Here is a 61557-nt window from a genome sequence, read left to right as displayed (position 1 = left end):
TATCAATCTTTATGTCTCTACCATTTCGAGACTCCTCGTCATGTCTGTGATCTCATCCGGGACTCCGAACAACCTTCGGTACATCAAAACGTATAAACTCATAATATAACTGTCATCGAAACCTTAAGCGTGCGGACCCTACGGGTTCGAGAACAATGTAGACATGACTGAGACACGTCTCCGGTCAGTAACCAATAGCGGGACCTGGATGCCCATATTGGTTCCTACATATTCTACGAAGATCTTTTATCGGTCAGACCGCATAACAACATACGTTGTTCCCTTTGTCATCGGTATGTTACTTGCCCGAGATTTGATCGTCGGTATCCAATACCTAGTTCAATCTCGTTACCGGCAAGTCTCTTTACTCGTTCCGTAATACATCATCCCGCAACTAACTCATTAGTTGCAATGCTTGCAAGGCTTAAGTGATGTGCATTACCGAGAGGGCCCAGAGATACCTCTCCGACGATCGGAGTGACAAATCCTAATCTCGAAATACGTCAACCCAACATGTATCTTTGGAGACACCTGTAGAGCACCTTTATAATCACCCAGTTACGTTGTGACGTTTGGTAGCACACAAAGTGTTCCTCCGGCACACGGGAGTTACATAATCTCATAGTCATAGGAACATGTATAAGTCATGAAGAAAGCAATAGCAACATACTAAACGATCGGATGCTAAGCTAATGGAATGGGTCATGTCAATCAGATCATTCAACTAATGATGTGATCCCGTTAATCAAATGACAACTCTTTGTCCATGGTTAGGAAACATAACCATCTTTGATTAACGAGCTAGTCAAGTAGAGGCATACTAGTGACACTCTGTTTGTCTATGTATTCACACATGTATTATGTTTCCGGTTAATACAATTCTAGCATGAATAATAAACTTTTATCATGATATAAGGAAATAAATAATAACTTTATTATTGCCTCTAGGGCATATTTCCTTCAGATGACCGCTCTTTGTCGTGATATCAACGCCCCAAAGCTCAACGGTGGTGACTCTACGTCATCTCCATCGTCGATCGGCTTTGTTTTTGAACAAACGAAAGAACGCCGATGGTTTTTTCGGCCACGGGATCGTCGTGAGTAAACTTTCATCCCCGAGTAATTCTTGTCACATGTACTATCTCCGTTCGAAAATAATTGGAGTTTTGGATTTGTTCTAAGTCAGATTTGCTTAAGTTTGACCAAGTATATAGAAAAATATATAGACATCTAGAACACCACATTAGTCTCATGAGATTCTTTATTTTTGTGATATGTTCATTTTGTGTTGTACTCCCTCCATAAAGAAATATAAGAGTGTTTAGATCAATACTAAGAGTGTTTAGATCACTAAAGTATCGATCTAAACACTCTTATATTTCTTTACAGAGGAAGTAGATCTTAGCACCTCTTTCTATATAGCTTGTCAAATTTAAGCATGTTTGACTTAAGACATACCTAAAATTTCAATTATTTTGAAACAATGGATGAAGTAGCAAGCAAGGGAACGTGAGTAAAAACCTGTTTTCGATGTCTAATCTTATCACAAACGCCTTGGTCCAAATTTCCATTCCCATGCCAAAGTTACCAAAACAAGAGTATGGGGCCGCCCCCGAGATTGTTCCTTTTGGTGCACCGTCCACAGCATCTCATCTCACAACGCTGTACATGCATGGTGCCACCGTCCAAGCAGGTGTTCCGATCGTGACAGATACTTCCGTGCATGCATGCTGACACACAGACTTTGCAGGCCAGACGCACAGAATAAGCAGTGGTTAATTGGGCACATACCTTTGGCCCTGCGGGCATGCATTCTTGATTATTCCCGCCTAATCAACCAACCTGCTACAGTGTAATATAAAGCACAAAGTCTGATTAAAGTGGGCTTTTGGGCCGGCGTACGCTGGATCGCAAGGCTCGCTAGATCCTGCCTTCACCATGTCCTGCCGACTTGTCCTGTCCACGTCCGCCCCTTTCCCTGATCATGGCCACCGCCTGCCCACCACCGATACACCCGAAGAACGAACCAACTTGAACTGTTTTCTCTTCGAGAAGTGATATGTAGACACAACACATGAGAGTAGAGTAGCGTTTGTTTCTTCCATGTAATCATGTACCGGTAATAATTCTGTGTCGGATGAGGTGCTGCCAATAGCTACTCCCTCTATCCATCTATATAGGGCCTAATGTGTGTTTCAAGGCTAACAGAAATAATACATGACATGCAAGTCACAGAAAGCACATTATCAGATTCGTAAGTGAAACGAGCTTCCAATAATATATTTTTCACATTACACATTTCATATATTATTGATCTTATCAATAGTCAATGGCAACCTGAAAAAACACCTTAGGCCCTATGTAGATGGGTGAAGGGAGTAGCGTCTTCGTATGGCCCATCCGTCCGTCCATATAGTTGACCTATGCAGGTGGTCAGGTCAGGTGGACCAAAGAGTCTTCCAGTGCGAGCACGGCAGCGTTCCTTCAGATCACGCTGACGCAAACTTTACACGAGAACTTGAGCTGGCAAGTTTGGACGGACCCATGTATGTGTTGAAGAAGAAAAACTAGTTTTGGACCCATGTATGCCGGACTTCGGCCGGCCACGTCACGTCCTGTGGAACAGTTGTCTGTCCACGTACACCCCGGGGCCCGACCGAGGTAGCCCCATGCGTGCATGTGGATCTGTTTGCTCCGTTCGTCTGATCTGATCGAGTCCGTCGGAGTCATCCCCACATGGCCACATGCATCCATGTACTCCGATCAAGCACAGTACAAAATCACTATACACCTACCAGAGATCGTTAGAGTGGTATAACTAGTGTACGCTGCGTGGATTATACTAGTACGTTACCTTGGGTATATGGTTGAATACTGACCGTTTGATGGGCATTGGCATTTGGCAGTTTTGTAGTATACTCATACTCTGCGCGCGCACGTGGCTACTCGGGACGGCACTGTGCTAGTAGTACTGGTGTCGCGTGAACGTGCCGACTAATTAACTCTGCGATGGCTGGCGTCATGAGATTCCTCTCTTGGCTAAGATCAGGATCACAACCCCAAGCCTACTACTACTATCATCACAAAGTAAAAGAAATGAGAAGAGATCAGAAGCCAAAGTGTAACAACGTCACCGAGCAGAGTAGCAGCAATACCACGCGCCAGCAGTAAATCTTCCCCACTTGTTTTTTCTGCGAAAAAAGAAATCTTCCCCACGGGTCAGAGTAACAGCTGACCCGTTAACCAACCAAACCAAACCGGAGAGAAGCGAGCATCGGCTACCAAACATTCGCCACTAATTACCGAGCCTTGTTTGTGTATCAAATCAAAACAGTAAAATAAAGCTACTGAGCTTCTGGGAAGCACAGGAGGAAAAAAATAGAGAAGCAGCTCTCGAGTTTTCACCGCCACACTGCTATGCTACTCCTAGGCTACGAACCGACATGGCACATGCGGCCACTTGTTATTTTTCCGCAGTGTGGAAAGGGGACGGGAAAAAAAAAAAGAAAGAATGAGCGGGCCGCGGCAGGCACGACCGCACGAGCCCTCCCCGGAAAAGCACAGAAATCTGCGCGAGAGCCGAGGCCGCAAACGACGACGACTACCATGGCCCACCCACGCATGCTCCTCCTCCTCCTCGCCGCAGCAGCTGTAGCAGAGAAATGACGCATCTGCCCTCGCCCCTCGCCCCTAACCCCGACCGCACCCCACGCTGGAGTCCAGGCTGGCGCTGGCTCCAGTGGCAGGGCCGTGGATTGGGAGGGATCGAGGGGCTGTTCCGTCCGGGAGCAGGAACCAGGCGAGGCCGCAAAAACAATTTCAAAACCCGGCCAAAACCTTCCCCCCGTTACTCCACCCCACCCACCTCCGCCCCGCCCACAGTCCAGTCCAGCCCACTGCCACCCCCACTCCGCCTCCGCCTCCGCCACGCCAGCGCCTCGCCGCCGGCCGGACCTAGGGTTTCGAGGTAACATCCCCTCTCGCCCGGCTCCACCGTCCGTCCCGCGCTGTCTGCGCCGCCGATTTACTGACCACCTTTTTGACTCGGATTTGGTGGGGCTGCAGGGATTTGGGGGTTGAGGAAGGGGAGGGGGAGGGCGCGATGGCGGCGCCGGGGGGGAGGAGGGCGGACTTCTCCTCGGCCGCGTCGCCGGGGCCGTCGCCGGCGGGCGCGTCGGGCGGGAGGAGGCTGCTGCGCACGCAGACCGTCGGCAACATGGGGGAGTCCATCTTCGACAGCGAGGTCGTGCCCTCCTCGCTCGTCGAGATCGCGCCCATCCTCCGGGTCGCCAACGAGGTCGAGGCCGGCAACCCGCGCGTCGCCTACCTCTGTAAGCACGCCCGATCTACTTCTTCACTTAGGCCCAATCTAGTAGTAGAATTTTTGCTTGCCATCGGAAGAAGCATGGTTTGCTCATTGCGCTTCCGCTCAGGCCGCTTCTACGCCTTCGAGAAGGCCCACCGGCTCGACCCGACCTCCAGCGGCCGTGGAGTGCGCCAGTTCAAGACCGCGCTGCTGCAAAGGCTCGAGAGGGTAATTTTTACCACCACTCATCTTCTGTTCACCATCTTCATTCATTCATGGTCCCCAATTTATCAGTTCTCTCTGGGGACAAGGAATGCGAGCTTCTAATATTGACTACCTGAGCTCATTGTGTTTGTGCAGGAGAATGACCCCACCCTCAAGGGGAGGGTGCACCAGAGCGACGCGCGTGAGATGCAGCGCTTCTACCGCGAGTACTACAAGAAGTACATCCAGGCGCTCCAGAACGCCGCCGACAAGGCCGACCGGTGAGCCAGCCGCTTCTCCCGCCCGTTGCTCTACGTGTCATGTTAAACAGTTAAATGCTGCCCTGTCTATCAGATGGCAAGGCCCGTTGCTTGCTGTTTGTCAGTAATGTGATTATTCTTACTGCTTGATTGATCAGTGCCCTGCTCACAAAAGCGTACCAGACTGCCGCGGTTCTGTTTGAGGTCTTGAAAGCCGTTAATGTGTCGCAGTCCGTTGAAGTCGATCAGGCGGTGCGTAGTCGATTGGTTCCTTTTGTTACTATTTATGGGTACTGCTGCTTGCTTTGTTTATTGTGAAATATCATCCGTTTTTCATCTGCTACGTGGCATGTGTTTGTTGGTACGCAGATTCTCGACACGCACAACAAAATCGAGGAGAAGAAGAAGCTCTATGTGCCTTACAATATCCTGCCTCTCGATCCCGAAAGTACCGACCAAGCTATAATGCAAAACCCAGAGGTTTCCCTTCTATATCTAGTCTCGCTGCAACAAATGTCGTCTTAAAGCTCATTAATTGTCTCTTTTACTGAGTTGCTCCTTATATTTTGTAGATTCAAGCTGCTGTCTATGCTCTTCGGAATATAAGAGGCCTGCCGTGGCCCAAGGACAAGGAGCAGGAAAAGAAACCTGATGAGAAGAAGACCGATAGAGATCTTCTCGACTGGCTACAGGCGATGTTTGGATTTCAGGTAACGGTGCATGAGATGGTTTTATTTGTCTGTGGCACTGCATGTTTACATGTGTTTTATCCTGAAAATGCACATCATCTAATCTTGAGTCACTCTTTGCAGAAAGACAATGTATCCAACCAAAGGGAACATCTCATCCTGTTACTTGCAAATGTACACATAAGGCAGATACCAAAGCCTGAACAGCAATCTAAGGTTCTTGTTTATCTGTCTCAACTTATTTTGTGAGGAACTGGGCATGTTTGTTTGTGTCTTTCTTCATGTGCCTGCAAGTAATATGAAGATGGATTGTTGTGTTTTTCTTCCCAGTTGGATGACAGGGCTCTGGATTATGTAATGAAGAAGCTATTTAAGAGTTATAAGATGTGGTGCAAGTACCTTGGCCGCAAAAGCAGTTTATGGTAGGTTCAATGAAGTCCAACAATTCCTTGTTTTTTACTTGAAGTTCAGTTATGGCCTACTTCTGCCCAGGTTGATACCAATGTTATATCTCTTCATGAGTTACCGTTTGTCTCAACGCCTGGACCAATTAATGTGTAGGTTGCCAACTATCCAACAGGAAGTTCAGCAACGCAAGCTTCTCTATATGGGTCTCTACCTTTTGATTTGGGGCGAGGCGGCTAACTTGAGATTCATGCCAGAGTGTCTTTGCTACATATACCATCATGTAAGATCAACTTTTATTTCGCAGATTACGCTTATTGTCATATATTTTTGTATATGTTCGGCCATTGTCCTATTATTCTTCAAACATGATACCTGATCAATTGGTCTCAAAATCAGTTTTTTTGTGTGGAGTTTCATTGATCGTAATAGTCACAGTTAGCCTACGTATGTCCAAATGACTACTCTTGGTAGCAAGGATATGACACACTGTATTCCTGTGACATATTTATTGATAACCGCACATTGTGAGCTTAGCTATTGTAGAATTCATATTCATGACAATGGAGAAAAATGTTGTTTGAAAAAAATGCTAATCGGGGGATGTTTTTGTGTTAGTACAATGCTCAAGTCTGTACGTTGTATTTTCTGGTGCCATCATATTTATTAGTAACAATTCTGTTTCTGATCTTTATAGATGGCTTTTGAACTCTATGGTATGTTAGCTGGAAATGTGAGCCCAATGACTGGTGAAAATGTTAAACCAGCTTATGGTGGTGATGAAGAGGCATTCTTGATTAAAGTTGTGACTCCGATATACAAAGTTATAGAGGAGGTATAGTTGTACATTTGTATTCAGACTGTTTTTCTTCTTCTTTCCATTTCAAGCCTGATTGTTAAATTCTGAAACTCTGCAGGAAGCTCACAGGAGCAAGACAATGAAATCAAAACACTCACACTGGAGGAACTACGATGATCTAAATGAGTACTTTTGGTAAGCAGCAGTCGTATTTAGTTGTTGCCTTCAATATATTGTGCCCCTGGTTTTGATGGAAGTCATCAAATTATTCTTGTGTTGCTTTTCAGGAAAGTTGACTGCTTCCGGCTTGGATGGCCCATGAGAGCTGATGCAGATTTTTTCAAAACTCCCAAATTTGCTTATCCTAATCGTCTGAATGGAGTAGGTTTCTTGATACTAATACCTAACATTATTGCAATTTCTTTCATGTCAACTGTGAACACATTGATAGTTGCCTGTGATATAATAATACAATTCACCAGTGCTTAAATCTTTATGAATTGAACTTGATAATAAGATATTCTGATCACATGCTGCATGTTTGTTTTCTGTTGACAATGGATTCGATAATGCACACTGCAGCTAGATTTGTTCTGCTTGTTTTCATGTCTTTGCTCTGTCCGTTAATTTGTTAGGTCAACAATATACACAGATATGTGAGTGATGTATATTGTTAACGTAAACATGAAATAAAGAAAAGGAAAGACATGCATTGTGTATCAATTCTGATTATACTTTATTATGTCATAATCCAGGAGGAAAGATCTGCTGGCAGTGTCCATTGGATGGGAAAGATTAATTTTGTCGAGATACGTTCATTTTGGCACATATTCCGTAGTTTTGATAGAATGTGGATCTTCTTAATTTTATCCTTGCAGGTTGGTTGCCCCCCCCCCCCCCCCCCCCCCCCCCCCTACACTCCTTCACTTGAGAATTGACATTCACGTACTTTGTATGATCTTTTGTTTCAATGCAGGCTATGATTATTATTGCATGGAATGGTGGCACACCAAGTGATATCTTTGATGCTGGAGTGTTCAAACAGGTTTTGAGCATATTTATAACTGCTGCTGTTTTAAAGTTGGGTCAAGGTATTTGGCTGAACTCCTACCTTATCTCCCTCTTCATGCCTAGAGATTTGCCAGTCCACATCTATATTATTTAATAGGCAGCTTAGTAGCTTAGTTTTAAGCAGAAACACTGCAGTGCAGATCTAGCTAGTGATATTTTCTTTTTATACCGCTGTTGATGATAAAACATAATTACTTCACGAGTCATACTCTAATATCTGTAGGGAGGGACCTAATGAAAATGTGTTTAGATGACAACTCAAGTATATCTGTATGTTTGCTTTGCTAGCGACCTAACAATAATGAATTTAATGACATGAAACTGAAGGATATATATGAATTTTGTAGCTAAGATGTATGCATAATTACTACTCCCTTCGGTCCAAAATAAGTGTTGTGGTTTTAGCTCAAAAAACCACAAAACTTATTTTGGATTGGAGGGAGTAGTTTATACAACTGTATTGTATATACTAACTTCAACAAATATAATCGATGCAGCCACCCTGGACATTGTATTTGGCTGGAAAGCAAGAAGAAGTATGTCGTTTGCAAGAAAGCTGCGTTATGTCCTGAAGTTAGTATCAGCTGCTGCATGGGTTGTGATTCTACCTGTGACTTATGCATATACCTGGTCTAATCCTTCGGGTCTTTCAAGAATAATTAAAAGTTGGCTTGGCAATGGTCAGAATCAGCCATCATTATATATTTTGGCTGTTGTTATATATTTGGCGCCAAATATTCTTGCGGCTGTGCTATTTCTTTTCCCATGTATCAGAAGGATACTTGAGAGTTCAAATGTTAAGGTCATAACATTCATGATGTGGTGGTCCCAGGTAATTTTCCATCTATTGTTTCCTGTCATTAATTACATAGGTGTGTTTGTTGATATATTTTTTCCAAATATATCTGCAGCCTCGATTATTTGTTGGCAGAGGAATGCATGAAGGCCCATTCTCCCTCTTCAAGTATGTTAAGAGTAGAATCACTTTGTTAACTCATCTTCATGCTTGGTTTTACTGCTATGCTTTTTTCTAATCACTAATCACTGTTGTACTGATAGGTATACCATGTTCTGGGTTCTCCTTTTAGCGATGAAGTTGATAGTGAGCTTCTATATTGAGGTATCTAGTCACTTCCTGCAGAAAATCTATAAAATTCACTGCATTCCAAATGTGGCCTCACTGCCTCAATATTTATATTTCCATAGTTAAATTAATTTGTGTACATAAGCCATTTCTTGCTCTTGAATGTACAAAATGTTAGAACATCAATGGCATCAACAGAATGTTGGTGAATCCCAAAAACCAAGCCTTCTTAGCACTCACCTTTCTGCTAGTGCTGCTTATTCATCTTCTCTTACTTGCTGGTTTCAGATCAAGCCTCTGGTACAACCAACAAAAGATATAATGAGAGAACCGATTCGGAATTTCCAGTGGCATGAGTTTTTCCCTAATGGTATTTATGATGAAGCTTGCTGTCTTCCTCTTTGTAACCTTTTTCTTGAAATTTTAGGCATTCTTATTTTGGTTTTTTTGCAGCAAGTAACAATATTGGTGTTGTCATCGCACTTTGGGCTCCAATAATTCTTGTATGCGTCAATCCTTATTCTCTGTCAAAAGTTGTTTAACCAGTATACTAAGTTTTGTCTGTTGTGTTGTCCAGGTCTATTTCATGGACACCCAAATTTGGTACGCAGTTTTCTCAACATTGATTGGTGGTATCTATGGGGCTTGTCGTCGACTTGGTGAGGTTAGTAAAATTTTCAGAATTACAATTTATTACTTGACAGATTGGGCTTGCTCTGCCTTCTTTGGTTCTGAATTGCTTTTCTTGTCCTATTATGCTGCTCTGCATTCAGTAGCAAATTACAAAACTTTAGTGCTAAGGCTGTTGTTTTAACTTCACCATCCCTACTTTTAGGCTGCCATTTCCAGTTGTGAAGCTGTACACAGGAATGCTCTCTCTTGTTAGCTAAAAAAAAGAAGAATTCTCTCTACTGTTATATTATTTTATTATGAATAAATCTATCAGTTAGCCTCGTTATGTCTATATTGGTAACCATCATGCTCTATTGTTTATTTCCCTAATATTCTGGAGCCTTGTCTATCATCATCAAAGAAACTTATGATAGTCTTGACCCATGAAATCAGATACGGACTTTAGGCATGTTGAGATCTCGCTTTGAATCTTTGCCTTGGGCCTTCAATAAATTGTTGATACCTTCTGATCAACACAAGAGGAAAGGTTTCCGGGCTGCTTTTTCCACTAAACTTGCTAAGGTAAGTTTTCACCTGTTTGATATCAGGAGTAGATTGTTGGATAATCAGATTGAATATGCTACATTCATTAGCTCTTTTGACCTGACATAATTTTTTTAGCCTTCTGGTAATGAACAAGAGAGAGAGAAAATAGCTGCAAGATTTGCCCAAATGTGGAACTTAATTATCACAAGTTTCCGTGAAGAAGATCTCATAGATAACAGGGAGATGGACTTGCTACTTGTTCCATACTGCAAAGATCGTGAATTGGATATATTCCAATGGCCACCTTTTCTACTTGCTAGCAAGGTGTTTACCACTTGACCACTTTGTACTTTCTTTACTTGGATTCACACATTTGTTTATTTATTTATACTGGATTTTAGATTCCGATAGCATTGGATATGGCGGCAGACAGTGGAGGGAATCATCGCGATCTGAACAAGAGAATGAAATCGGACCCGTATTTTTCCTATGCTATCAGAGAATGCTATGCTTCATTCAAAAACATCATCAACACCTTAGTGTTTGGTCAACGTGAGAAAGTGTATGTTTAATCTTGTCATATGTTTAGTCTTTTCTCACCCACTTTATTCCTTGATTGAAGTTCTGTTTTGAAGCCTCGAATTCCTGATTAATCGTGTGATGCCTATTTCATTCTTTTGCACTTCTATTCCTTAACTGAAGTTCTGTTTTCGTACCCAACTCCTGAATACATGCGTGCTGCTTATTTCAGTGTTATGCAAGAGATTTTTGAAGTTGTTGATAAACATATAGCCGAAGAAACTCTGATAAGGGATCTGAACATGAGGAGTCTTCCTGCCCTGAGCAAGAAGCTCATTGAGCTACTTGAGTTACTGGTATACAGAATTTGTCTTCATGATTGTAGGTCTCCCACCCCCCCTCCTCCCTCTCACTGTATTTATCTGTTTGAGTACAGCAAAAGAATAAGGTCGAAGATTTGGGTCAAGTTGTTATTTTGTTCCAAGATATGCTTGAGGTGGTCACAAAGGATATAATGGAGGAACAAGAGCTCAGCAGGTGAGGAGCTTAGCTTCCTTCTATGAAAACAGCATGGCATACTTTTTTACTGAAATATTATTCACATCTATGCCAAGCCTTTGCATCCATAGTTTTGGTACATGCCGCCGTATGTTGTCTGTCATGCATATGCATATGTGCTTGCTGCCTTCAGGTTTAGCCTTAGAAAAATCCTTCTGTGCTTCCACATTCTGTTCTCTAAAGATGAACCGCGCTGATTATGGTAATTGATCATCTGATCTTTCTTGAAATATTGTGGTAACTGGTGCTATTGTGTTTTTCCTCTCATTGAAGTGTACTGGATTCCATACACGGTGGAAATGCTAAAAAACATGAAGGAATGACACCGCTTGATCAGCAAGATCAATTGTTTACTAAAGCTATTAAGTTTCCTGTGGAGGCATCAAATGCATGGACTGAAAAGGTTTGATTTTCAGCCCTGTTTTTTTATTAAACAGTTTCTTATATGACGCTTCTTTTGTTCCTGTTGCTGTACTATACCTACTACTTCATGCTGATTTCAGATAAAAAGGCTTCATCTTCTGCTCACCGTCAAAGAGTCTGCTATGGATGTCCCTACAAACCTTGATGCCAGAAGGAGAATATCTTTCTTTGCAAATTCTCTTTTTATGGATATGCCAAATGCTCCAAAAGTGCGGAACATGTTGCCCTTCTCGTAAGTTCCACTAGTGTTCTCGGTAGTAGTGTGAGCATAAAGTTTCTTTACTACCAAGCCTTCCATCTTATCCTAGAGATGCCATATTTTTCTTTGCTGCCCACTATCCTGTCTTGATAGCGGCTATATTTTTATGTCAAATATTCAGTTAAAAAATCTTGAATATTATAATTCTCTACAACTATCATGTTTCATTTGTGCCTGTTTGAAACACCGAATGCCTTCCTTGTAAGTGGCTCCACCCCTCCAGCAATAAAAGAAAAACCAGATGGCATGCGGTTTCTGACTAGATTTAATTATATGTGACGAATATATCACGTACTACCACAATCTGTTGTGGGGTTTTTAGTGTCCGTGCTCCCCTTGGTATCTCTGCCATTTTTATTACGAGAAGAAAGAAAGGAACAAAAACGAGGTCTTACATTAGTCTCTGGTTAGCAACAAGCAAACACATGACTGAGAAACCTACAACCTAGCACCCATATCTCGCGCTAGGTAACAACCACCACCACGACCTAAGAATCTGCAGCTCTTTTTTCCCAAGCCATACACCAGGACGTTAACCGCTGGTTACAAAGTTCGATCAGTTCAGGAGTGGGATGTAGTTGTTAAATAGCACTATGTTATTTTTCCTTTTTCCAAATGATCCATGCCACAAGAATGAGAATGCTGCCAAATGCCTTCTAGCTCCATATGTAAGAATAAAAATTTCGAAATATGGAAGTTTGACTTTAGGTCAATTGTTCTTAATTTAGGCACTGGATTCTTAGTTCATTTTCATTCAAAATCTTCTAACTTATTAAGCATTCAGACGATTCTAAATATTTGTAGAAAATGACAGGATAATTGATACTCCCTCCGTTCACAAGAGGTTCTAATTTTAGTGTGTTTGTTCACTCATTTCAGTCTGTATGTAGTCCACATTGAAGTATCCGAAACATCTTATCTTTGTGAACAGAGGGAGTATATTTCAGGTGTAGATCAAAAGGTATATAACTAGAGCATATGGGGCACATAAGAATAAACACAATATCGGGATAATTCTGGAATAATACAATATGCATTGCTATTTGTTTTGTCTGACTTTGAACTACACAACATGCGATTCAATTCTTTTCCTTTACTATATAATTGCCATGTCTCTTTTGCAAGATGTTGTATATATGGTTTTTACCTTACATAATGTTTTGTTTGATTATATCTTCTGACCTTTTTCACATTTCCTTTCTGGAACAACTTATGTACTGCAGGGTCTTGACTCCTTATTACAAGGAAGATGTTCTGTTTTCATCAGATAATCTAGAAGAGGCAAATGAGGATGGAATTACCATACTTTTTTACTTGCAAAAAATTTACCCAGGTTCTTTCTCCCTTGTGTAACATTTTGCTTGAAATAGCATATGTGGATTTCTTTGTGTCTTCTGACTGCCATCAAAACTGACTTTGTTTCACGATAATGTTCAAACCCTGAAGATGAATGGAAAAATTTCCTCGAAAGGGTGAATAGATCTGAGGAGCAGGCCCGTGATGATGATACAATAGAAGATGAGCTTCGTCTTTGGGCATCATACAGGGGACAAACATTGACAAGAACTGGTATTTTCTTACACTCCATTCGCATGCCTCTTTGTGTCTTGCTATGTGGTCCAGTTTTGAAATCGTTGCTTCTCCTGTTTAAACAGTAAGAGGGATGATGTACTACCGAAAAGCTTTGGAGCTTCAGGCTTTTCTTGATAATGCCAAAGATGATGGTATTTCCATTAGCTAGCCTATGATGTTCTTCTGAACGGGGCCTTGGCAATTATAGTGATTTAATCACTTCTCTTTCTCTGTTTGTTAGATCTAATGAAAGGCTACAGAGAGATAGCTGACATGAAGGAATCTGAATTAATGACAGAATGCAAAGCGATAGCTGACATGAAATTTACATATGTTGTCTCATGCCAACAGTATGGAATCCAGAAACGTTCTGGTGATCCTTGTGCACATGATATTTTGAGACTAATGACAACGTAAGTTTCAGTTTGAGACTCGGAAGTCCTGGATATATGTTGCTTTGTGTGGATTATGAATCTTTTAATTTGGTCCATTTCTTTGTCATCTATGTGTGGGAAATGTTAGTTGTGCTAGACGAATGGCAGTTTGTTGATATTCTTAATAATCAGTAGCCAATAATAAAAACTACATGTTTTCTTTATTTTATGTCTATCCTAGTCGGTAATTAGTGCATGGTGATGTTCGGTGTCCTGGTCTATCAAATTTCATTATCATCCAAACCAGTGCTTGAATGCTAGATAGTTGCATTTATGAGGGCACATTATTCATAATAGTGTCATTATTTGTATTTTAGACACATACTTGTATATATGATATATGGTGGTACTAAAATAAGAGAAATATATTTGCTGGGCAGATATCCATCTTTTCGTGTTGCCTATATTGATGAAGTTGAAGCACCTAGCCAAGATAGAAACAAGAAGACTGACAAAGTTTACTACTCAGTTTTGGTGAAGGCCGCGGTTACAAAATCAGATGATCCTGGACAGAGTCTTGACCAGGTACAGCAAAATTCTCTGTTAATTCAGTATACCTTGGTTAAATGTGCTGCAAGTTATGTTGACTGTGTTTCTCTTTGTTTATTCTTAACTATGTCCACTTGATGTGGAAGACGGGAAATAAATTTTAGGAGGCCTAGGCCAAATAGGCATGTGAAAAAGATAATCCTTGTTTTGACAGAGTGAAACGTATTTGTGAGACTGGCTTAAAGGCATCCGCATAAGCTATTGTTCATTTCCCATATTGCCCACTAAAGTTTATGTTTACGGGTACTTTTTTTATGTGTTAAGGAGTCCATTTTATTGCTACCAAGTATCACAATTGTCCTATTTACATCAGGCTTTCTTCCTTGAGAGCAATACCTTTGTGTGTTCTCAACTCTCAGTGGTGAAAAATGAGACACTTAATTGCCATCTATCTTTTGTGCATAGGTCATCTACAAGATCAAGCTTCCAGGCAATGCTATTCTAGGTGAGGGAAAGCCAGAAAACCAGAACCATGCAATAATTTTCACTCGAGGCGAATGTCTCCAAACTATAGATATGAACCAGGTACAGCTTGTTGCTCTTGCTGCTTGAAGGAATTATTTCACCTCTCCTTTTCCTTCTTTTATTCAATGCTATCAATAACAGGAGCATTACATGGAGGAGGCTCTGAAAATGAGAAATTTGTTGGAAGAGTTTCTGGAGAAACATGATGGTGTGAGATATCCATCTATACTTGGAGTAAGGGAGCATATATTTACTGGCAGGTAATCTGGCAGTTTTGTTTTATTAAAATTGTAATTAATTAAGTTATGTACCTGTGTTACCACTTTTGGATTATCTAACATGTAATTAGTGCAATGTTTCATTTTGCTAATCCTGTGGTTTTTCCTTCTGGACTTTTGCAGTGTTTCATCGCTGGCTTGGTTCATGTCAAATCAAGAGACGAGTTTTGTGACTATTGGACAGCGTGTGCTTGCCAATCCATTAAGGTATTAATCCTAGAGTATCTTGCACACATGCACAGCATGTCATAATCATGTTTGTGGCATCTATTAGTTTTGCTTCCATAATCATATTAAAATGTTTGAATTGGCTGCTTGTTTTATTTTCTTTCTCGATGATGGTACTAACTAAAATTACTGGACACTTGGGCAGTTCCTTGAGTCATGACTTTCTGAACGCTTCCTTAACAATTTGTTTTTTGAACATCTCTCTGCAGGGTTCGGTTTCATTATGGCCATCCTGATATATTTGATCGCCTTTTCCACCTGACAAGGGGTGGTATAAGTAAAGCATCTAAGATTATCAATCTTAGTGAGGACATATTTGCAGGTGATAAGCTTTTGCTATTGGCGTTTGTGTTAAGGAAATCTGGCACCGTTTTGGTAGTAACATGACATCTTCTGTTGCAGGATTCAATTCTACATTACGTGAAGGCAACGTCACTCATCATGAATACATGCAAGTTGGCAAGGGAAGGGATGTGGGTCTTAATCAGATTTCACTATTTGAGGCAAAGATAGCAAATGGTAACGGTGAACAGACACTCAGCCGTGACATTTACCGTCTGGGGCACCGTTTTGATTTCTTCAGAATGTTGTCGTGTTACTATACGACAATTGGGTTCTATTTCAGCACAATGGTAAGTTATGAACCCTAAATGTCTCTTTCCTGAATCGTTGGTTAACTGCTGGCCTAAATCGTTCTGCTTGGTCTCAGATTACAGTTTGGACTGTGTATGCTTTCCTTTATGGGCGTTTGTATCTTGTCCTCAGTGGACTTGATGCAGCACTTGCTACTGGAAAGAGGTTCGTGCATAATACACCGCTCCAGGTCGCGCTTGCATCAGAATCTTTTGTTCAACTTGGATTTTTGATGGCACTGCCCATGATGATGGAGATCGGTTTGGAGAGAGGATTCAGAACGGCATTAAGTGACTTTGTGCTCATGCAACTCCAGTTGGCATCTGTTTTCTTCACATTTTCACTTGGGACCAAAACTCACTATTATGGAAGGACGCTACTCCACGGAGGAGCTGAATATAGAGCGACTGGACGTGGGTTTGTGGTGTTCCATGCCAAATTCGCCGAGAACTACCGACTCTATTCTCGCAGCCATTTCGTGAAGGGTATTGAGCTGATGATTCTGCTTGTCGTGTATGAAATATTTGGACAGACGTACAGAGGAGCTATCACTTACATCTTCATCACTGTTTCCATGTGGTTTATGGTGGGCACCTGGCTCTTTGCACCCTTCCTGTTCAACCCTTCTGGATTCGAGTGGCAGAAGATTGTGGATGACTGGACTGATTGGAACAAGTGGATCAGTAACCGTGGAGGTATTGGTGTGGCTCCAGAGAAAAGCTGGGAATCATGGTGGGACAAAGAGCAGGGGCCTCTTCGGCATTCTGGGAAGCGTGGCACCATTCTTGAAATACTTCTTGCATTGCGTTTCTTCATCTACCAATACGGGCTTGTGTATCATTTGAATATAACCAAGCAGTATAACCAAAGCGTGCTGGTAATATCTCTTTCTTATTTTGTAATCAGACAGATGCTTCCGTATGTGTCAGGTCTATGCAGTCTTTCTAACTGATGCCATTTCCAGGTTTATGGCTTCTCATGGGTTGTGATTCTAGTCATGCTGCTTGTTATGAAGGTAATAATAAAGTTCTATGTTTCTTTAGTTTAGTTTTGGTTTGCATTTGTCCTGGAGAGATACTTGTTCACAGATCCAGTGCTTATGTCGTTATTAATTAGTCAAGATTCTGTACTGATGTAGAATATTCAGTTAAGTTTGGTCTGCATTTGTCCCAGAGAGCGATTGTTCACAGATCCAGTGCTTTTATGTCGTTATGAATTAGTCAAGATTCTGTTCTGATGTAGAATATTCAGTTTAGTTTGGTCTGCATTTGTCCCAGAGAGTGAGTGTGTTCACAGGTCCAATGCTTATGTCAGTTATTATTTATTCAAGATTCTGTTCTGATGTAGAATATTTAATAACTTGCCAGTTTAGTTGTTTCTACAGATTAAAATTTTACTTTAGAACTGATCTAAGCCATAGTTTTGCAGCAAGAATACCATGACTTATTTTATCTTCTTTTCGAGCCGGAACACTCAGCTGTCATGATTTTTCTTTGCAGACCGTGTCAGTCGGCAGGAGGAGGTTCAGCGCGGAGTTCCAGCTCGTCTTCCGTCTGATCAAGGGGCTGATATTCATAACATTCATCTCCATCATCATAATCTTAACAGCAATCGCCCACATGACAGTCCTTGACATCTTCGTCTGCATCCTCGCCTTCATGCCGACTGGATGGGGCCTGCTTCTGGTTAGTGAGCAGTGAACATACATATCTTACTCTACATCCACATGCCAGCTTTTCCATCTCAGGTCTAACATCTCAGCTAACCTTCTTTGCCAGATTGCCCAAGCGATCAAGCCTGTCGTCGAGATGGTCGGGCTGTGGGGGTCGGTGAAGGCTCTCGCCCGGGGCTACGAGATCCTGATGGGGCTCCTGCTGTTCACGCCCATCGCGTTCCTTGCGTGGTTCCCCTTTGTGTCCGAGTTCCAGACCAGGATGCTTTTCAACCAGGCGTTCAGCAGAGGCCTGCAGATCTCCCGTATCCTCGGCGGCCACAAGAAGGACCGAGCCACCCGGAACAAGGAGTAGGTAGAAAGAAGATCCAGGGCTAGCTCCTGCGGACTTTGTTCATTCATCCTAGTATTATCGGTGTCGCTCGCCCCCGACTCTTCTAGATTCTGCTGCCACGATTGTTCCCCATGCGTTTCTAATTTGACTTCATCCAGAGATCGGGTGGCCGTGCTATAGGCTACTTAGTAGTGTTCTCCCATGTAGGTGTAGATTCAGAGCTGTTGCGACTGCGCTTTATGTACAGATCTACTACTCCTTTGCGTGGCTGCTGAACCTTATGTAGACTTGTAGTGATGTGGGGAAGGATTATCTGATGCAACTTATGCAAGAAGTACAATTTCTGGATTAGGTTTGGCGAAGAATTTCTTCGAGCTGTCTGGTTCGATCAATCACGTTGAGTCTTGTCTCCTGCAGTAGTGCAGTTTGTTTTGGGTCGAGTAAATTTGAGCTCTATGCTTGGCTCAGATCAGATATCGTTATGTTTCTGCATTGCTCCACTTTGTGACGCTCATATTCTTTGTGCTGCATTTCATCGCTTGTACTGATACCTGAAAACAGAGGAGGTACAGAATGGAAAGTACAAGCTGAAACAGGGTAGGGTGGATGCTATCTTGGCAATGTAGATAGTGATTGCTGACCGACTGGATCGCGGTCTATAGCCAGATAGAAACTCCATTTTTTATACTGGGCACTAGACAAGCTGTCTCAACTCCTAGATCAAAACCAACTCTCTTTTCCTGATGTTAGAATAAATCCAAGGCACTCCGTCGATCATCCAAGGACCAACCAATCACACAAGCACGACACCGAAATTTGTTAACGAGGTTCACCGATATGGCTACATTCCCGGGGCTTGACTACGGGCGCTCCTTCCCGTGACACTGTCACAATACCACACACCGGCCACCCGAGCGCCGGCACACGCCGCCGGCTCCCCCTTGCACGCCTGTGCTATTATGTTGGCATAGGTTACATCGTGTGTCTAGCCCCGCTATATATGAGAGGCCTAGGATACAAGTGTCCTATTAGGACACGACTCCATATCCTATCTAAACACAATACAACTCAGAGTTCAACTGTAACCTAATTTGTACACAATATTCGACACAACTCTAACAAACTTCACCTTGACGAATATTCTCCACCACCCTGAATTTGTCAATGCGTCAAACTTCCATGTACATTGGACTTGAGCTTATCCCATGAGTATCGCTGCTACTCCAAAGACTCCATATGACTCCACCTGCAACTTGTAGTTCCTTCTTTTCTTGATCACGGTCAACACTCGAGCAAAATTAAGTTCCTTGTTACTCTAGTTTGTGCTCCTAACTTCCAGAGCATCAGTCCAACGCCATCACACACTGATCACTGACCTGCATGAAAGTGAACAACTCACATATTGGGTGTCACACATAAGAGTTACCCGAACTCAACATCACCGCTCCTTTCTTGACCGCCTGTCTGAAACTTGAAGAAATTTCACCATTGCTTGGAATCATCCCGAGTCAAATTCGCAGTTGTCTCACCACATGTATGACCACCGGAGCCCTGGCCTGTCTCCATGTCCCGTGCATACCGCATGCCTCGCCGCTATTACTGCGTCGAGCCTCTGCTGTCCCGGTCGAGTCTCAAGGGTCCGAAACCACACCACTCAACTCCCACTGCAGAGTACCACCGATCATCACCGACCGATGACGAGTTTCACGCTTCCATCAGACCACTGGGCTCCAGTCCGAACTGCGTGCCTCTCGCTTTTTTCCCAGCTGAATAGGCTTCGATTCTCTGGATCCTTACACCGTAGCCCCTCAATCCAGCTCCACCTTCAACATGACTCCATGGTAGATGATCAGTCCACCCTCCCACGCCCTGTAGACTCCAAGCTCTCATGTGCACCGTCTTGAATCAACCCTGCGCAATAGTCTGTCGAAGCCGCACAAGTCCTCAAGCCTGCACCACGTGTTTCCACGTCCCAGAAGTCAGCCACCATCAGTATCACGCTTCTATGTCGCCGTCGCCGATCCCACCACCGTCTTCTGTATCAACCGACTCGCTCGATCCGTCAGACTGTTTAGTCCGACCCAACCGAACATGTCCGGCTGCAATCATGCTCCACCCTGCATCATGACCGCTTGCACATCCGTGCATGTCTTAGACACCCTGTGTTTGCATGATCCTCATGACGCGCTTGTCCGCGCGCCTCCGCAGCCTATCCACGTGTTCCAAGCCATCTCAGCAAACCGACCCAAAAAAACTTCCTTTTTTCATGTCACTGTTTGTTGTTGCTTCTCCGTGCATCCTATAGCAGAAAAAAGATTGAACTTGATCCAACCAAAACTGCTCCGTGCATACACGTAGTCTTGGTTGCTACCCTTGCTTTTTGTCAAACAAATCTCATACACGTCTCAGCTCTGCACCAGTTCGTAGACTCCGTGACGCTTCTGGATAGCACATAAATGTGCCAAAGACGTCACCTAGGCTGTCATTAGCAGCTCCTCGGGAGCCTTTCCGCACAGCACCGCATAGGCCAGCCAGCACGTCCGTGTCCACGCTTGGCAGCCTCCGTGCCTCGCTCGCCACACGGTCTCCTGCTGCTGCACGCCTTTTGCTGCACACGGACTCGCCGGAAACACCGGATCGGACAGATACCGATTTGATCTGCCAATTATGTAGGCCTCCCACGAACACGCTGCTGCCTGAACGCTCGCCCGACCAATGTATGCAATCGATCGCCGCACGTCCTGTCTGCTGCATGTACATGTATCTCCCTCTGATTTGCTTTTCCGATCTCGCAGAGAACCACGCCGCAGTCGGCTGCATCTTGACTCAATCCCTCTTCTAAATCAACGATCCGCAGCCTCCGAATAATCTAGCTCATGATACCACTTGTTAGAATAAATCCGAGGCACTCCGTCGATCATCCGAGGACCAAGCAATCACACGAGCACAACACCGAGATTTGTTAATGAGGTTCATCGATATGGCTACATCCCCAGGGCTTGACTACGGACGCTCCTCCCCGTGACACCGTCACAATACCACACACCGGCCATCTGGGCGCCGGCACACGCCGCCGGCTCCCCCTTTGCGCGCCTGTGCTATTATGTTGGCATAGGTTACATCGTGTGTCTAGCCCCGCTATATATGAGAGGCCTAGGATACAAGTGTCCTACTAGGACACGACTCCATATCCTATCTAAACACAATACAACTTAGAATCCAACTGTAAACCTAACTTGTACACAATATTCGACACAACTCTAACACCTGACACAAATATTTGTAAGCCCCTTAAGGGCGTCTTCTAAGCGGACCTTCAAACCTTCTATATGTCCGTGGAACAGTTCAGAAGTATGGATTGGATTTCTATATCTTACCAACAAACGTGTATGTAGGAGGGGGGATTTCTGTATCTTACCAACAAACGTGTATGTAGGAGGGGGGATTTGCGAGAGTCCAAACATCCGACTGACGAACAACAAAGCACTATGTATCCATGCCCTCTCTCTCCTCTCCAAAAAATAATCTTGAACAGAGATGGCGAGCGTCGATGCCACCACGAGGGCACATCCGCCATGACCGCCGGCAAGCGCTCCATCCCGGTCGTGGCCTTCTCCTATCTCTCCACTCTTTCTCCCTCCCTTCACCTTCCACCTCTCTTCTTCTGACGCCCACCATGGATGGGCAGCTCGAGCTTGAGCTCAGCTCCGGCACCCGTGGCTGCGCCCATGGTTGGCTGCGTCTGTGGCCGCACGCACTGCCATTGCACGCAAGGTGTTTGATCAACTGCCTCAGCAGAAAAATATGGAATGTTTTAAGTTTAGCTTTGGACGGCACGCTCCCGTATCATGTTTGCGGACACAGTCTGAATGTAAAAAAGGACATTTACGGTGTCCTTTTAGGGGCTAGCGTTGGAGATGCCATATACACTTCGTCTTCCCAACCCCATGAACATTGGAATACTCTCTTTCCCCAGCAACAAAATGGCTTATTAATGACATCTTAAGATAATTTAACATTACCGCACTAACCCTCTTAGGTCCAATAATATCAAGTGATGAGTTCTTGATAAATAAAGGCAAATCACTTTTATGTTTGATGTGATAATTTTTAGGTACAAAAAGTCGGTAAATTTTGAAAGGTTGCATGGCAAAGTTTTTTTGGGAATTGATTACTACTGACAGTACACGGTTATGGTAATTGCTACTCTGCTACTGAGCTCAAATGTGAGGATTTGGATCATTTGCCCCACTTTACATGGGGCTTGATGATTTGCCCCAGGGTTGTCTCAATGGCTAGTGGCCCCAGCCCCACCCGTCACTCGGGGGGAGGAGGGGGGGGGGGGGCAAACAATCAAAATTACTAATTTAAATTTCTCGCTCAAATGCACGCGGCAGTAACAATGACATCAAAAAATAGTAAACAAATTCAAAAATATCTGCAATAACAGGAGGATGAGTTCGTTAATTACGTACCCACCGACATACTTTGCAAGTATGTTCTTGACCTGGTTCTCGTCTCACTTTGTATAAACCATTTTTAAAATTTAGAGTGGTTATGACTTAGATCCCTCACCACCAATTAATGCTGAAAGGGTCTTCCCGATGACCAACTAAACAAATTTGTACTATTTTTCTGATTACAAAAATCTACACTTTAGTCCATACAGGAAAGATCAACTCGTTTCCGTTGCAATGCAAGATGTACAAGCAAGTGAGCATTTACTAGATGGGAAGACTTAGTCCATAGAGGGAAAGAGCATCGCATTTACATCTATGTTATGCTATTCTATAGAGTCAACTGAAATTTAGCATTCTGATTTAAAAAAATGTACCCTTAGTCCATACAGGGAAAGAGCATCTCATTTCAGTTGCCTACTAACTAATGTAATATGTACGAGCAAGTGACCATCTACTAGATGTGAAGACTTGGCTAGAAGCGGTATTGACTAATCATCCTATCTAAGCAGCCCGCGTTGCTAGTGCCTAACCTAGTACACAATCATTAAAGATAGCTTAAAACTAAACAACCTGCGTACTAGCACTCCTACATTGTGAGCTGACACCCACAAGATCTGTGTTACGATACATAATTGACTGATTATAATGCTCGCGGCAATTTACTAATGGGCATTATGTTAGAGAAGAGAATACTTGGATATGTCTCAACCAGCATTAGTCCCATGATCCCAATTTTAACATTACAGATATTCTAGAAAAACCCAAGAATGTTCACAAGACATATGTCTACAACCTCTAAAAAAATTCAGATCGAAATACGTAATACACACTGAGAAAGAAAAAACACAAATTCAAGCAAAAAAGACACTATTCACGACGAATTTGTCCTTGTTGTTTCTGCATTTGTGTTTCTAATTTCAATTCAAAGTTGGTAGGAGCTGTAGACACATGTCTTGTGAACATTTATGATTATTTTTAGAACTTCTTGAAATGTTCAAACTTGAAATTTCTAAACTAGGAGCATGTGAGGGCTATTATCAGTGGATATTTTCCGGTCTCAATCAATAGCCATACTCTCTGCATAAACTTTTAGGTTTTTCCCCTAATAATGTTTTGTCTTGTGAGCATCGTCTCCTACGACGGACTCGCCTCCTCCATGCGGCGTAGTGCGGTTGGGCAGCAACATCAGTTGAGGCGATGGACACCGCGCCCTACGCCCATCCCATGGCGGCGGCCATGGCGTGGCCACCTGCCACTGTGCTTGCCTCTCCGCTTGAGACCAACGACCGGAGCCGACTCCGCACTTGGATCCCTAACTTGCAAGGAGCGCAGGCATTTGTAGATGCAGGGGCGAATGAACACGGCGCCAGCGAGCCAGGAGGGGCTGCGGGTGCTTCACACGCTCCATCCCCTATCCCTGGTTGCCACCGTGCCATCTTCAGTTCGGCAAGCGGTCGCATGTGGTCACACAAGTCCAGCATGGTAGGCTGTGGTGGCTGCGACATAGCGATGCTGGTAGGCTTCACGACGTGGTCGTCGGGGTAACGATCCTAGACAAGAGGGTGGCAGCGTGATGTGCATGACCTCCTTTAGCGGCGTGCGCACTGAAGCAGTGACGCCTGTGGTTGTGCCTATAACTAGTTATGTGCATGATGGTGGCGTCGTCACTCAGAGACAGCGCGGAGGAGCCGCCGGGTCGGAGATTGACCTCGGGAGCGCCCATAGGTGAAAACCTAGCGCCAATGGTAGGCATCTTTTCGGCAGAGGTTAGAAGCGTAGATTCGGCATTCCTATGTATAGATCGGATGCAGCGGCGCACTGGTTGGTGTAGCTCAATGACCGCAAGATTTTTCGGATCAGATGAATTTGGCATGATGCCCCGAACATTGGCCCGGTCGCATTGGGAGGTTGTGTGATGCACAACCCACCTCCCCCCACCACTGCTGGTGAAAGCCGCATGGTGGCACGACCATGATGCACACGACAACCATCGGCAAGACCGCAGTGCAATGGTGATCAGAAGAGACGAGATGGCGTCTTCCCTTCTGGTGTTTTCTCCTTTGGCCGGCTAGTTTTGTGTGAGTAGGCCGGTCGAATGATGGGTGATGACTATGGCGATAGACATCAAGATGCTTTATCCATGGGTGAAAACTCAGGATCTTGCCTTATGGGTTAATCGGGAAGCGTCAACGCTCGTGCATTGTTACATTGTTGAAGGTGTTGGTTCGAAGATCCGCTTCGGGTTCACAACCCTTGGTCTGACATCTGGTTGGACTAGGTAACATTGGCGTGCGAGCAATGTTTACTTCTTGAAGGCGTGGACTTGAAGCATTGTGTCCTTTGTCTGCTAATATCTTGTTGTAGGTTTGGTGGTACAGTTTGGGGAGGTTGTCGCGAGGCAGATCCAATGTGGATGGCCACAATTTTTTTCCTCTTTGTAAACCAATTTGTTCAGCGTTTGCAATAATTAATAATACATGGCTGTGTGGATCAGCAAAAGCTGAGGGTTGTCTCCTCTTTTCAGGATAAATAAATAATGCTTTACATCCACAGCTTCCCATTGCGACTATAAAAGAGAGTGTGGCAACTAAAATAGAGTGTGGGTGCATTAATTGCGCTCCTTCCTAGTAGTGACTGCACACAAATCTTAACTACCACACACATGGGTGTGGAGAGAGAGAGAGAGAGAGAGAGAGAGAGAGTACATGCATTTTGTTAATAAATTGAAGGGACAAGCTTGCATAGCCAATCAGGCTTGTATGCGAAACTGAACGAGTCGTCCGATTCATGCAAAACCAGGTGAAATTAGTCTAGATCTAACGGAACACTCCTTTTTTTTTGGGTATGTGGATCCAAGGTTATGCACAGGGAGGACTAGTTTTATTTTTCAAGTTGCAGTTTTTGATAGGGGACCTACACTGAGCTTGAGAAGATTCTTTTCTGGTCATCTTTCTGCATCTATGACCAAGTCTCATCACACATTGGGAGGTACCAAACAGATACCGTAACACTCAAATTGTACAATTAAAACACTTGACGTACCCAATGAGTTGTGTCAGCTGAAGGTTTGGACCGTTTCCACGCAAAAAGTACAAATAAAAGGTTTGAACTGTTGGGCTGTTCGTCAACTGCAATCTTTGGTGCTTCATGCATCACCTCAAAGTCATCAGTATTTAGTTAAGTCTCATTTGCACTTTCTGAAGTGAAGGAAGGTTCCCCAGCGCTGACGCAACAAAGTAATCATTGAAGTTAATGTTGGCATCCTTCAAGGCCGAGATGTGGTCTTCAATTCGACGCGAAGAGATTCCAGTCTCGGCATTCTCTACTCCCCAGTAGAAACCTGACCGGTGCAGACGTGCCGAAGTGAGTACCCCAATCTGGTGAATGCGCGAAAACCTTGAAAGTGATAGTTAGTACTCCCTCCGTCTAGGTCTTTTAGGCCGGCGGGCAACCCGACGTGTCTGTTTTTACTAGGCTGATGGCTAAAATGTGTTACTATCGCTGAAATCAAGCACCACACAATGGACACCACAATCAATTACCTTCGCACAATGTGCCTCTACCGGCATGACCATGTATTTATGAGTTCATCCGAGTATCCTTCTCTATATGAGTTCCTCCTAGTATCCTTCTCTAAGCTCAAAAACCATGTCCCTCCCTGTGCTCTAAACGATCAAACCTTGGGCTGCCCACTTCCAAATCAAAGTTTCTTTCTTCACTAGATAGTTCCCTCAAAAATTGTGTAGATGCAATACATATATGTCCTCATATGGACCCCTTGTATTATTGATAACAGTAAAATACCTATAAATCAACAAGACAACACGAGGGCCATGAATTAACAAATGTATAGAGCATTATGTGCGAATTTTACTTTTTACCACAAAGTTGTGACATTGTGACAGCTTTTACCGAATTTGTTGTGACACTATGACAACTTTCACCCGATCTATTGATTATCATTTACAGGCTAACATGACAGTTGATTGGGCACACAACCAACCCGACATGTACTCATTAGGGACATATAGAATATAAAGTCAGATACAATGAAATCCTATATAAGACCTCTTGTAGTAGTGGGTAGTATCATAGACTAGTATCGTACCTCCGCAATGCGTAGAAATCTAGTTGTGTCTTTTTTGTTTTGTTTTTGAACTATTTGTTTTTCAAACTATTTTCAGTTGTCTCAGAAATAGCAAATGCGTAGAAATATATAATTGCTCCGTCCTTAATTACTTGTCGCAGAAATGGATGTATCTAAAACTAAAAATACATTCAAGACGGAGGGAGTATATACCTATCTAGCTGTTGAGTTTTGGCCGGTTGTATTTGATCGGCCAGAACTCTGAAATGTGATCCTTCCCGCGGTGCACTGTAAGTACGTGCGGCGGCCTCGATCCAGTTGCAGTATTTGACCATGCGGGCGGAAGTCGTGGCCGATGGTTTAGTATGGCTACCACGACGACGACGACGACTTAGCTAGCGCTATATAATCTCCCACAGGGCAAGCATCTCGTCGACACGAACAAGCTAGCTAGGGAGATCAGCATCAGCTGTGTCTAGCTAGGTGCTCGTACCTACATAGTATAGCCACGGCTTACACCATGCCCCTGCGAGTCGAGGCCCTGGTTGCCACCGACACCGCCTCCGCCGCTGCCGACGAGGGCAGGCGTGCCAAGGACGACGTATGGGTGGCGGAGGAGGGAGACATGTCTGGAGCCAGCGCCGGCCGGCCGCTACTGTTCCGGACCATGAAGGTCAAGGGAAGCATCCTGCATCCTTACAGGTCAGTTTGCACGTGTCCATTCTGACATGCATGCTCTTTTTATTTCCTTTTATGAGTACTCTGATCTTCTCATTATTATAAGATATTTTCATTCCAGTCTGTATATAGTTCATGTTAAAATACCCGAAACGTCCTATAATTCGAAACGGATGTCGTAGTATAGTCCAGTCCTACGCTTCTGAATTTGAATACTTACGACCGTCTTTGCAACAACAACAACAGGTTCTTGATCCTGGTGCGCTTGGTCGCCATCGTCGCCTTCTTCGCGTGGCGAGTAGAACACAGGAACCATGATGGCACGTGGCTCTGGGCCACGTCCATGGTGGCGGACGCCTGGTTCGGCTTCTCATGGCTCCTCAACCAACTACCCAAACTCAACCCCATCAAACGCGTGCCGGACCTTGTGGCCCTGGCGGACCGGCACGGCGAAGCCATCCTTCCAGGTATCGACGTCTTCGTCACCACCGTCGACCCCGTGGATGAACCGGTCTTGTACACCGTGAACACCATCCTCTCTATCCTTGTCGCCGACTACCCCGTCGACAAGTACGCCTGCTACCTCTCCGACGACGGTGGCACCTTGGTGCACTACGAGGCCATGCTCCAGGTTGCCAGTTTTGCCGCGTTGTGGGTCCCGTTTTGCCGAAAGCATTGCGTCGAGCCAAGGTCCCCGGAGAACTATTTTGGGATGAAAACCCGGCCATACGTCGGGGGTATGGCAGGAGAGTTCATGAGTGATCACAGGCGTGTGCGTAGAGAATATGGTGAGTTCAAGGTGAGAATAGATTCCCTTTCTACAACCATCCGCCGACGATCTGATGCCTACAACAAAGGCGATGATGGTGTACATGCCACTTGGATGGCTGATGGGACACAATGGGCGGGTACATGGATTGAGCAAGCTGACAACCATCGAAGCGGACACCATGCTGGAATTGTTCAGGTAAACATTTTTCTGTTTGTTCATTCAGGTTAAACTTATAAGTTACACCTTTTGAATTCCTCTAAATTTATGAATCTAGCTAAATCCAAGTCTTAAATCTCAGTCCACGTGCTACATGTTGATTTGGTGGCTTAAGACACAAAATGAAAAGGAAATTTGAAAATCTGTTAGTTTTAGACTTTGAACATCAGACAAAATTAAACACAATGGATAGTCACATCTACTTAAGAGTGAATTAACAAAACTAGCTGGGTGATGTGAGGGCATCATCTTCAGTGTGTTCAAATTGGTAATTATTTTTTTATTTCATGCATGCCTCCTTTTCTTCTCATTTAGCTCCATTTGCAAAATGCATGATGTTCGACAAGAAATAAAAAAAGAACGATTTTCCGTGTGTGATCCGTCTAGGTGCAACTCAGATGATCTATCATTTTTTTATTATATATAAGAATATGTGATCATGTTGCCAAGAAATAAAAAAGAACGATTTTGCGTGTGTGGTCCGTCTAGGTGCAACTCTGATGATCTACCAGTTTTTATTTATCTAGCTATATTTACGGATATCTACCAGTTACAACCTATTTAGGTATAGGTATAAAGATCCAATAGATGCGGTATACTTAGGTAAGTCATGCAGATATAGCATAATGTAATATGTTTAGGTACGATTATGTAAACCAAAAAGATATGATCTGTTTAGATACGACCATGGATTTAACGACATGTTGAGGTAAATTATGAAGATCTAATGTTTGTGATATCTGCAAGTATGTTATGTTGATCCGACGGATACGATCTGTTTATGGATGACTACATAGATCTAATGGATGAGATTTACTAATAAAGACATGATCCATCAGATGACAACTAATTTTTTTTGGCTTTTGTTTTGAACAAGCAAAGTGCCCCTCGCAATAAGAGAGCATCATCTTTTAGTGCGGGAAATCTTGAAGTATTCTTTTTTATCTTATGTGGATATTCTTTTGCGTTGATTTATCACTTCATTGTTTAATGGACAACTTTATAGGTATCGATACATGTAGCTTTTACATTTATTTTGTATATACTGTCAGTTTAGTTATGTTCATATAGATCTAAACATTATTACCTATTTATGTATGCTTATGTGGATCTAACGATTAAGATTTGTTTAAGTAATAATTACTAAGATCTATAGACTGTGATATGTCTAGGCATGGTTATGTTGATCTAACGAGTATGATTTGCTTAGTAGCAACTATGTAGATCTAATGACACAATCTGCTTAGGTGCATTTATGTACATATAATGCTTATGATTTGTTTTGATACAATTATGAAGATATAATGAACGCAATCTGTTTAGGTACAATTATGTAGATCTAACGGCTTTGATTTATTAATAAATAGATAGTTCACCAAGTCGACGACCGGCTGTTTTGTCTTTTTTATAAGAATTTAAATCTTTTATCTCTAATTTTCTTATGTACCACATTTTTAATATCTAATAGCTATATTAATAGCATAACCCTCTATTTTATGCTGTGTTGTGGTTTTAGTATATAAAATAGTTATTCAGTTGACCGTGCGCTAGCATTTTTTTCAAATTTACTTGATTAATAAAAATGGTGTGACTACTATGCACTTTTGACAGGTCATGCTAGACCATCCAAGTTGTAAACCACAACTTGGATCGTCGGTGAGCACCAACAGTCCAATTGACTTGAGCAACATTGACACAAGACTCCCCATGCTCGTCTACATTTCCCGGGAGAAGCATCCCGGTTATGACAACCAAAAGAAGGCAGGCGCCATGAACGTGATGCTCCGCGTCTCCGCGTTACTCTCCAATGCTCCCTTCGTCATCAACTTTGACTGTGACCACTACATCAACAACTCACGAGCTCTCCGTGCCCCTATGTGCTTCATGCTCGACCCTCGCGATGGTCAGAACACGGCTTTCGTCCAATTCCCGCAACGCTTCGACGATGTCGACCCGACAGATCGCTACTCCAACCACAACCGTGTCTTCTTCGACGGCACCATGCTCTCGCTCAACGGCCTCCAAGGACCTACCTACCTCGGCACCGGTACCATGTTCCGTCGTGTCGCACTCTATGGCATGGAGCCACCACGCTATAAAGCGGAGAACATCAAGCTGGTAGGTAAGGCCGCTGAGTTGGGTAAGTCGACGCCATTCCTGAAGTCGATACCGGATGGAGCAATCCAAGAGCGGTCTATCACCCCGGTGTTGGTCGACGAGGCGCTCACGAGTGACCTGGCCACCCTGATGACATGCGCTTACGAGGACCGGACTTCATGGGGGAGAGACGTTGGGTGGGTGTACAACATCGCGACAGAGGATGTGGTGACCGGATTCCGCATCCACAGGCAAGGGTGGCGATCCATGTATTGCTCCATGGAGCCGGCCGCGTTCCGCGGAACGGCTCCGATCAACCTCACTGAGCGCCTCTACCAGGTGCTCCGGTGGTCGGGCGGCTCCCTCGAGGTGTTCTTCTCCCACAGCAACGCTCTCATCGCCAGCCGTCGGCTCCACCCTCTGCAGCGCATCGCTTACCTCAACATGTCGATCTACCCGATCGCCACGATGTTCATCCTGGCCTACAGCTTCTTCCCGGTGATGTGGCTCTTCTCCGAGGAGTCGTACTACATCCAGAGGCCGTTCGGCACGTTCATCATGTACCTCGTCGCTGTCATAGCGATGATGCACGTGATCGGCATGTTCGAGGTGAAATGGGCGGGGATCACGCTGCAAGACTGGTGGCGCAACGAGCAGTTCTACATGATCGCGGCCACGGGCGTGTACCCGACGGCGGTGCTGTACATGGCGCTGAAGCTCATCAGGGGGAAGGGGATATACTTCAGGCTCACGTCCAAGCAAACGGAGGCCTGCTCCGGCGAGAAGTTCGCCGACCTGTACACTGTGCGGTGGGTGCCTTTGCTGATCCCGACCGTGGCGGTGCTCGTCGTGAATATTGCTGCCATCGGGGCGGCGATAGGCAAGGCAGCGACATGGGGTTTTTTCACGGACCAGGCATGGCACGCGGTGCTCGGGATGGTGTTCAATGTGGGTAACCTCGTGCTCCTCTACCCGTTTGCACTCGGCATCATGGGGCAGTGGGGGAAAAGACCAGGCATACTGTTGGTCATGTTAGTCATGGCCATTGGCACCGTCGGGCTCTTGTATGTCACACTCCAGCAGGATGGTCACAGGATGTCGTTCCTAACCAGGCCATCTGGGTAGACACGTTCGTACGACCCATCTTTTACTTTATTTGTATTGTAGTGCAATAATTTGAGTATTTGAGCAGGAATGCCTTTTAGTGCTCGGAGCCTGTTCTTTGTTGGAAACAATAAATCACAATTCGTATTTCAATGTTTGAAAAAATATGGAAAAAGAATCCACATTATCATATGATTTACATATTGCAAAATCGGTGGCATTTCTCTTTGATCTAACATGGCATTTTCCTCTCTGATGGCATTTACGTTGAAGTAAGTTAACAATTGAGCTGCACAAAAATGACAAAATCATGATTTTGGGAACAGTGAACATTGTAGAAAATCATCGTTTTTTGCCTTTTTTCTTTCTGTAGCTCGCTTGTTCATGTATTTCACCACTGAAATTGTACACGCATGTATACTACATTCATATGACCATGTATATATTTCAGATTTTTTAAAACTTTGAAAAATAGTTTTTGATTTTTTTTAAAAGAAAGTGCTCCATAGAGCTCGAGCAAACAAACGCTGCACTCGTGTTCGAGTGCATATGTGATCAATTCTACATAGCATGATAACTGGTCATTGTGTGCTACTCCTAATTCTCTGTGTCTAATCTATAATAATACATAAATAGTTGATCCTCACTACACCTAATTCTCTCAACATGCAGCCTTCCACGTCAGCATTTTCTTTTAGAACTCTACACTCTTTTCTCAGTCATTTAGTTTTCCAAGTTATTAATCGGCATGTAGGACGCATCGGTTCCTCTTCCCAACCGAAGAGTCCTAAAAGAAGCTGAGACGCATCGCTTTCGTCTACACATCTCATCCGTATCTCTCCTCCGATCTATTCTTCTTCCTAACCGAGGGCTCCATGGCAGATCAGCAAAACTACACGCCTGCCCTGCCCCACTTGATGGTGGATGACCCGGGCCCTACGCCCTCCCCTAGGTCTAGAAGCTCTGGCCTCTGGCTTTCCCCGGTAGCCTGTCTTTTGGGTGCAGAAGCGGGACTGCAACCTATGTTGTGCGGACTACAGAGGTCACCACACTGCCACCACACTAGCGGTCCCAGCAGCGCATCCGACCATCTTGTGAGCAGCGATGTCTAGGCACCGGAGTTGTCTATTTGGTCGAGGATGGAGGACGCGAGCCATTGACTCCCGGTAATTCTCCAACTTCCCTGAATATATTTCTGAATAGAACAATACCTGAATCGATAAGATCAGTACCGCATGCGGTGCCGGTTGCTAGGTCGTCGCCGCATCTCCCACATCTCAAAGCCTCCTGCCAGCTCGCGCCCACCTCTCCATGGGCCATGGCTCCTCCCAAATTGCCTTGGTTATACCACTCATGCAGCTCCGCAGCTGACTGAACTTGAGGTGATAGTTTTATTCAAAGCTGATTTCTTCTTTTTTAAGTGCATGTAGTAGTAGGGAGAAGCTACAGAGTGTACAAACTTAGTCGAAACTGCTGTTATGCATCTTCAGCATTGTATCCATGTCTCTTAATGTATGAGAAATCAATTTAGTCTACAAAAAGAAGCCACAACGGGTACTTTCATCATGTTGAAATATTCTTGAGGATATATGAAGACAAGCCAATCAAATTGGACCCTGATAAAGGGCCGGAGTTCTTCGTCCCACACGTGTAGCACTTAATATTTGGGATCAAATTTACACTTGCTTTCATGACTAGCCATGCTTAGTTAACAGCCCGAGCGTTCTTGGAGAGTGGCTCAGTCGAGCCAGCTACAACCTAATAGATGTAGAGGTAGTTTGGTCTTTTCATGGTTTTACCGGCCTTCTAACATTAAAATAAAATGAAAATCAATTAAAAAGTTGCGAATGGCATAGTAATCAAGGTTATCAACGATCTACGCAGTGGTATTGCGGAGGCAATATGGAAAGTGGCAATTTTGCAAATCCACACGAAGGAGTTGGCAAAAATCCAAATACATGACTTCATACAGTCTAGGCCCCGACACTTTCTGGTAAGAAAAATATTAGCAGTAGGTTTATTTGCATAATAGTTATGTGTTCTTTGATCATGTATGGTTATCAAATGCAGTTCATAGAGGGCAAAGTACTCAAAAGTATGTGATACAATTAGCTTATGTACTTACCTAATTTCTGTCAAAATAACAAGTGGAATCTGTAATATGATATAACATTCTTACCAGTCTGGATTAGTTTATGAGTCTTTTTCATGGATATTCTTCTGGGAGCTCCATTATCCAATTTTTTTGGTAGCTTTAGATGAAAGATCCATTGCTTAACTAAGTATGTCAAAAGAGTACCTTCCAAAATTATTGATTTGTCTCTTGCATCTGATTTTCATTTGTAACTAGATGAATAATTTAGATCTAGGTGCTTATCATGCTCCTTTCAGTTCAGTGCTTTGAGACAAAAAGAAATGGTACTTTATTCAAAAAGAAAGAGAAAAGGAAAAAAATGTGTTGGGAGAAAAGGATTCTTTTAGTTAGGTTGGGAGAAAAGGAATTGGTACTCTTTTGCTCTGGTGACTATGATTGGTTTTATTCTTATTGTTGTTGCTGGAGCTCTGTTACCCACTTTCAAGTAAAGCAAACTACCAGAATGATTAATCTTTGTTTATATTTGAACTATGTCCAGGAAACGCCCGGTAGATGGTCAAAGACCTTTGACCAGACGGTAACGGCACGAAAGGACATTTCTATAAGGGCACCTAATGGCACAACGGCAAATTTGAGCACACTTCGAAATTAGGGGTAAATCTGAGAAGTGGGTTCGAGTTAGGGACACAAATGTAAAAGACCCAATTATTTATTTTTTGTTGACAAAATGATCTAGCCACATAATGGCAGATGGAAATTAAAATGGTACAGTGTTAGTAATTTCTCTTTACCCTGGGAAGAAAACAACGCTGAGCAGAGATATGATAGAAATATGTGACTCTGACTCAGATATTGCTGAAGTTAATTGAGTTAGTCCTGCTGATGATGAAATGATGCACTAAAAATATAGGAGTAATAAGTAACTTGCTGCAAGTGAGAGTAAGATGCACCATGTAGCAGTGTTGAATCGTTCCAGCTAATTCCAGTGACACCTACTTGAGGGTTGAGACTGATCCAGCTCAATAGTAGAGGAATTGGTGCACGCGGTCATTTGTTTGCACCGGTACTGTCCAGCATGGTCGACAAAATTCGTATATGAACAGTTCACTGTCAACGGTGGGCAAAAATGAACAGTTTAGTTAATTGGATTTTTGTTTTATTTCTATTATCTCATCTATACACCGCATTTGTCTTTCTTTACTTTCACTAGTATAAGCGTGCACATGGGAAACGCACGTCCCGTAATCTATAATTAAAACACCTATTTTGAATTTAATTTAATTTTCAAGTTTTTTCACTAAGCCACTTAAATGTGTCTCATGACCAATGACGCAAGTGCGTGTGACGCACGATACACACATGTCTTCACATAACATTCACGATCACATAAATGCATTTCATCAATTGGTTAAAAAAATACTTACAAAAACGACAACTAAGAACATTATCTACTGTAACTTTATTTTAAACCTGACATGCCAAATGACCGTATGAAAAAATCTTCACGCGCACACCCAGATCGGACATGCCGAAGTGTGCCAGGAGGAGACGCAACCATAGCCAAGCTGTACCATGAGGGGATTCTAAGTGGCATTGAATTTTCGTTTCTTTTCTTTGTGATGTGCGTTTGATTGGAAGGAGATAAATGTTGTAATTTTATTTTCTTTGTAACGTGGGGTGTTATTATGGAAGAGTGCGTCTGACCTTTTTTCTTTTTCAATGGCCGCTTTTCCAAGGAGTAAATGGGCGCTCATTTTTGTCTTTCCTATTTCCCTAGTAACATAGGGATTTATTACAGGAGGAGCGGGATGGTCCGTGGGAATTGAATTGTGTTGAGTTGTGCTCAACATTGGCATGATCTGGGTCATTGGTCGGAGGCAATTAAATGCATGGGATTAAATGTATGCCATCAAATTTGCTCTTTTATAAGTAAATGGAGACTAGTATAAGTGTGCATGTACAATGCACGTCTCATAATTTATAATAAAAACATTTATTTTGAATCTAATTTAATTTTTAGCGATTTTTTTACTGAGCCACATATATGTGTATCATGCCCAATGACGTAAGTGTGTGTGACACACGATACACACACATGTCTACACATAACATTCACGATCACATAAATGCTTTTCCATTAGTTAAAAAAACTTTAAACACAACAACTAAACAACATTATCTACTGTAACTTTATTTTAAATGGAACACGCCCGATGATTGTACGAAAAAAAATCCCCATGGGCACACCTGGATTTGACATGCCAAAGTGTGCCAGGAGGAGACACAACCATAGCCGAGCTGTACCATGAGGGGATGTGTTTTTCCTTTTCGATGAGGCGCCGATTTTTTGAGTAAATAGCATAAAACTACTACTTTATGGGTTAGGGTTCCAAAAAACTACCGAATTTATTTTTTTCGCTGATAACTACCAAGTCAGGGGTTGGCTGTTTCACAAAACCCCAAATCCTCTTTGTTCAAAAGTTAAACATGTTTATGACAGGTCGGGCCCGCTACTAAATGCACGGTTTGGTTGACCGTTTGTTTGACCGTTAACTGACATGTGGGGTCCACATGTCAGTGTCTCTTCCTCATTTTTCCAGAATAACCCTTCTAAGTTTTTTGAAAAAAGCAACTGGGTCCCTATATGTTTTTGAAAAAAAAGCAATCGGGTCCCTAAGAAGCTGTACAACCCGCCCCGAGCAACGGCGCCGGCGGCTCGTCGGCGGCCAGGTCGCGGCCCAGGCCGAAGAAACCGTGCAGCCGAATGCTGCTGCTGCTCCTTGCTGGCCCCGCCCTGAGCAACAGCGCTGACGGCTAGCCGGCGGCCAGGACGCGGCCCAGGCCGAAGAAGCCGCGCGGGCAAACGCTGTTGCTGCTCCTTGCCGGCCTCGCCTTGAGCTACGGCGCCGGCGGCCAGGTCGCGGGCCAGGCCGAAGAAGCCGCGTGGCCGAACGCTGCTGCTGCTCCTTGCCGGCCCCATGGTGGCGGAGGCGGCCGACGAATGGGCCAGCCCACGCGTTGGCCATGCCTAGGATCTTGGACACCCGCGCGGCGGCTCCTGTGCCTGACGAGGTAGTCGCTGCTGCGGCTCCTGTGCCCGACGAGGAGGGGCTCGAGCTGCTCTGGCTGGTGGTGGTGGCGGCGGCCTGCACACAAGCCGCCCATGGCGGCGACGACCACGGGCAGAGCCCTTTGGGGGCGCGGCGGCGACAGTTTAAGGACCTGATTGCTTTTTTTAAATGATTGCAGGGACCCGATTGCTTTTTAAAAATATTTGTAGGGGCTAATCCGTAAAAATCTGTGGATGAGACACTGACATGTGGACCCCACATGTCAGTTAACGGTCAAACAAATGCCAAACGGTGCATTTAGTGGCGGGCCCGTCCTGTCATAAACATGTTTAACTTTTGAACAAAGAGGATTTGGGGTTTTTTGAAACAGCCAACCCCTGACTTGGTAGTTATCAGCGAAAAAAATAAATTCAGTAGTTTTTTGGAACCCTAACCCGTAAAGTAGTAGTTTTATGCTATTTACTCCGATTTTTTCTTTCGTTTATAACGTGTGCTGGTAAGCATTCACGTTACAGGCGATCCAAGAGACTTGCTGGGAAAGGCTGCTATACTAAACATCATTACTTCACTAGAAAGAAAGAAATGACTATAGTAGTCACTAGACTGACTATAGTAGTCCGGACTAATGAAAAACTTAGGCGCGTGCGAGACGCCGGTCGACCGGCACAAATTTGGGCCGATTGCCGCACAATCCTTCGATCGCAATGCGTGTAGCAAAAAATTGTGTTAGTTGCAGCAAAATCCAAATGATGCCGATTACACCAAAAAAAAGACATCGATTACATCAGTACCCGTCGCAGCTCTGCGCAACGCATGTTCCAGCATCACCGGCAACAGATGCAGCTTTCGGCGGCGGCATCAATGGCGGAAGGGAATGGCAGTAGGAAGTAGGTTACGGTGGGAGGGATTAAGATAAGATGGAGGGGAACGAGTGGTTTGTAGGGAACTAGTAAGCTGGTGTTGGAAATATGCCCTAGAGGCAATAATAAATTAGTTATTATTATATTTCCTTGTTCATGATAATCGTTTATTATCCATGCTAGAATTGTATTGATAGGAAACTCAGATACATGTGTGGATACATAGACAACACCATGTCCCTAGTAAGCCTCTAGTTGACTAGCTCCTTGATCAATAGATGGTTACGGTTTCCTGACCATGGACATTGGATGTCGTTGATAACGGGATCACATCATTAGGAGAATGATGTGATGGACAAGACCCAATCCTAAGCCTAGCACAAGATCATGTAGTTCGTATGCTAAAGCTTTTCTAATGTCAAGTATCGTTTCCTTAGACCATGAGATTGTGCAACTCCCGGATACCGTAGGAGTGCTTTGGGTGTGCCAAACGTCACAACGTAACTGGGTGGCTATAAAGGTACACTACAGGTATCTCCGAAAGTGTCTGTTGGGTTGGCACGAATCGAGACTGGGATTTGTCACTCCGTGTAAACGGAGAGGTATCTCTGGGCCCACTCGGTAGGACATCATCATAATGTGCACAATGTGATCAAGGAGTTGATCACGGGATGATGTGTTACGGAACGAGTAAAGAGACTTGCCGGTAACGAGATTGAACAAGGTATCGGATACCGACGATCGAATCTCGGGCAAGTACAATACCGCTAGACAAAGGGAATTGAATACGGGATTGATCAAATCCTCGACATCGTGGTTCATCCGATGAGATCATCGTGGAACATGTGGGAACCAACATGGGTATCCAGATCCCGCTGTTGGTTATTGAGCGGAGAGTCGTCTCGGTCATGTCTGCATGTCTCCCGAACCCGTAGGGTCTACACACTTAAGGTTCGGTGACACTAGGGTTATAGAGATATTAGTATGCGGTAACCCGAAAGTTGTTCGGAGTCCCGGATGAGATCCCGGACGTCACGACGAGTTCCGGAATGGTCCGGAGGTAAAGATTTATATATGGGAAGTCTTGTTTTGGTCGCCGGAAAAGTTTCGCGCATTATCGGTATTGTACCGGGAGTGCCGAAAGGGGTCCGGGGGTCCACCAAGGGGGTCCACCTGCCCCGGGGGGGGCACATGGGCTGTAGGGGGTGTGTGCCTTGGCCTATATGGGCCAAGGGCACCAGCCCCAAGAGGCCCATGTGCCAAGAGATAAGGGAAAGAAAGAGTCCTAAAAGGGGAAGGCACCTCCTAGGTGCCTTGGGGAGGATGGACTCCTCCCTGGCCGCACCCTTCCTTGGAGGAAGGGCCAAGGCTGCGCCCCCCCTCTCCCTTGGCCCTATATATAGTGGGGGAAGGGAGGGCAGCAATACCTAAGCCCTGGCGCCTCCCTCTCCCTCCCATGACACATCTCCCTCCTCCCGCAGCGCTTGGCGAAGCCCTGTTGGAATCCCGCTACTTCCACCACCACGCCGTCGTGCTGCTGGATCTCCATAAACCTCTCCTCCCCCCTTGCTGGATCAAGAAGGAGGAGACGTCGCTGCTTCGTACGTGTGTTGAACGCGGAGGTGTCGTCCGTTCGGCACTAGGATCATCGGTGATTTGGATCACGACGAGTACGACTCCTTCAACCCCGTTCTCTTGAACGCTTCCGCATAGCGATCTACAAGGGTATGTAGATGCACTCTCCTTCCCTCGTTGCTGGTTTCTCCATAGATAGATCTTGGTGACACGTAGGAAAATTTTGAATTTCTGCTACGTTCCCCAACAGTGGCATCATGAGCTAGGTTTATTGCGTAGATTCTATGCACGAGTAGAACACAAAGTAGTTGTGAGCGTTGATTTTGTTCAATATGCTTACCGTTACTAGTCCAATCTTGTTTCGACGGTATTGTGGGATGAAGCGGCCCGGACCGACCTTACACGTACTCTTACGTGAGACTGGTTCCACCGACTGACATGCAGTAGTTGCATAAGGTGGCTAGCGGGTGTCTGTCTCTCCCACTTTAGTTGGAACGGATTCGATGAAAAGGGTCCTTATGAAGGGTAAATAGCAATTGGCATATCACGTTGTGGTTTTGCATAGGTAAGAAACGTTCTTGCTAGAAACCCATAGCAGCCACGTAAAACATGCAAACAACAATTAGAGGACGTCTAACTTGTTTTTGCAGGGTATGCTATGTGATGTGATATGGCCAAAGGGTGTGATGAATGATTTATGTGATGTATGAGATGATCATGTTCTTGTAATAGGAATCACGACTTGCATGTCGATGAGTATGAAAACCGGCAGGAGCCATAGGAGTTGTCTTAATTTATTTATGACCTGCGTGTCAACATAAAGTCATGTAATTACTTTACTTTATTGCTAACCGTTAGCTGTAGTAGTAGAAGTAATAGTTGGCGAGACAACTTCATGAAGACACGATGATGGAGATCATGATGATGGAGATCATGGTGTCATGCCGGTGACGATGATGATCATGGAGCCCCGAAGATGGAGATCAAAAGGAGCAATATGATATTGGCCATATCATGTCACTATTTGATTGCATGTGATGTTTATCATGTTTTTGCATCTTGTTTACTTAGAACGACGGTAGTAAATAAGATGATCCCTCATAATAATTTCAAGAAATTGTTCCCCCTAACTGTGCATCGTTGCGAAAGTTCGTCGTTTTGAAGCACCACGTGATGATCGGGTGTGATAGATTCTTACGTTCGAATACAACGGGTGTTGACGAGCCTAGCATGTACAGACATGGCCTCGGAACACATGCGAAACACTTAGGTTAACTTGACGAGCCTAGCATGTACAGACATGGCCTCGGAACACAAGAGACCGAAAGGTCGAGCATGAGTCGTATAGAAGATACGATCAACATGAAGATGTTCACCGATGTTGACTAGTCCGTCTCACGTGATGATCGGACACGGCCTAGTTGACTCGGATGATGTAATCACTTAGATGACTAGAGGGATGTCTATCTGAGTGGGAGTTCATAAGATGAACTTAATTATCCTGAACATAGTCAAAAGGTCTTCGCAAATTATGTCGTAGCTCGCGCTTCAGTTCTACTGTTTAGTTATGTTCCTAGAGAAAATTTAGTTGAAAGTTGATAGTAGCAATTATGCGGACTAGGTCCGTAAACTGAGGATTGTCCTCATTGCTTCATAGAAGGCTTATGTCCTTAATGCACCGCTCAGTGTGCTGAACCTCGAACGTCGTCTGTGGATGTTACGAACATCTGACATACACATTTTGATAACTACGTGATAGTTCAGTTAAACGGTTTAGAGTTGAGGCACCGAAGACGTTTTAAAACGTCGCGAAACATATGAGATGTTTCGAGGGCTGAAATTGGGATTTCAGGCTCGTGCCCACGTCAAGAGGTATAAGACCTCCGACGATTTTTCTTAGCCTGCAAACTAAGGGAGAAAAGCTCAATTGTTGAGCTTGTGCTCAGATTGTCTGAGTACAACAATCATTTGAATCAAGTGGGAGTTGATCTTCCAAATGAGATAGTGATGTTTCTCCGAAGTCATTACCACCAAGCTGCTAGAGCTTCGTGATGAACTATAATGTATCGGGGACATATATGATGATCCTTGAGATATTCGCGATGTTTGACACCACAAAAGTAGAGATCAAGAAGGAGCATCAATTGTTGATGGTTTGTGAAACCACTAGTTTTAAGGAGGGCAAGGGCAAAAGGGATGCTTCATGAAATGGCAAATCAGCTGCTGCTCTAGTGAAGAAACCCAAGGTTAAACCCAAACCCGAGACTAAGTGCTTCTGTAATAAGGGGAACAACCACTGGAGTAGAATTACCCTAGATACTTGGTAGATGAGAAGGCTGTCGATAGAAGTATATTGGATATACATTATGTTAATGTGTACTTTACTAGTACTCCTAGTAGCACCAGGGTATTAGATACCGGTTCGGTTGCTAAGTGTTAGTAGCTCGAAATAAAAGCTATGGAATAAACGGAGACTAGCCAAAAGGTGAGATGACGATATGTGTTGGAAGTATTTCCATGGTTGATCAAATATCCTACGCTCCCTCTACCATCAAGATTGGTGTTTGCGTTGAGCATAGACATGATTGGATTATGTCTATCGCAATACAGTTATTCATTTAAGGAGAGAGTAATGGTTACTCTGTTTATTTGAATAATACCTTCAATGGTCTTACACCTAAAATGAATGGTTTATTGAATCTCGATCGTAGTGATACACATGTTCATGCCAAAAGATAGTAATGATAGTACCACCTACTTGTGGCACTGCCACGTAAGTCACATCGGTATAAAACACATGAAGAAGCTCCATGTTGATGGATCTTTGGGCTCACTCGTTTTTGAAAAGTTTGAGGCATGCGAACCATGTCTATTGGTGTATATGCATGAAGAAACTCCATGCAAATGGACCATTTGGACTCACTTGATTTTGAATCACTTGAGACATGCAAATCATACCACATGGGCAAGATGACTGAAAGCCTCGTTTTCAGTAAAATGGAACTAGAAAGCAACTTGTTGGAAGTAATACATTTTGATGTGTGCAGTCCAATGAGTGCTGAGGCATGTAGTGGATATCGTTATGTTCTTACTTCACAGATGATTTGAGTAGATGTTGAGTATATTTACTTGATGAATCACGAGTCTGAATTATTGAAAGGTTCAAGTAATTTCAGGGTGAAGTTGAAAGATCGTCGTGACAAGAGGATAAAATATCTATGGTATGATCATAGAGATGAATATCTGAATTACGAGTTTGGCATAGAATTAAGACATTGTGGAAATTTGTTTCACAACTAATACAGCCTGGAACACCGTAGCGTGATGGTGTGTCCGAACATCATAACTGCACCCTATTGGATATGATGCATACCATGATGTCTCTTATCGAATTACCACAATAGTTTATGGGTTAGGCATTAGAGACAACCACATTCACTTTAAAAGGGGCACCACGTAATTCCGATGAGATGACACCATATGAACTATGGTTTAGAGAAACCTAAGCTGTCATTTCTTAAAAGTTTGGGGCTGCGACGCTTATGTGAAAAAGTTTCAGGCTGATAAGCTCGAACCCAAAGCGGATAAATGCATCTTCATAGGACACCCAAAACAGTTGGGTATACCTCCTGTCTCAGATTCGAAAGCAATAAGGGATTGTTTCTAGAATCGGGTCCTTTCTCAAGAAAAAGTTTTTCTCGAAAGAATTGAGTGGGAGGATGGTGGAGACTTGATGAGGTTATTGAACCATCTCTTCAACTAGCGTGTGGCAGGGCACATGGAGTTGTTCCTGTGGCACCTACACCAATTGAAGTGGAAGCTTATGATAGTGATCATGAAACTTCAGATCAAGTCACTACCAAACCTCGTGGGATGACAAGGATGCGTACTACTTCAGAGTGGTACGTAATCCTGTCTTGGAAGTCATGTTGCTAGACAACAATGAACCTACGAGCTATGGAGAAGCGATGGTGGGCCCGGATTCCGATAAATGGCTCGAGGCCATAAAATCCGAGAGAGGATCCATGTATGGAAACAAAGTGTAGACTTTGACAGAACATCTCGATGGTCGTGAGGCTGTTGAGTACAGATGGATTTTAAAAGGAAGACGGACAATGATGGTAAAGGTCACCATTAAGAAAGCTCGACTTGTCGTTAAGATGTTTTCCGACAAGTTCAAGGAGTTGACTACGATGAGACTTTCTCACTCGTAGCGATGCTAAGAGTCTATTGGAATTATATTAGCGATTACTGCATTATTTATGAAATCTTGCAGATAGGATGTCAAAATATTGTTTCCTCGACGTTTTTTTGAGGAAAGGTTGTATGTGATACAAACCGGAAGGTTTTGTCAATCCTGAAAGATGCTAATAAGTATGCAAAGCTCCAGCAATCCTTCTAAGGACTGGAGTAAGCATCTCGGAGTTGGAATGTATGCTTTGATGAGATGATCAAAGATTTTGGGTGTATACAAAGTTTATGAGAAACTTGTATTTCCAAAGAAGTGAGTGGGAGCACTATAGAATTTCTGATGAGTATATGTTGTTGACATATTGTGGATCAGAAATGATGTAGAATTTCTGGAAAGCATATAGGGTTATTTGGAAAGTGTTTTTCAATGGAAAGCCTGGATTAAGCTACTTGAACATTGAGCATCAAGATCTATAAGGATAGATCAAAACGCTTAACGGTACTTTCAAATGAGCACATACCTTGACATGATCTTGAAGGTGTTCAAGATGGATCAGTCAAAGAAGGAGTTCTTGCCTGAGTTGTAAGGTATGAAGTTAAGACTTAAAGCTCGACCACGGCAGAATAGAGAGAAAGGACGAAGGTCGTCCCCTATGCTTAAGACATAGGCTCTACAGTATGCTATGCTGTGTACCGCACCTGAAATGTGCCTTGCCATGAGTCAGTCAAGGGGTACAAGAGTGATCTAAGAATGGATCACAAGACAGCGGTCAAAGTTATCCTTAGTAACTGGTGGACTAAGGAATTTTCTCGATTATGGAGGTGGTAAAAGAGTTTGTCGTAAAGGGTTACGCCGATGCAAACTTTGACACTAATCCAGATTATTCTTAGTAGTAAACTGGATTCGTATAGTAGAACAGTTATTTGGAATAGCTCCAAATGTAGCGTAGTAGTTGCATCTATAAGATGACATAGAAATTTGCGAAGTACATACGGATCTGAAAGATTTAGACCCATTGACTATAACATCTCTCACAAGCATAACATGATCAAACCCAGAACTCATCGAGTGTTAATCACATGGTAATGTGAACTAGATTATTGACTCTAGTAAACTCTTTGGGTGTTAGTCACATGGGGATGTGACCTTGAGTGTTAATCACATATCGATGTGAACTGGATTATTGACTCTAGTGCAAGTGGGAGACTGTTGGAAATATGCCCTAGAGGCAATAATAAATTAGTTATTATTATATTTCCTTGTTCATGATAATCGTTTATTATCCATGCTAGAATTGTATTGATAGGAAACTCAGATACATGTGTGGATACATAGACAACACCATGTCCCTAGTAAGCCTCTAGTTGACTAGCTCCTTGATCAATAGATGGTTACGGTTTCCTGACCATGGACATTGGATGTCGTTGATAACGGGATCACATCATTAGGAGAATGATGTGATGGACAAGACCCAATCCTAAGCCTAGCACAAGATCATGTAGTTCGTATGCTAAAGCTTTTCTAATGTCAAGTATCGTTTCCTCAGACCATGAGATTGTGCAACTCCCGGATACTGTAGGAGTGCTTTTGGTGTGCCAAACGTCACAACGTAACTGGGTGGCTATAAAGGTACACTACAGGTATCTCCGAAAGTGTCTGTTGGGTTGGCACGAATCGAGACTGGGATTTGTCACTCCGTGTAAACGGAGAGGTATCTCTGGGCCCACTCGGTAGGACATCATCATAATGTGAACAATGTGATCAAGGAGTTGATCACGGGATGATGTGTTACGGAACGAGTAAAGAGACTTGCCGGTAACGAGATTGAACAAGGTATCGGATACCGACGATCGAATCTCGGGCAAGTACAATACCGCTAGACAAAGGGAATTGAATACGGATTGATCGAATCCTCGACATCGTGGTTCATCCGATGAGATCATCGTGGAAAATGTGGGAACCAACATGGGTATCCAGATCCCGCTGTTGGTTATTGACCGGAGAGTCGTCTCGGTCATGTCTGCATGTCTCCCGAACCCGTAGGGTCTACACACTTAAGGTTCGGTGACGCTAGGGTTATAGAGATATTAGTATGCGGTAACCCGAAAGTTGTTCGGAGTCCCGGATGAGATCCCGGACGTCACGAGGAGTTCCGGAGGTAAAGATTTATATATGGGAAGTCTTGTTTTGGTCGCCGGAAAAGTTTCGCGCATTATCGATATTGTACCAGGAGTGCCGAAAGGGGTCCGGGGGTCCACCTGCCCCGGGGGGCCACATGGGCTGTAGGGGTGTGCGCCTTGGCCTATATGGGCCAAGGGCACCAGCCCCAAGAGGCCCATGCGCCAAGAGATAAGGGAAAGAAAGAGTCCTAAAAGGGGAAGGCACCTCCTAGGTGCCTTGGGGAGGATGGACTCCTCCCTGGCCGCACCCTTCCTTGGAGGAAGGGCCAAGGCTGCGCCCCCCCTCTCCCTTGGCCCTATATATAGTGGGGGAAGGGAGGGCAGCAATACCTAAGCCCTGGCGCCTCCCTCTCCCTCCCATGACACATCTCCCTCCTCCCGCAGCGCTTGGCGAAGCCCTGTTGGAATCCCGCTACTTCCACCACCACGCCGTCGTGCTGCTGGATCTCCATCAACCTCTCCTCCCCCCTTGCTGGATCAAGAAGGAGGAGACGTCGCTGCTCCGTACGTGTGTTGAACGCGGAGGTGTCGTCCGTTCGGCGCTAGGATCATCGATGATTTGGATCACGACGAGTACGACTCCTTCAACCCCGTTCTCTTGAACGCTTCCGCATAGCGATCTAGAAGGGTATGTAGATGCACTCTCCTTCCCTCGTTGCTGGTTTCTCCATAGATAGATCTTGGTGACACGTAGGAAAATTTTGAATTTCTGCTACGTTCCCCAACAGCTGGCACGTGCAACACACGTCTCAGCCAAAGCAACACATGAAACTCATATGCATATTGAATTCTGAATCCATATTCTAGAAATTTAATAAAACACAATGACTATAATGTCTGATGATCCCTGGCTGTTTAAAGGTCATATAGTAAAGAAATTTAATACAAAGCCCATCAATGCTTGAAGAGTCGCAAGCTTGATGAGTCTGTCGGTTTTTAGGACCATTTTTGCCCCCATTCTGAGTTTCTCTCATCTCCTGGAGTGCAACATTCATGAACAAGAAATGAAGGAAAATTAAGATTTTTTTTTGTATGACATGGATGGCATGCAAGCGGCAAGCCACACTTTCTCTAAGTTAATCTTAGTTCTGGCCAGATTAACCATGAATGAAACCTGTCCTATCAACATACAATTTATTGCATAATAAAAGGAAAAAATATAATATTTTATTTTCTTGACACAGATCTCATCAATGAAAAAGCCATGCTTTTATTACTCCCTATTACTAAATCATGTAGTGTTTATAGGGTCAGCCTGTTTGAGCATCCTCTACTTTTTCTTCTTTTCTTTCTTTGCCATTAGAGTATGGTGATTGTTGCATCCCAAGTACGAGAAGGGCCTAAATGATCATATCGTGATGTGAATATTTAATATGCAAATATAAGACGCTATTAGATAGCAGGCAATACATGTTCACTTCTGTTTAAAAAAATACCAGCATGATCACACATTTAATCGAGATAGCATAAATACCTATATAGTATTCTCATGTATGTTTCCGAACTAACTTGCACTTTAAGGCCATATTTACCAGCATGTAGGAGATCAGCTCTAGAGAAATGGCACTTCAATGCATCGGAAACAGGATGTTGAAATGAACAACAATACCTGGCAAACTCTATACATAACATGCCTGCTGTATTTGGCTCCTGAACTTTAGCTCCTCCTCCGTCCATTTTAGAGTCCCCATTCCTAAAAGCAAAACATTTCATACATGAAAATCTTATATGTCTCCAAGGGATAGTGGTAACCACAATGTTTAATTCAGGAGCTATTATCAATATAAAATATAAGATGAAAAGTGAGAAATTTATTGTATGTGCTAAAAGTGCTTTGTAAGTAGAATTAATAAATGGTGCAGATCTCTAACTCATAATTAGGAACCTAGAATACTCGCCGATGAGTGTTTGTATGGCATCAAGGGACGAATAAGGTCAGGGGCTAAGGCAGGTGGTCGAGGATTGAACCTGATCTTGCCTGTCATCTGATTCTATGACTCTCGGGGCTGAGCATCCCCATGCCTTCTGCTTAACCGTATCCTTGTCTGTGCCATGCAGTTTACGCAGCTCAGCTCGAGGAACACAACCGTTAATTCCCTCTATCAATGGAATAATACGCAACCTGTGTATTCACGGAAAAAAAGTAATCTCTTCTTTTTATTACCATCTAGATGTTCTAACCAAATTGAATAAAACATAGGAGTAAGCTAGCGCTCTTTATACAGTAGTTAAGCACGCAAAATGCACATCTGGACTACTATAAATACAAAAAATATAAATTGTAAGTGTTAGGAGTGTAAAAAATACATATGCGTTTAGACTAAAAATAACCTCTCTAGAATTATGCCAGCTTATGTGTCATGCTTATAGGTGAAATACGTACATGGCCAGCCACAGGATAATGCAAGAGATTGTCCATCACTTTCATAATAAAATGCTCGGTTATACCGAGTGCAGATTTTTTTTTACCTATATGACATATTAATGATCTATCATCAAAAGATTCAGGCAGGTCAATGAGGTCATGTATACCAGGTTGCCACCAATAGACGATCGCCTAGGCTTCTTGGTTTATCCTTTTCCTTCAAAAGCTCCACATAGTCACCTGTCGGAAGAACACTTCAGTATACCAAGAAATGAGTTAACGTATTTATAGTTAAACATCCCTTCATGATCATCTATTCACTTATTAGATTTAAGAGAAATACTCAGATGAGTATTAGATCAATACTTTGCAACCACAACTGAATTGGCATTGCCATCATCATTGTTGCAGACCTGCAGTCCTCATGCAATCACACACACCACCGTCATCACAATGACATTCAAGCCATGGTAACTGTGTTGGTCGATGCCATTATTCTGGTTTCGTGTTTACAGAATACAATACATACCATCTCGTTGAACCAACATATTCTATCAGAACTAAATATTTTCATTTACGGATCTTCTCGAAAGAGAAGCACACCTTTACTTCCCCTTCGTTCTTTCACAATAGAGACATAGACCAAATACATGTTAGATGGTGAAACAAACACAGTTAAGAGATAAGAGGAAGTACATATACAGATCATGTGTCCGTGACTCTACTCAGCACAAAAGCATTTCAGAATTGGAAAGCAGATTCATAAAACTGGAACACATCATTAACAGGAAGAAATCAACCAGCAACAAACTTATATATTCAATGAGTTAGGTGCATAGTAAAATGTTGGTAATCCATATTTTAACACTTGGCCTACATATCCTTTTATCGTAGTGTACTTTAGGCCTTGTTTTTAATCCTTTTCTATTGTTCTTGTGCACTGTTTTTTTAAATCGCATGTCATAAAGATAAGCAAGGAATATCTATGATAGATGAATAAATAATGACGAACATAGAAATGGACAAGATGTCGTTGCCTTCAACATTTGACTGCCATTGATTTAATGTTTAAACATCTCCATTTGACATCTAACATTCAAATTCAAATCATCTTGCTTCCCGAAGCACATGTCCATTTGACATCTAGCCATCAAAATAAATGGGGCAGCGACGACGAACTTTCTAAGGGGCCGAGGGGTTGTTCTGTTGCGTCCCTGCAAGAATTAGAAGATGAGGGAGGTAGAGGGAACCTAGGAGAAGAGCAGAGAGGAGAAGGGAGATGCTAGGAATCCCGATGGCGTCGAATTTGTCCGGCGGAGGAGCTTCTGCGGCGGCGGACTCCGGCGAGATCGGGATGATGCCCTAGGCCGAGGCGTCGGGGGCGCACCGCTGCGGGCCCGCAAGGTTAGTAAAATTCAGAATGATGCAACATAAATGTAATTTCCATGAACATGCTTAGAGAAAGATTATCATGATATATACATCTGTCTGCTCTAAAAACCTGAAATCAAATGTGTCATGGCACAGAAATGTCATAGTACGCTCCCAAAAATATTTTTCTTTTATACATGGACACAGAGCAAGCTCTAATCAAAAATAACAAAACAAATGTCATCTCGCAAAATATAACTATAATATATCATGACAAACTGTATCAAAACAAAAGCATCACAGAGTACATATTTATTATCCTAACCACGAGACATTAATAATTAGAAGCACCAAGAAAAGGGCAATTTTCACCTTTGCACATATGTCAAGTGTGTAGTGCAGACTGCTGGGTGTTGCTGTCTCCAGAACCACACATTTCTGAAGTCTGAACAAATTATTTTGCATTTCTCCATACCATGAGATATTATATTTAGTGGTATGTTAGGGCATCTCCAGCCGTTGCCCCCCCAGGGGGCGTCTAAAAGCACCGCCTGGGGGTGAGCCGGCGAAAAAAATGGCACTGGGGGCGAGTCGGTCCCCAGCCGTCGGCCCCCAGGGCCACCCCCAGGCGTGTATCTTAAAAAAAAACAGAACCGTTCGGCGAAGTTATGATAAAAACTAGTTAAATTTTGGCCAAACATTACAAATTTCGGCGAAATTCGGCCAAACATTACATGAACCTAATCTAAAAAAAAGAAAGGGGCTGAAGTCGTCGCCGCCGTCGCCGCCATCGTCGTCGGCCGCCTTCTCCTCCTTGACGCGGGCGCCCCTGCTGGACCCCTCCCCGGCGTCGCCATGGCGAACAGGCGGCGACGCGTAGTCGTCGTCGTCGCTGTCGCACAAGACGACGACCCCGCCTTCCTCGCGGCCGCGTCGGCGCTCCTTGAAGCGACGTAGGGCGGCGCGCTGGCGCTCCTTCTCCTTCTCGCGGCGCGCCTTCTCCATCGCAATGGAGTCCTAGCGCGCCCATTCGAGGGCGGCGGCGGCGTCGTCGTCGAACTCGGCCTTCACCGGCGCCAGCCCCGGCTCTGTCTTCACCGGCGCCAGCCCCGGCTCCGTCTTTGGCTTGACGAAGCGCGGAGGAGCCGACGAGGGTGCGCGCCGGCCGCCCTCGTTGATGGCGATGCCGGCGCTGCGAGTGCACCGGCCGAGCGGCGTCTCCGCCGCGGGCTCGGCCTTGACGCCGAGCAGCGCCGGAGAGCCGAAGGAGTGTGAAGAAGAACGGGATGAGGAGGAAGAAGAGGAGGCGCCGAACCTCCTTGGAGCCCATGGCCCGGCGCGTCGGTGCTGCGCCAGGGCGGCCACCCTCGCCGGGGGGTACGCCAACGGCGGGTCGTTGCCGCCCTCGAGGTACGTGAGCACGCCCTCGAGTGTGCGGCCGGGGACGCCTCACCAGAGGTGGCGTCCCTCGCTGTTCTGCCGGCCGCCGACCACCGGCGCGCCGTTGGTGGACGCCAAGCGCTGCTGTTGGCGGCGCTCGAAATACGCCGCCCAGGCCGCGTGGTTGTCGGCGGCGTACTGGGGGAGGGAGAGCTCGGCGTCGGTGAGGGACGCGCGCACGATCTCGACCTCCTCGGCGAAGTACCTCGGCTTCGCCATGGCGTCGGGCAACGGGGGAATGGGCACTCCCCCGGCGCTGAGTCTCCACCCCGTCGGCCCGGCGCGCATGTCCGGCGGCGCCGGGATGTTCGCCTGGAACAGGAGCCGGGACTCCTGTTCGCGGAGCGAATGGCGGCCGAAGCCGTTGGCCACCGCCGTATCTCCGGGGAAGCGTTCTGCCATGGCGAAGGCGGGGCTGGGCGGGCTCGGGAGAGGTAGAGGGAGGGGCTGGGCGGCAGCGCTCGGGGAGAGGTAGGGAGAGGAGGGCTGGACGGCGGCGAGGGGCGGGGCTGGTGTGGGCGCAGGTGAGTGGAGGCCGCCGGCTTTTATAGCCGGGCCGCGCCCGTGTGTACGCGTGCGAGGGAGTGGAGGCATCGGCGCGCCGTCCCGTGAACGCGCCGCCCGTGAGGAATCAATGGCAAGGCTGACCGGCGGCAGCCTTGCCATTGATTCCCTACGGGAACCGAGGCCGTTGGGGGAAGACGAGGCGCCGAGTCGCTGACGCGGCTGGCCCGTGTCTTTTTTGCGCCAAAACAGCTCACCCCGGCGCCCCCGGGCGCCCCCCAGCGCGCCGGGTTCGGCCTGGGTCCGCCGGCGCTGTTTTCGGCCCAAGCCGGCGAAAATCGGGCTCCTGGGGGCGCGACTGGGCCGTTTTTTCGGCGCCGGCGCGAAAAAATCGCCTGGGGAGGCCTTCCTGGGGGCGAGGCTGGAGATGCCCTTAGTCACTATGTAGCAAGTATCAGACAGTCTTGCTAATTCGAAGTAACAGTAAGCAACTCCATACCTATTCGTTAATGTAGAGATGAACAATTGTTCAAGCAGACACCATAGAATTCTTGCTTTAATTCATATCGCCTCCTGTAATAAAAATGAACTACAGATCAAAAAAACAAGTAAAAGCTTGCTTGGCTGGAAGTTGCATGAAGATGAGGTGATTCCACATTATTCTCAGAGATTCATGCATACCATACGTGACCACAACCTGGGACGACATGTCTTTCAAATACCATGTCACAGGAGGTGTGCATCTGAAGGAGTTCTCCGGCTGCTCGGAACACAACAGAGATGGAAGACAGGAAGTGGGCAGGCGCGGCCACAATAATCGGCCTCGGTGGCGTCCTGTCATCCTCGATGGTGGCGTTTCAAGCTCGGTGCTCGATGGTCGTCATCGGTGGTGATAGCCGGAGTCCTCAACGGAGGTGGTTCCGGCGCAGACCTCGACGGCAGCGCCCACCTCGACGCCATGCATGCCACCAACCCCATGCATGGCCCGGATCTGATCTGACCGCCACGGCCCCGCGTGCAAACCAGGCCTCACCCGCGCACACGGATCCGGCCGTTGCCTTCCTGTTGCGCGCACCCTCCCGACAGACGTTGCATCATAGTACAGAGGCGTAGTCTGCCGCTTGCCCTGGCCCTCTCCCTGCCGGTGGCCGTGCCGGCGACCAGAGAGAGCACAACTGCGCCTCCCCTTGTCGTCTCCCCCGCTGGTGGTTGTTCTCCTTCACGACTGCGACTTCCAGCGGACGGCGCTCCAACGAAGAGTGCGCCGATGAGGAGGTCGTGTGGGCGGCGGTGAGGGCGAGCGGTGAAAAAGGAAAGGATCGTGAGGAGAGGCGAACCGGTTAGCGACGGGCGTGCGGGTAGGGGTTATCCAGGAGGGGATTTCGTTAACGGTGATTTTAAATCGTTAGATCTCAGATTAAAGCAATGGCATGGTGGGTAATTAAAGCATAAAACGCGTTTAGCATGCTGGAGGGATGTAGACCATCAGATTGCAAATTTCGATGAATAGGATGATCTGGTTCTCCGCCCTCTCTTTCTTTTATAGTGGTAGTAGATTTATGCCTATATATAAGTATCAAGAGGGCTGAGCGGTGGTAGGCTAGGTGGGTGAAAAAAAGACTAACATCACACCGCAATTCCAACGAAGAGTGCGCCGATGAGGAGGTCGTGTGGGCGGCGGTGAGGGCGAGCGGTGAAAAAGGAAAGGATCGTGAGGAGAGGCGAACCGGTTAGCGACGGGCGTGCGGGTAGGGGTTATCCAGGGGGGGATTTCGTTAACGGTGATTTTAAATCGTTAGATCTCAGATTAAAGCAATGGCATGGTGGGTAATTAAAGCGTAAAACGCGTTTAGCATGCTGGAGGGATGTAGACCATCAGATTGCAAATTTCGATGAATAGGATGATCTGGTTCTCCGCCCTCTCTTTCTTTTATAGTGGTAGTAGATTTATGCCTATATATAAGTATCAAGAGGGCTGAGCGGTGGTAGGCTAGGTGGGTGAAAAAAAGACTAACATCACACCGCAATTCCAAGCCCCAACACACAGCGAGGGTGACCTAGGGTTACAGGCCGATAGGACAGGCCCAGCTGGAAGCACGTAGTGATTGCTTTTGCCTCAGCAGAGATCAACTATGCGTCCTCGGCGACAAGGTGGTCAGCACCTGGCTACTTAAGCCGCAAACCACGTTCCTAGCTAAACGGTATGGTACTAAACAAGCGAGCGAACTGCCGTGGTTTCTTCTTTTTTAGGAATGCTGTGGTTTGTTTGTTCCCAGTCCCAGCCCACCAGCAGCAAGCGCCCCGGATCGGCCGGCCTTCAGAAAGGAAAAGAAAAGAGCTCTGCCTCCTCGAACGCCGCGTCTCCTGCGCTTAATAAGCCGCCGCCGATGTCGAGCACGTGCATGGGCGGGATGCCGAGCGCGGCGGCCGCGTTGAGCGCCGCGCTCGTGTCCTCCATGGTCCCGTGGTACACATCGGTGTGGGTCCCGCGGCTGCCGATTTGGAAGGACACGCCGGCGACGTACAGGCACGCGCGCTGCGCGGCGCGGAGGAGTGGCGCTATCTCTTCGGCGTGCGCGCCGTACTTGGTGCCGAGGTCGAACTTGGCGTCTCCACAATTGGCTTAGCAACCGTTGATGCGGAGGATGAGCCGAGCGCCGCGTGCGGGTTGCACTCGACGGCTCCGGGTTGCCTGTACGTCTGGGAGCGCGCGGCGCCAGCGCATGTACAGGTGGACGACCCTGGCGAGGTCGACCACGTAGAAGGCGCTGCGCACGCCGGGCCGGAGCCTGTGACGGCGTGCTTCTCCACAAGCATCTCCGGCCTCTCGGGAATGACCTGCTTAATTGTCCTTCACTCCCTGTGCCACCAGCACCGCCTGCATGGCGCTGCCGCTGCTTCCGAGCATGTCAGACCACGACGACGTGGTGTCGCACCTAATTAAGTACGCGCGCCTACGAGTACTGCAAGACTTATTAAACTAGCTGGCTTGCTAACTTCATTGAGATTGCTCGAGCTAGACTTAGACACGATCGAGCAATGCAATGCGCGTTCTTTTTCTCTCGAGAAAATGTTGCTTGTAATCGCAATCACTGCAACATTTCCTCCCCACACAAAAGAAGGCTTCAAACCATCGCCTGGGTTTCAGCTTGCCGAAGCCTTGAAGGTCGACGATCCACGACAAACCTTCACCCCAAAATGACATATATTTAGGTACAGAGGAAGTATTTAAGATCCTCATGCACATTATTGTCATTGTCGACTTTTCTTTTATCATTAAATCACTCCTCTTCTTTCACCCACTATCTCCACCCCACTTATGCAAGCTTGCCCCCTCTGTCAATGGCGCATCCAGCTCACAATTACCCTATCCACACATACTTCAAAGTTCAGACTCCATCTCTCTATTCCTGTCATGTAAGTATTTATTAATTGGACTATGAGAAGGTTATCTTTAACCTTTCGCAATCCTATTTAAGTGTGAAATGAAATCAAACTATGTTGTTTCTTTTACCCGAAGTGTCAAAAATGAGAAAACTATGAAAGAACGAATTGATCGAACTATCTTATTCCATTCATGATCACATATTTATACAAGGGGAACCGGCGCTATGAGAAGATGCGCCTGTTCGAGGGGATGCGAGGAGTGGATGCGACGGTTGCCTGGAGAGGCTCCCGCACGAACGAGGCAGCGGTTCCCTTGAGAGGATCCCATGCGTGCTGTTATTTACAACAAGGATTATCTCTAATAATTAAATCCTAACACCCCCCCCCCCCCTAATCCTTGCCTGTCCTTGTGACTGATCATCCTTTGGAATCATCTCCTCCAAAAACACTGCGGGAAAAATTGAGGAGAAATATACAATATGCCATGAAAAACTCCTAAAACCCAGTGGGAAAATAAGGAGAAAACGACATATATCATCCATGCTTGCATTGATATTGCCTCATTAAAAACCTTACACGAGAGACCATTTGAAAAAACTCACAAAGGGAAAAAGAGTGAAATACTAAAGATCTCAACAGGTTATATCCTAGAATATTTCTCCCCCTGAATTTTGCAAATCTCGATGTCGTCTCATACCAATTCTAGTTACATATTTATGGAACAGAGAGCTTGGTAAGGACTTAGTAAATAGATCAGCGAGATTATCGCATGACTTCCTTTGCAAAGTACTTATCTCCCCATTTTCTTGCAGATCATGGGGATAAAATAATTTAGGAGAAATATGCTTTGTAACATTTCTCTTAATATAACCCGTTTGCATTTATGCAATACAAGCATCATTATCTTCATAGACTATTTAGTAAGTATCCACACATACTTCAAAGTTCAGACTCCATCTCTGTTTTCCTGTCATGTAAGTATTTATTAGTTGGACTAGGAGAAGGTTATCTTTAACCTTCCGCAATCCTATTTAAGTGTGAAATGAAATCAAACTATGTTGTTTCTTTTACCAGAAGTGTCAAAAATGAGAAAACAAAAGTGATCCCATTCCACACTTGTAGATCATATATGTCCTTACGTTGCTAAGCCAGCTGTGTTCAATTAATTTATTTTTAAGTGCTCACACGTGCATTGTCTCGATCTGAACAATGTATCGACCACTGTGCTCGAACAACATACCCTCACATTCAAAGACAAAAATAATGTTCTAACATACACTAGAAACAATAGTGTTTCTTCCATATTGACAAAGTTGTACGACGAATACATCAACCCCATTGCCAATTCAAAACAAACTGATTTCTAGGATGCATCGAAATAATTCATATCACATCATATTAGAGAAAAGGGAGGCTCTCCCCGGCCCCATTATCAAAGAAACCAATAATCACATCACATCAGCTCCTAGAGAGAAGTCCAAAAGCCAAATAGCAACTACTACAGTTTTTGCTAACATAAAACCCACCAAATGGATGGATCAAGGAAGGGAAATAGTGCACCCGGATGCAACACAAACACCACTACTCTACCGCATCGTCGCAGAGCACATGCACATCACTCTTGGTCTTTAGCGGGCGACCACCTGTCTGTGGAGACCGAGCCGAGGATCGCCGCGCCCTGGAAACTGCCCATGCGGCCGGCGTGATCAATAGTGAGGAGACGATCGTGTTGCTCCTCTGAGCAACTACCGTCGAGCTCGGGGTCTATGCTTCATATGTGGAGAGCGTTAGGGGTCAGGGACCTCAATGTGGACCCATAGTTCAACTTTATGTAGTGGAAGAGCTATGGAACTGTTACAAGCTGGTCAAGGGGATAGAGTACTACAAGACATCGATCCTAACAAAGACATCCTGATGCCATTTTGGAAGTGGCAAAAACTGGCCAGACAACTCCGCATACTGTGTTGTTTTTAGGTAAACTTGGAGGGCAGACATTGTTGATTTTGGTGGATTCTAGGAGTTCTCACGTTTTTATTAGCGAGACTGTGGTTGTGGGGTTACAGTCTCTAGTGCAGATTATGCCCACCATACTTGTTAAAATTGCCACTAGGGAACATTATCCCGCTCTAGTTTTATTCCGGCTTGCAAATGGAAGTCTTAGGGGCATGAATTCGAGACTGATTTGAGAGTGTTGTCCCTGGGGTGTTATGATATGGTAGTAGGCATTGACTGGTTACAAGCGTGTGGCCCAATATGGGTTGATTGGGTTGCTAAACAACTTCAGTTCACACACAAAGGAGTGATGATCTTGCTGTCAGGAGTTCAGAACCAACTCAGCTATGTTCGGATGATCTCTAGTGCGCAGCTGTAGCAGTTGAAAGGTTCCAATGATACTGCCCATGTGATCGGCTTGAGTGAATTGCAAAAAACAATCACAATTGGGGACCCCAATTCAGAAAACAACCATCTTTCAGGTTTTTTTTTCAAAAAGCCGTCACCATTGTGCTGACATGTTTTAGAAAACACTAATCGCTCGATTCGCACCGATTGATGATGAATATGACAGGTGGGTCCTGTCGTCAGTGCTGATGTGGCACGGGAAAAGTCACGCCGTTAGACTGGAATATTGACCCTCCTAATGACCTTCTAATTCTGAAAACAATGACCTGATAAATCCTGTAGAAATGATGAAATTAGTTATGCAGCATTGCCTCAATGTAGATTTGGCTATGTAAACTTCTTTTGTGCCTTCCGGCCATGGTTCTCTGCAGCTTCTACAATTTAATCTCAGATCTGTAGGAGGATTTCATTAGACCAATCTCATAGAAGAAAACTAATAATTCATTTATAGATCCGCTGACCAAATCTCGAAAATCAATATGGGAAATTTTAGGGAAGTTAGTTCGGAACACATCAACAATGTATGTACTATAAGATGAAGAATCATAGATAGCGAGAGCAAGAAGGCTATCTAGAGTACTTGCTGGCCCTAAAATTCGGCACCATTAATTATCTAATGACCTGCTAACGTGGGTTTAGAATCACCCCAGCGACTCTCACGCGCCTGTTTGGCTGGTTGGCAAGGTGGGACACGCGGAGGCCAAGGAAATAGGCGGTAACTACCATTGCTTGTAGATAAAATGTGTGTGTGTGTGTGTGTGTGTGTGTGTGTGTGTGTGTGTGTGTGTGTGTGTGTGTGTTTTGAACAATCAATCTATATGTTGCAAACTTCAGACTCAAATTTTGCCTCGTAATGATGGGAGGACACTCAAAAGAATTCCTTCATCTATACATCTATACAAATATAATAAACACCCAAAGAGGCAGATCCAACAGATCTCGGCCATCAAACAAGGTCAATCCAACGACCTAAACTACTCCAATGGCTAGCGCTCAACGTGTTTAGCATGCAATTAATATCTCTACTCTTATAAAAGACCCGGTTGATGATGATGGTGTGTCCGCCATCCGTCATTTGTCACCATCCGATCTCCATCTAACCCATGCAAGGCAAGCTGTGATATTTCTGCAGAATGACCCCTGCCACTCTGCTCTAAATTTGCAGAAAACCACTTAAGTCTCTCCAAAGCATCCCCGCCTCTCCCCCATCTCATCCAAACAGATATGACGAATAAATTTTGCGGAAAACCTAACATAGTTGGTGATATATATACCAAAAATACGGTGATTTTCTTTCAAGTTTGGGAACGTGTATTAGTCTATTTTAGATCTGTTGCAACACACTGGCACTTTGCTAGTCATACCAAATATAACACTAATAATCACTTAACTAACACAAGTAAAGTCATACCTAGTATCCGCATGCAAGTAAGATACTGCCTAATATTAACGTGCATTGCATGTATGCAGTTACTAGTAATTATAAAATCAGTAGACTAAGCTTATCATGTATGATAGAGTTGAGCATGATTGCCTGATACAAATCATTGGTCTGGTATAGACTACGTATCAAAGCTGGAGGCACCACTATCAAATTACGACAGTCATAACACTGAACCCATTCATGATCAGGCTTGCAGCGCCCAGCTCTTTTCCCCTAGGTGAAGAGAGTTGTAAAGTGAGTAACAATTTTTAAATACAGTGACCACAATGATCGAGAATTGTACATGCAATCCTTAAAGGTAACACCATGATAACTTCAATTCTTGGATAATAAACATTTGGTTCCTGATAAGGATTGAAGAGCAACCTCGATCCCTTACCCCACTGCTACATCCCTAGAAGCATGATTGATTATATGCATGTAAAATATGTATTTTCCTTAGTAAAGTACATATATTCTGCAGAGAGAAAGTGCATATGTCCCACCTATATCTATACGTCTTATCAACTTGGTTACAAAAGCTAAGAAGAATCTGAACATGTATAGTTAACTTCCAGTTACCCATTCAAAACCTAAATGTAAGACTCTCAAAGATGCATGTACACCCAACTACAAGTTAGCAATTCCAAACTTAAGTGCAGAAGGCCTCAGAAATCCATAAATTATTAGTGTATTTCTATTTGTATTGTCACTTGGACAAGGAAGGAAAATTAGTTGGTGCCCGGGCATTGTTTTTGTGTATGGAAAACTTATTTGTTGACCTCCTAGGAAACAATGAAGGCTAAAAGTCTAGCCGCTCAACCCTTAGTCCAGCATTGGCAATTAAAATGAAGTTATACTGACATAAAGTGCATGTTTGCCCAAAAACATAGCACTTAATGGTTCAACCTTTTTGTACTTAACTGAAGGCACATTTTAACATACTCGGAGTCTGCATAATAACACCTAGAGATGGGTTTCCTCTCAATGTGCGAAGGCTATGTCACTACAAGGTCATCAAACCCCAAATAAAGATATGAATATAAATTCATTTATCTTTTGAGCTGAACCTAGAAGTTTACCTCTTGTGTCAAAAGGAAAATTACAACACAAACCCCTTTACTTGTTTGTCCTGGACGCGAGCTGACTCTTCTTGACGCAATAATATGTCTCCATGACCTTAGTCAGTGAGGTTTCCATCAGTCCTCCCTGAGTTCTAGTCCAAGGGGTCCCTGTTTCTATCAGAGACCCCACCTAACTAAATTCAATATACAAAATCTGTGGTTCAATACCCTTTTTGACCAAAGGAAACTAGCACTTTTCCAATGAAATACATTCTGCAGTAGCTTCAGACTGGACACTCAAATCAACTTCCATGTATTGTCCTTCCTGGCGATAAATCACCACATGGATTCTAGATTCTGCAGCAAATCAAACTATTATAGATAGTAGACAAGCAGTGAAAAAAGTAGAACCATGCTTAAATATTTTTATTATTATAAAACAATGGGACAGAAAGCACACTGATCTGAAAGTTGAAGTTTTAGTAAGCACATCTGGATCTTTCCTAAGTTTCGTTGTGCCAGTCTACAAAACACCACCAAGATTTCATTGAAAAATACAAGCATAAAGCTTGTAGTTGCAAAAATTAATGAAGTGTTTAGAGCACAATCAGAGGCTGCAGGAGGGATATGGTTTAACCTCCTTAAATCTAAGGGTAAAACAATGCAGAGAGGCATATGCTATGGTTCCTGTAGAAGATTTCCTATTAGTGCAAACAAATTTCAAATGACAATTAATTGTTACTTTGTTAAATTTCTTGCGCAGCTAAGTTAAACACATATTTGGAACTCAGAGAATTTTTTTTGCAGTATGTTCAGAGAAGACCATCCTACCCAATTATAACGGTATACAAAGAGCACTTCCTAATGAAAATATGTAAATATTCCAAAATTCAGGCAAGTGCGGCATATTTAGTCCAGTAACCAACCCCGGTGAGGGAGAAAACACACCTTTCGAGATAAACTATGAAAGCAAAAAAAAAATACCATGAGCAGAGAAGTAATCACCCATCAAACACAATTAACTCAGGCACCAGTAAGACTGTACGGCACGGTTACAGACCGACCTCAGTTCGGATAGGGCACACAAAGTACGTACACTCGGTACAGGACATGACATTGTTTCAAACAACACTCCGCTAATTGACTGGATTGATGACCAAAATGCATTGGTACTCGATCGCCATCTTCTTTCTAGGGGGGTGCCGCCACCGCATCGTCCTCATTCTCCTCCTCCTCCTCCTCCTCAAGAAACACAACCCGGAAGACATGCTTCACGATGCTGTTGCCGGTCTTCTTGGTAGGGGAACCAGAAATCTAGACCCGGATCCACTTCTTCAGTGTGATCTCAGCTGTAGATGCTGCTAGCGAAGAGGCCTTGCACTTGGCTGCAGCTGTTGGTACTGCAGTGGACGACGGCTTGGATGGCGCGGTAGCAGGGGATGATGGCTTGGAAGGTGTGGCAGCAGGGGATGACAACTTGGACGGCGCAGCAGGGGCGGCCTTGGTTTTCGTGGCAGCAGGGTTTCCTCCTCTTGTGCTGCTGGTGCTTCCTCCTCTGGCAGGACTGCTGCTGGTGCTGCTGCCTCTGGCTCGGGATGGATCCGGGGAGAAGGGTAGATCCAAGAGAGCCAAAAAAATTCATACTAAACCTTTATACTTGTTTTAAACTAAGTGTAACATACTACAATTGTAATTAATTTCAATTTTTTTATTACTTAACCACGTAACAATGTTTCCAAATAATAGTTATATTATTCATTGATATACAGTTGTAATGTATATCACTGAAAATTTTGATTATACAAAATTAAAATTGTTTGATGTACCAAATTTCCTCCTTATTGTTAAAACGATCTTTAAAATTTATTTTCTGATATTGCATGAATGATAGATTGTATACACATTTGCATATCTATGCGTTTATAATTATATCTTTTTGAATATTATGGTAGATATTTCTAAATCATATACGCGCTAACAAATATTTTAATCATGGTTTCTAGTGTATATTAGGTAGTCATATTCATGGAAACTTCTAGGGTATAAAAAATTGGACTTGCAAGTTGGATTCAGTCAATGTTGGGGATATCGCTTATCGGGAACTTATCGGTCGACCCATGATAAGGGGTAAATCGGCCAGTTTATCGGCATATCGGCCGATTTATCGCCATATCGGTTGATTTATCGCCCGATTTATCTTATCGGTCAGACAATGGTAAGCGATAAATCGGCCGATTTATAGGAATATCGGAAGATATCTTGAACAGTCAGTAAAAGAATCATCGTTGATTGTAGTTTTGTGTATGTTTGATTACC

At 44.4% G+C, this 61557-nt stretch overlaps 3 protein-coding genes across 3 annotated transcripts in view; all 3 read left to right on the top strand.

Moving 5' to 3' along the window:
* Positions 1-3857: 3857 nt before the first annotated feature.
* LOC125531369 (callose synthase 3) lies at positions 3858-18251 on the top strand. The gene is made up of 42 exons (XM_087531882.1): positions 3858-3967; positions 4066-4331; positions 4434-4534; positions 4667-4791; positions 4929-5022; positions 5140-5250; positions 5343-5480; positions 5583-5675; positions 5790-5881; positions 6021-6147; positions 6562-6699; positions 6782-6858; positions 6951-7044; positions 7419-7541; positions 7640-7754; positions 8232-8566; positions 8646-8698; positions 8794-8854; positions 9107-9188; positions 9272-9321; positions 9396-9482; positions 9884-10012; positions 10112-10300; positions 10378-10538; positions 10728-10851; positions 10932-11032; positions 11327-11456; positions 11557-11708; positions 12959-13068; positions 13182-13304; positions 13391-13459; positions 13549-13720; positions 14122-14266; positions 14696-14815; positions 14897-15015; positions 15157-15240; positions 15471-15583; positions 15664-15893; positions 15971-16771; positions 16859-16909; positions 17394-17579; positions 17673-18251. Exons 2-42 carry the CDS (start codon positions 4103-4105, stop codon positions 17919-17921), a joined length of 5883 nt encoding a protein of 1960 aa, XP_087388008.1. The 5' UTR covers positions 3858-3967; positions 4066-4102; the 3' UTR covers positions 17922-18251.
* Positions 18252-26872: 8621 nt separating this feature from the next.
* On the top strand, positions 26873-31467 carry LOC125531374 (mixed-linked glucan synthase 2). The gene is made up of 3 exons (XM_048695786.2): positions 26873-27149; positions 27372-28092; positions 29725-31467. Exons 1-3 carry the CDS (start codon positions 26968-26970, stop codon positions 31333-31335), a joined length of 2514 nt encoding a protein of 837 aa, XP_048551743.2. The 5' UTR covers positions 26873-26967; the 3' UTR covers positions 31336-31467.
* A 22382-nt stretch (positions 31468-53849) lies between these two features.
* LOC147962582 (uncharacterized) overlaps positions 53850-61557 on the top strand; it is a 13091-nt gene continuing 5383 nt past the window's right edge. Inside the window, exon 1 of the mRNA XM_087534234.1 lies at positions 53850-53927. Coding sequence (XP_087390360.1) covers positions 53850-53927 — 78 coding nt within the window. The remainder of the gene's footprint in view (positions 53928-61557) is intronic.

Source organism: Triticum urartu, chromosome 7A (assembly GCF_056163025.1).
Source record: "Triticum urartu cultivar PI428250 chromosome 7A, HENAU_Tu73, whole genome shotgun sequence".
Taxonomy (NCBI): Eukaryota; Viridiplantae; Streptophyta; class Magnoliopsida; order Poales; family Poaceae; genus Triticum; species Triticum urartu.
Note: the sequence above shows the minus strand (reverse complement) of the source record. Positions and strands in the feature narration are given on the sequence as shown.

What these genes read in the sequence shown, in the direction of transcription:
- LOC125531374 (XM_048695786.2), top strand. Translation starts at nt 26,968, where the DNA reads ATGCCCCTGCGAGTCGAGGCCCTGGTTGCCACCGACACCGCCTCCGCC. An exon ending in AGCATCCTGCATCCTTACAG is followed by an intron (nt 27,150 to 27,371) that starts GTCAGTTTGCAC and finishes CAACAACAACAG; the next exon opens with GTTCTTGATCCTGGTGCGCT. An exon ending in ACCATGCTGGAATTGTTCAG is followed by an intron (nt 28,093 to 29,724) that starts GTAAACATTTTT and finishes CACTTTTGACAG; the next exon opens with GTCATGCTAGACCATCCAAG.
- LOC125531369 (XM_087531882.1), top strand. Translation starts at nt 4,103, where the DNA reads ATGGCGGCGCCGGGGGGGAGGAGGGCGGACTTCTCCTCGGCCGCGTCG. An exon ending in TGCTGCAAAGGCTCGAGAGG is followed by an intron (nt 4,535 to 4,666) that starts GTAATTTTTACC and finishes GTGTTTGTGCAG; the next exon opens with GAGAATGACCCCACCCTCAA. An exon ending in GATCTAAATGAGTACTTTTG is followed by an intron (nt 6,859 to 6,950) that starts GTAAGCAGCAGT and finishes GTTGCTTTTCAG; the next exon opens with GAAAGTTGACTGCTTCCGGC.